We start from the raw sequence: 67,767 nt of genomic DNA, 5'->3' as shown, positions 1-67,767 counted from the left end.
ATTCATCTTTCCCTTGTCTGCAAATGCAATTTTGTTATGGGTGCAATAACATATTACAGCATTAGATCTCAATTAGGTATTCCTATAACAACTAACAAAATGAGATTTTATCTTTTGTTATAGTATGCTGCCCCATGTAAATTTTCACTACCACTGTCTGATATTACCTATGACAGATACCCATAATATAACAACATTTGAGACAACAACTATTCCTGATGAGATGGATAATAAACAATGTCAGACTTCCGGGTATTTGTAAAAATCAAGCTCTCATTGTGGGACTTACTCCAGGGTCTCTATTGTACAGTCGGGATTCTTTAGACCCTCACACTGGAATCTCCCAGAGATTGGTTTTCACATCAGTCTACAGACGAGAGAGTGAGTGAGTGAGAGAGAAAGCGAGCAGAAAGAAAGAGAGAAAGCGAGCAGAAAGAAAGCGAGCAGAAAGAAAGAAAGAAAGAAAGAAAGAAAGAAAGCGAGGAGAAAGAAAGAGAGAAAGCGAGGAGAAAGAAAACGAGGAGAAAGAAAGAAAGAAAGAGAAAGCGAGAAAGAGAGAAAGCGAGGAGAAAGAAAGCGAGAAGAAAGAAAGAAAGAAAGAAAGCGAGGAGAAAGAAAGAGAAAGAAGAGAAAGCGAGGAGAAAGAAAGAAAGAAGAGAAAGCGAGGAGAAAGAAAGAAGAAAGAGAAAGCGAGGAGAAAGAAAGAAAGCGAGAAGAAAGAAAGAAAGAAAGAAAGAGAAAGAGAGAAAGCGAGGAGAAAGAAAGAGAAAGAGAGAAAGCGAGGAGAAAGAAAGAGAAAGAGAGGAAAGAAAGAGAGAAAGAAAGAGAGAAAGAGAGAAAGAGAGAGAAAGAGAGAAAGAGAGAAAGAGAGAAAGAGAGAAAGAGAGAAAGAAGAGAAAGAGAGAAAGAGAGAAAGAGAGAAAGAGAGAAAGAGGAAAGAAGAGGAAGAGAGAGAAGAAAGAAGAGAAAGAGAGAAAGAGAGAAAGAGAGAAAGCGAGGAGAAAGAAAGAGAGAAAGTGAGGAGAAAGAAAGAAAGAAAGAAAGCGAGGAGAAAGAAAGAAAGAGAAAGCGAGGAGAAAGAAAGAAAGAGAAAGCGAGGAGAAAGAAAGAAAGAGAAAGCGAGGAGAAAGAAAGAGAAAGAGAGAAGCGAGGAGAAAGAAAGAGAGAAAGCGAGGAGAAAGAAAGAGAGAAAGCGAGGAGAAAAGAAAGAGAGGAGAAAGGAAAGAGAGAAAGCGAGGAGAAAGAAAGAGAGAGAGAAAGCGAGGAGAAAGAAAGAGAGAAAGCGAGGCGAAGAGAAAGAGAGAAAGCGAGGAGAAAGAAAGAAAGAAAGCGAGGAGAAAGAAAGAAAGAGAAAGCGAGGAGAAAGAAAGAAAGAGAAAGCGAGGAGAAAGAAAGAGAAAGCGAGGAGAAAGAAAGAGAGGAGAAAGAAAGAGAGAAAGCGAGGAGAAAGAAAGAGAGAGAGAAAGCGAGGAGAAAGAAAGAGGAGAAAGCGAGGAGAAAGAAAGAGAGAAAGCGAGGAGAAAGAAAGAAAGAAAGCGAGGAGAAAGAAAGAAAGAGAAAGCGAGGAGAAAGAAAGAAAGAGAAAGCGAGGAGAAAGAAAGAGAAAGCGAGGAGAAAGAAAGAGAGGAGAAAGAAAGAGAGAAAGCGAGGAGAAAGAAAGAGAGAAAGCGAGGAGAAAGAAAGAAAGAAAGCGAGGAGAAAGAAAGAAAGAAAGCGAGGAGAAAGAAAGAAAGAGAAAGCGAGGAGAAAGAAAGAAAGAGAAAGCGAGGAGAAAGAAAGAAAGAGAAAGCGAGGAGAAAGAAAGAGAAAGAGAGAAGCGAGGAGAAAGAAGAAAGAAAGAGAAAGCGAGGAGAAAGAAAGAAGAAAGAGAAAGCGAGGAGAAAGAAAGAAAGCGAGAAGAAAGAAAGAAGAAAGAAAGAGAAAGAGAGAAAGCGAGGAGAAAGAAGAGAAAGGAGAAAGCGAGGAGAAAGAAAGAGAAAGAGAGAAAGAAAGAGAGAAAGAAAGAGAGAAAGAGAGAAAGAGAGAAAGAGAGAAAGAGGAGAAAGAGAGAAAGAGAGAAAGAGAGAAAGAGAGAAAGAAAGAGAGAAAGAGAGAAAGAGAGAAAGAGAGAAAGAGAGAAAGAGAGAAAGAGAGAAAGCGAGGAGAAAGAAAGAGAGAAAGTGAGGAGAAAGAAAGAAAGAAAGAAGCGAGGAGAAAGAAAGAAAGAGAAAGCGAGGAGAAAGAAAGAAAGAGAAAGCGAGGAGAAAGAAAGAAAGAGAAAGCGAGGAGAAAGAAAGAGAAAGAGAGAAGCGAGGAGAAAGAAAGAGAGAAAGCGAGGAGAAAGAAAGAGAGAAAGCGAGGAGAAAGAAAGAGAGGAGAAAGAAAGAGAGAAAGCGAGGAGAAAGAAAGAGAGAGAGAAAGCGAGGAGAAAGAAAGAGAGAAAGCGAGGAGAAAGAAAGAGAGAAAGCGAGGAGAAAGAAAGAAAGAAAGCGAGGAGAAAGAAAGAAGAGAAAGCGAGGAGAAAGAAAGAAAGAGAAAGCGAGGAGAAAGAAAGAGAAAGCGAGGAGAAAGAAAGAGAGGAGAAAGAAAGAGAGAAAGCGAGGAGAAAGAAAGAGAGAGAGAAAGCGAGGAGAAAGAAAGAGAGAAAGCGAGAGAAAGAAAGAGAGAAAGCGAGGAGAAAGAAAGAAAGAGAAGCGAGGAGAAAGAAAGAAAGAGAAAGCGAGGAGAAAGAAAGAAAGAGAAAGCGAGGAGAAAGAAAGAAAGAGAAAGCGAGGAGAAAGAAAGAGAAAGCGAGGAGAAAGAGAGAGAGAGGAGAAAGCAAAGAGAGAAGCGAGGAGAAAGAAAGAAAGAAAGCGAGGAGAAAGAAAGAAAGAAAGCGAGGAGAAAGAAAGAAGAGAAAGCGAGGAGAAAGAAAGAAAGAGAAAGCGAGGAGAAAGAAAGAAAGAGAAAGCGAGGAGAAAGAAAGAAAGAGAAAGCGAGGAGAAAGAAAAGAGAGAAAGCGAGAGAGAAAGAGCGAGGAGAAAGAAAGAGAGAAAGCGAGGAGAAGAAAGAGACAGAGGAGAAAGAAAGAGAGAAAGCGAGGAGAAAGAGAGAAGAGAAGAGAAAGCGAGGAGAAAGAAAGAAGAGAAAGCGAGAGAAGAAAGAAAGAAAGCGAGGAGAAGAAAGAAAGAGAAAGCGAGGAGAAAGAAAGAAGAGAAAGCGAGAAGAAAGAAAGAGAGAAAGCGAGGAGAAAGAAGAGAGCAAGCGAGGAGAAAGAAAGAGAGAAGCGAGAGAGAGAGAAAGAAAGAGAGAAAGCGAGGAGAAAGAAAGAGAGAAAGCGAGGAGAAAAAGAAAAGAGAGAAGCGAGGAGAAAGAGAAAGAGAGAGAAGCGAGGAGAAAGAAGAGAGAAAGCGAGGAGAAAGAAAGAAAGAAAGCGAGGAGAAAGAAAGAAAGAGAAAGCGAGGAGAAAGAAAGAAAGAGAAAGCGAGGAGAAAGAAAGAGAAAGCGAGGAGAAGAGAGGAGAAAGAAAGAGAGAAAGCGAGGAGAAAGAAAGAGAGAGAGAAAGCGAGGAGAAAGAAAGAGAAAGCGAGGAAAAAGAAAGAGAAAGCGAGGAAAAAGAAAGCGAGAGAGAAAGCGAGGAGAAAGAAAGAGAGAAAGCGAGGAGAAAGAAAGAAAGAAAGAGAGAAAGCGAGGAGAAAGAAAGCGAGGAGAAAGAAAGAAAGAATGCGAGGAGAAAGAAAGCAAGAAAGCAAGAAAGAAAGAAAGAAAGAAAGCGAGAAGAAAGAAAGAGAGAAAGCGAGAAGAAAGAAAGAGAGAAAGTGAGGAGAACGAAAGAGAGAAAGCGAGGAGAAAGAAAGAGAGAAAGCGAGGAGAAAGAAAGAAAGAAAGAGAGAAAGCGAGGAGAAAGAAAGAAAGAAAGCGAGGAGAAAGAAAGAAAGAAAGAAAGCAAGCAAGCGAGGAGAAAGAAAGAAAGAAAGAAAGAGAGAAAGCGAGGAGAACGAAAGAGAGAAAGCGAGGAGAAAGAAAGAAAGAAAGAAAGAAAGAAAGAGAGGAGAAAGAAAGAAAGAAAGAAAGAAAGAAAGAGAGGAGAAAGAAAGAAAGAAAGAGAGAAAGCGAGGAGAAAGAAAGAAAGAAAGAAAGAAAGAAAGCGAGGAGAAAGAAAGAAAGAAAGAAAGAGAGAAAGCGAGGAGAACGAAAGAGAGAAAGCGAGGAGAAAGAAAGAGAGAAAGCGAGGAGAAAGAAAGAGAGGAGAAAGAAAGAGAGAAAGCGAGGAGAAAGAAAGAGAGAAAGCGAGGAGAAAGAAAGAAAGAAAGAAAGAGAGGAGAAAGAAAGAAAGAAAGAAAGAGAGGAGAAAGAAAGAAAGAAAGAAAGAAAGAAAGAAAGAAAGAAAGAAAGAAAGAAAGAAAGAGAGAAAGCGAGGAAAAAGAAAGAAAGAAAGAAAGAAAGAAAGCGAGGAGAAAGAAAGAAAGAAAGAAAGAGAGAAAGCGAGGAGAACGAAAGAGAGAAAGCGAGGAGAAAGAAAGAAAGAAAGAAAGAAAGAAAGAAAGAAAGAAAGAAAGAAAGAAAGAAAGAAAGAAAGAAAGGAGAAAGAAAGAAAGCGAGAAGAAAGAAAGAGAGAAAGCGAGAAGAAAGAAAGAGAGAAAGTGAGGAGAACGAAAGAGAGAAAGCGAGGAGAAAGAAAGAAAGAAAGAAAGAAAGAAAGAAAGAAAGAGAGAAAGCGAGGAGAAAGAAAGAAAGAAAGCGAGGAGAAAGAAAGAAAGAAAGAAAGCAAGCGAGGAGAAAGAAAGAAAGAAAGAAAGAAAGCGAGGAGAAAGAAAGAAAGAAAGAAAGAGAGAAAGCGAGGCGAACGAAAGAGAGAAAGCGAGGAGAAAGAAAGAAAGAAAGAAAGAGAGGAGAAAGAAAGAAGGAAAGAAAGAAAGAAAGAAAGAAAGAAAGAAAGAAAGAAAGAAAGCGAGGAGAAAGAAAGAAAGAAAGAAAGAGAGAAAGCGAGGAGAACGAAAGAGAGAAAGCGAGGAGAAAGAAAGAAAGAAAGAAAGAGAGGAGAAAGAAAGAAAGAAAGAAAGAAAGAAAGAAAGAAAGAAAGAGAGGAGAAAGAAAGAAGGAAAGAAAGAAAGAAAGAAAGAAAGAAAGCGAGGAGAAAGAAAGAAAGAAAGAAAGAGAGAAAGCGAGGAGAACGAAAGAGAGAAAGCGAGGAGAAAGAAAGAAAGAAAGAAAGAGAGGAGAAAGAAAGAAAGAAAGAAAGAGAGGAGAAAGAAAGAAGGAAAGAAAGAAAGAAAGAAAGAAAGAAAGAAAGAAAGAAAGAAAGAAAGAAAGCGAGGAGAAAGAAAGAAAGAAAGAAAGAAAGAGAGAAAGCGAGGAGAACGAAAGAGAGAAAGCGAGGAGAAAGAAAGAAAGAAAGAAAGAGAGGAGAAAGAAAGAAAGAAAGAAAGAGAGGAGAAAGAAAGAAGGAAAGAAAGAAAGAAAGAAAGAAAGAAAGAAAGAAAGAAAGAAAGAAAGAAAGCGAGGAGAAAGAAAGAAAGAAAGAAAGAGAGAAAGCGAGGAGAACGAAAGAGAGAAAGCGAGGAGAACGAAAGAGAGAAAGCGAGGAGAAAGAAAGAAAGAAAGAAAGAAAGAAAGAAAGAAAGAAAGAAAGAAAGAAAGAAAGAAAGAAAGAAAGAAAGAAAGAAAGAAAGAAAGAAAGAAAGAAAGAGAAAGCGAGGAGAAAGAAAGAAAGAGAGAAAGCGAGGAGAAAGAAAGAAAGAGAGAAAGCGAGGAGAAAGAAAGAAAGCAAGCGAGGAGAAAGCAAGGAGCGAGGAGCAAGAAAGCAAGGAGCGAGGAGCAAGAAAGCAAGGAGCGAGGAGCAAGAAAGAGAGGAGCAAGAAAGAGAGGAGCAAGAAAGAGAGGAGCAAGAAAGAGAGGAGCAAGAAAGAGAGGAGCAAGAAAGAGAGGAGCAAGAAAGAGGAGAAAGAAAGAACAACATCTTTCCGATAGGGAGGAGACCAGAATTGCACACAATATTCCAACAGTGGCCTAACCAATGTCCTGTACAGCCGTAACATGATCTCCCAACTCCTGTACTCAACACTCTGACCAATAAAGGAAAGCATACCAAATGCCTTCTTCACGATCCCATCTACCTGCAACTCCACTTTCAAAGGAGCTATGAAGCTGCACTCCAAGATCTATGTTCAGTAACAATCCCTAGGACCTTACCATTAAGTGTACAAGTCCCGCTAAGATCTGCTTTTCCAAAATGCAGGACCTCACATTTATCTAAATTAAACTCCATCTGCCACTTCTCAGCCCATTGGCCCATCTGGTCCAGATCCTGTTGTAATCTGAAGTAACCTTCTTCACTGTCCTCCTCTAATTTTGGTGTCATCTGCAAACTTACTGACTATATCTCTTATGCTCACATCCAAATCATTTATATAAATGACAAAAAGTAGTGGACCCAGCACCGATCCTTGTGGCACTCCACTGGTCAAAGGCCTCCAGTCTGAAAAACTCTCCACCACCACCCCCTGTCTTCTACTGTTAAGCCAGTTCTGTATCCAAATGGCTAGTTCTCCTTGTATTCCACTGAGATCTAACCTTGCTCACCAGTCTCCCATGGGGAACCTTGTCGAATGCCTTACTGAAGTCCATATAGATCACGCAGCATCCAGGGAACAGGAGATTCGACGTTTCGGGCACAGGCCCTTCTTCAGGGTCCTGAAGAAGGGCCTGTGCCCGAAACGTCGAATCTCCTGTTCCCTGGATGCTGCCTGACCTGCTGTGCTGTTCCAGCAATAAAGTTTCAACTTTGATCTCCAGCATCTGCAGACCTCACTTTCTCCTCCATATAGATCACATCTACTGCTCTGCCCTCCTCAATCATCTTTGCTACTTCTTCAAAACATTCAATCAAGTTTGTGAGACAATGTTTTCCTCGCATAAAGCCATGTTGACTATCCCTAATCAGTCCTTACCTTTCCAAATACATGCACATCCTGTCCCTCAGGATTCCCTCTAACAACTTGCCTACCACCGACGTCAGGCTCACTGGTCTATAGTTCCCTGGCTTGTCCTTACGACCCTTAAGAGTAGCACCACATTAGCCAAACTCCAGTCTTCCGGCACCTCACCTGTGACTACTGATGATACAAAGATCTCAGTAAAAGGCCCAACAATCACTTCTCTAGCTTCCCACAGTGTTTAGGGTATACCTGATCAAGTCCAGGGATTTATCCATTTTTTAATGCATTTCAAAACATCCAGCATTTCCTCCTATGTACTATGGGCATTTTTCAAGATGTCACCATCGATTTTCCTACATTCTATATCTTTCATGTCCTTTTCCACAGTAACACTAATGTAAACTACACATCTCCTGCGCCTCCACAGACAGGCTGCCTTGCTGATCGTTGAGGGACCCTATTCTCTCCCTAGTTACACTTTTGTCCTTAATGTATTTGTAAAAACCCTTTGAATTCTCCTTAACTCTATTTGCCAAAGTATCTCATGTCCCCTTTTTGCCCTCCTGATTTCTCTCAAGTATACTCCTACTGCCTTTATTCTTTTTTAGATTAGATTAGATTTTTTTTAGATTAGATTACTTACAGTGTGGAAACAGGCCCTTCGGCCCATCAAGTCCACACCGACCCACCGAAGCGCAACCCACCCTACATGTACCCCTTTTTACCTAACACTATGGGCAATTTAGCATAGCCAATTCACCTGACCTGCACATCTTTTGGACTGTGGGAGGAAACCAGAGCACCCGGAGGAAACCCACGCAGACACGGGGAGAACGTGCAAACGTTACACAGTCAGTCGCCTGAGTCGGGAATTGAACCCGGGCCTCTGGTGCTGTGAGGCAGCAGTGCTAACCACTGTGCCACCGCGCCGCCCGAAGGCCGCCCGAAGATCAAGAATTCACTCGATCTGTTCTGTCTATACCTGACATATGCTTTCTTCTTTTTCTTAACCAAACCCTCAATTTCTTTAGTCATCCAGCATTCCATATACCTACCAGCCTTTCCTTTCACCCTAACCAGAATATTTTCTCTGAACTCTCGTTATCTCATTTCTGAAGGATTCCCATTTTCCAGCCGTCCCTTTACCTGTGAACATCTGCCCCCGAATCAGCTTTCAAAAGTTCTTGCTAATACTGTCAAAATTGGCCTTCCTCCAATTTAGAACTTCAACTTTAGATCTGGTCTATCCTTTTCAATCATTATTTTAAAAATAAAATTATGGTCGCTGGCCCCAAAGTGCTCCCCCACCAGTCACTTGCCCTGCCTTATTTCCCAAGAGTAGGTCAAGTTTTGCACCTTTTCTCGTAGGCAAATCAGAAAATTTTCTTGTACACACTTAACATATTCCTCTCCATCTGAACCCTTAACTCTATGGCAGTCCCAGTCTACGTTTGGGGAGTTAAAATCCCCTCCATAACTACCCTATTTTTTCTTCTTACAGATAACTAAGATCTCCTTCCAAATTTGCTTCTCAATTTCCCCCTGACTTTTCAGGGGTCAATAATACAATCCCAACAAGGTGATCATCCCTTTCTTATTTCTTAGTTCCACCCAAATAATGTCCTTGGATGTATTTCCGGGAATATCCTCCCTCAGTACAGCTGTCATGCTATCCCTTATCAAATAAACGAGTCCCCCTCCTCTCTTGACTCCCTTCCTGTAGCTTTTGTATCCTGTAACATCAAGCTGCCAGTCCTGCCCATGCCTGAGCCATGCTTCTGTAACTGCTATGATATCCCAGTCCCATTTTCCCAACCATGCCCAGAGTTCATCTGCCTTCCCTTTTAGGCCTCTTGCATTGAAATAAATGCAGTTTAATTTATCCGTCCTATCTTGTTCTGCCTGCCCTGACTGTTTGGTTCGCTTCTTTTTTCAGTTGTACCAGTCTCAGATTAATCTCTTTCCTCACTATCTCCTGGGGCTCCCCCTCCCCTTTACTAGTTTGAATCCTCCTGATCAGCTGTAGCAAATCTCCCTGCCAGTATATTAGTCCCCTTCTAAGTTAGGTGCAATCCGTCCTTCTTTTATAGGTCACCTCTACCCCAAAAGAGATTCCAATGATCCAAAAATGTGAATGCTTCTCCCATACACCAGCTCGTCAGCCACGCATTAATCTGATCGATCCTCCTATTCCTACCCCAACTAGCTCGTAGTACCGGTAGTAATCCAGATATTATTATTCTTGAGGACCTCCTTTTTAAATTCTTGCCTAACTCTAATCTCCCTTCAGAATCTCAACCATTTATTTTCCCATGAAGTTGGTTCCCATGTGTGCGATGACCTCCTGCTGGGCCCTCTCCCCCTTGAAAACATTCTGCACTTGCTCGTAGACATCCTTGATCCTGGCACCCGGGAAGCAACACACCATTCTGATTTTTCACTGCTGGCCACAAAAACGCCTGGCTGTACCTCCGACAAGAGATTCCACTAACACAATCGATCTCTTGAAAACCGATGTACCCCCCCAAAGACATTCGAGCCAGTCTCAATCCCAGAAACTTGTCTGCTTGCGCTACATCCCCCTGAGAATCCATTACCCCTTCCATTTTCGAAAACAGCATACTTGTTTGAAATAGGGATAGCCACAGAAGTCTCCCTCACTACCTGCCTACCTCTCCTACCTTTCCTGGGGTTATCCCATCTATGTGACTGTATCTGAGACATTTCCCCCTTCCCAAAATTGCCATCTAAAACACCCCCTTCCTCTAGTAAATTCCTCATTGCCTCTAACTGCCTCTCCAATCAATCCATTCAATCTGCTAGGATTCACAACCAACAGCATTCATTGCAGATATAATTCTCAGTAACCCGTAAACTCTCCCTAAACTTCCACATCCAATAAGAAGAGCATATCGCTCTACTAAGGTCCATTTTTGCTTCTTCCAATCTAGAGACCGAGAAAATAGCAGTCTTATTTCTCTACAAAACACTGCTCCAGGTTAAATGAATACTTATGGCTTACATTTTAATCAAGAGACATAGCTCAATAAAACATTGAATCAAGAAAGAACTCACCCTACTCACGGCTGCAGACTTATTTTAAGGCCGCGCTTGCTGCTTTTGTGCTGTGACCGCTCCCAACAGATTCCTCCAAGATCAATTTTGAAGTTCATTTAATTTTCCGAGACACACTCGGATGTTCAGCAATACATGAATTCAACAGCAAAGGCAGTAACTGTCAGTTAGCAATGTGGGTTTCTTTTTCTCCCTCTTCCCTGGACTGATCTCATCATGTGCTACCTTTGTCTGTTCTTCTCCCTTTTTAAAGTGCTGTTGTTTTGACTTTTTTTTCTCCGAAGTTCCAAAACAATGCAACAGCATATAAGACAGTAATATAAAACTGCGAGAATTCAAGGAAATCAACTCCAACATCTAAAATTCCTGAAAAAAAAAAAGGAGCAGTTGTTACAGCCAGAAATTTTCGGCTTTGTAATTTGTGAGTTATGCAGTGCCTTCTGCAAGGAAGTGAACCTGGAGAAGAGCAATGGAAGAACAGCAAGTCCTGGTCAGTAAAAAAAAAACATTCTCAGAGGACTCAGTGGGGAGGGGCTAATGAACCATCATCCAGTTTTTTTCCCCATCCCTCCGTAACACCATAATTTTTAATTCTGCCTGTATGTTTGTGTATAGAAGATACTTTGTAACAGTGTTAGTAAAATTATACATTAACCATTTCTCAAACGTTTTAATTCTGCTGAGAATCATGTATATAACCTGCAAAGTAAATGCATACCCCACACTGAAAAATTTTAATGCTGCACCTTCAATTGTAATCCACCAGCAGAGCTGCTTCTAGCTAACTCCAAACATTCATTGGACATTAAATTACTGGACTCAAATTGAAATTCAAAAACAAGATGTCGGCATTGATTAAAAGCCATTCAAATTTTTGAAACTTACTTTTGTCTTCCTGCTTCCTTGTATCTGTATACGAGTGAATGTGTGCGCTTGCATATGCATTTAGTATGAATTATCCCCCAGTCATCTGTATAAACGAAGCGGTTTTAATCCTCGACAATTTTGAGTCGTTTAAAAATTGAACTTCACAAACTTTGTTTTTGGAGGAGATATCCAAAAGGAAATTCCCTTTAATGAAGGATTTCAAGACCAGGGGGCATATTTTGAAGGTGAGAGGAGAGAGAGATTTAAAAGACGAAATGTGAGGCAATTGTTTTTTTAAAAACACATAGGGTGGTTCACACATATAATGAACTTCAAGGAAGTGATAGATGTAGGTACATGCGTTTAAAAGATGTTTGGATAAGTACACAAATAGAAAAGATTTGGAGGGATATGGGCCAGGAGCAGGCAGGATGGGACCAGTTTAGTTTCTGTTCAGCATGGACTGGTTGGACCAAAGGGTCCGTTTCCGTGCTATATGACTATAAGAAAATAGACTAAAACACCTTTATTACATACAGAGGAGAAAGGTAAAAATAATTTAACACTGTTTACATTACTATAATTCCTCGAATAATCCCATTTAACTTCCAGAAGGTCAGCAACTGGCCCTGCTATGTTATGGAAAATTTCTTTAATCAGAGATGTTCCAAAATCTGGTAATTTAGGAGAAGGGCACAATTTTCTATAAATTCAATGATAAAGCGGCAATTCCTTGTACTTTGTAACCGCACATCATTTGAACTTTCATACTATTTCAGTGTGACTATTATCATGAAACCATATTAACTGTTGCTATAAAATCCATTCCACTCAATTTTATGCAAGGACAAAATTTTATTCCCTGTCATTACATTCTTGAAATATCATTGTTCTATTTGTAGGGGAGTTTCCACTTTATTCACCATTCAACAGACTACATATTTACTACAGGTGCAGCTATTGTTGTATTGCAAGGGAATTTCTGGGAGTCCCTAACTTCCAGCAGATGCTCACATATGGGAGTGGACAATTGGAAAATCCTGTTGTCTAACATTGAAAATTTTCAAAGAGAGACTGTCCACTACGTGCAAGGTCCTATCAATGTGCTGGATAATTAGTGATTTGGAGTATTTAGAGTATTTCAAACAGAAGATTGTTATTTTTACTGAACTGTGTAAATAATTAGATTTCAAAACATCATCGGATGTAGTTATCTTAATTTAAATACTTGCCACATCTAAGGAGCCAGTCTATTACTTCTGATGACACTTCAGTTGTCTTCACTGTGTAGCTTAAAATTGATGTTCTAAATTCTTAGCATTGTTTAAAATTTATTTTGCACAGCATTGTTGTTTAAAATTCTTAGAATATCAATATTCTAGTCATATAACTAAATACCTCATCTTTTCCTTTTCATCTCATCTCCACATCCAAGTTCAACAAGATACCCCTAAGTACAGCAACAATTGGTTTGCAAAACCATCGTTCTATTTTTCACCTCACATTTAACAGTTGTCTTATCTTCTAAAACTTTTCTGACTGTGCCTTCTTTGAAATGAAAAACATGTTTTGCTTATTTTGCTACACAATAAATGGTTTATCAATAATGAAGATTTGGAGGTGCTGCTGTTGGACTGGGATGGACAAAAGTTAAAAATCACACAACATCAAGTTATAGTCTAGCAAGTTTATTTTCGAAGCTAGTGCTTCCAAATAAACCTGTTGAACTATAAGCTGGCATTGTGAGACTTTTAACTTTAATCAATAATGAAGGTACTGAACAAGCAGTTACCGCAAGTTGTGGCATTTGTGCAGAACAGATACCAGCCGCTGGAGTCCTTCACACTGTATATAGCATTTCTGTAGTGTGAGCTGTTTTATTGAGTCGCAGAGCTCAAAAACATGAGAGAGGACCGCACAGTCAATACGGTTCAGTCGCAATCCATCAAAATTAAGTATTTCCACAGATCCAACTGTGGCCTGAGCCAATGCTTTATTCTGAGACTCAAATAGATAGTGCACCATCATCAAGAGGTTTCTTTTTCCAGTGTGATCCATCATACGTCCAGCCACTGTGACAAGGGTTTTCTTCACCCACTCAATCACTCCACAGGTTGTGTGATGCTGAAATGGACCCAGAACCTTCCGCAAGGGGCATGCTGCCTGTGGGGAAGACAGACCAGCAATGAAAAGAAGAAATATTTCAAATCTCCCATCATCCTTGCTGCGAGCTTCAGGAGGAGGTTTTGAATGTTTTTAGGATGTGCAATTAATATTGTGTGAGTGCAGCTACAAATTCTTGAATGGTGAGATGTGGGAATGTGTAAACAACACAACAGACAGAATCATCTCTCGCCAAAAGTTCCATCAGGAATCCGGACAGGAACTGGGAGGGTTGCAGATTGTGCTGGATCAAATCTCCTTCCCCAAACACAATCTTCTTCTCAGAGACTCCTGCGAAGGCCATCTCACCAAGCTTAAGTAACACATCACGGGGATCTCCAGTCTCCCGGCCATGGTTTTTCAGAATGTTATAAATATAACAGGAATATAGTTGAGTGATGGTCTTTGGAACTTGCTGCTTTTTCTTGTCTTCTTCTGTGAAAAAGGGACCCAGTGAGAGACAGAAGATCCAGCAGTACGAAGGGTTGTAGCACATGGTGTACAGGATCTCGTTCTCCTCCACGTGTTTGAAAACTGCAGCTGCCACATTCTGATCCTCAAAAAACTTGTTGAAATATTCCTTCCACTGATCACCAACAAATGCCAGGATTTCAGCCCAACCCCGATCTCAGCCTTTTCCAATAAATGGAATGCAGTGGGCTGGCTGGTTACGAGCACTGAACATTCTGGGAGCAACTTGTGCTGGATTAAACCATACACAATGTCAGATACTTCACAACAGCATTCAGGATCAGTGCATATCAACGGAGGCTCTGTATTTTTCTGATTGTCAGAAAAATCAATACAACCTTTGAATTCATCCAAACCATCAAATATAAACAGCAAACCCTCTGGGTTGTTCCAGAGCTCTCCCAGAACATTCCCAAAGTAAGGATACTGATCCAGTATCAAATTCTTCAGGCTTGTTCTGAAGTTAACAGCGTTCAAATCCCGAAATTTAAAACTGAATATAAATTGAAATTGTGGGAATTTTTTCCCAGTGGCACAATCATAAACAATCTTCTGTACCATTGTTGTTTTTCCAATGCCTGGGACTCCGTTCACTGCTGCTGAACTCCCAGAATTCAATTTTCTCTGGGAAAAACTATTCTGGAATAATTGATCAACTCTGATTTTTTCCAGTTCTCTCCTGAGATGTTTTTCTCTCTCCACTTTTCAAGACCTGTGCCTCTTGACAGCAGTCCATGTTCTACAAGTTTCTGATCTCGAACAGTAGAAATAACCTTTAGCTCAGGTGTATCGATCAACAAGCTGGAAAGTTTTCACCTTTTCCTTTATTAGGATAGTGTTCACTCGCAGTGTTTCAATTTGGACACAAAGCATTTCCTTGTGTTAAAATTAGAACAGACAAATTGGTTCTTGACGTTAGTTGTTTTGACATAACTTCTCAATATCATTTCATTAAATTTGTAAAGTATTACAAGAATTAAATCATTGTTTCAATGGAGGTTTGTATCAAAACTATCAGTTAATGAAAATCATTTTTGAAAACTAGCAAAAAACACATTTGAAATCTTCAGTTCATTCCAAAAAATGTGTTAAACATGGAGATTTCACTTAGGATTTTATTTCTCTATGATGGCTAATATCACTTCATCTGCTCTATGCTCAAATCATCTCAATATAAACATATTAAAATCATTTGTATGTCAACAAGTGCTCTAATGAACCCACAGCAACACGGTCGACTCAACTGCCCTCTGAAATGACCTAGCAAGCCAACTGTATCAATTGTGATTAAATCAGATGGCCCACCTGCTTCAGCCGAATATTGGAAATGACATGACGAACTGGGGGCCAGTACCAAAACTAGGATAGTACTCTCAGTTTTGGCAAGCAACAGCCTGACATTAGGGTATGATTCCATAATAGGACTATGGCCCAGACACCACCATCACCGAATACGCCCTGCCCCAAAGACAGGACAGGCCCAGTGAAAGGGGCAGCAAAGTGGTATACACAGTCAGGAGGCAGTCACCCTGAGAGTCCTCAGCATGGACTCTGGCCCCATGAAGTTTCATGATATCAGGTCAAACATGGGCAAAGAAATTGCCTGCTGATTTCAATATATTTTCCCTCAGCTAATGAAACAATACTCCAGGGTGCAGAATGTACTCTGGATAGGAGATTTCAAAATCCTCCATCAACAGTGGCTCAATAGCAGTACTACTGACTGAACTGGTCAAGTCCTAAAGGACGAAGTTACTGAACTGTATCCACAACAAGTGAGAGAAATAAGAATGAATAAACATACTCTACCTCATCCTCACCAATGTGCTGGCTGCAGATGCATCGGTCCAATATTTAATCAGCAAGAGGAACGACCACACAGTCCTTATAGAGTCGAAATCCCACATACAAACATAATGTATGGCATGACTTTGAACAGATATAGCAACACAAGACTGGGCATCCATGAGGCACTGAGCTAACAGCATTACCATTAGACTCCTACACAGTTTGCAACCTCACGGTCCAGCATACCCACAGTCTACCATTACCATCAAGCCATGGCAAGGGAGTAGTCTGAACTCTGGATGGGTGATTTCACCATCCACCAATAACAGCAGTAGCATTAGTGATTGAGCTGGTTGAGTCCTAAAAAGGACATAGCTGCTAGACTGGATCTGCAGTCGATGGTGAGGGAACAGACAAGAGGGAAAACATACTTGACCTCATCCTTACTAATGTGTTGGCTGCAGATGTATCTCTCCTGTCTTCATATTAGGATAACCTCCATGCTGTGTGGCACTGTCACCACGCTGAATGGGATAGACTTCGAACAGCTATAGCATCTCAGGACTGGGCATCCACAAGGCATTGTGGGTCATCAACAGCAGCAGAATTGTAATCCAACACAGTATGCAACTCATGGCCTGGCATATTCTCCTCTCAATAATTACCATCAAGGCAGGGGATCAACCCTAGTTCAATGGAGACTGCAGGAGGGTATGCTAGGAGCAGAACAGGCATACCTAAAAATGAGGTGTCAATCTGGAAAACCTACCAAACAAGACTACTTGCGTGCCAAACAGCATATGCTAAGCGATTTCACAAGTAACAGATCAGATCTAAGCTCTGATGGATATTTGCAATTAAACAACTCTCAAAATATCCCCATCTTCAGTGATGAAAGAGCTCAGCATATCAGTGCAAAAGATAAGGCTAAAACATTCACAGCAATCTTCAGCCAGAAGTGCCAAATGGATGACCCCTTGTGGCCTCCTCCAGTGGTCCCCAATATTACAGATACCAACCATCAACCAATTCACTCCACAGGAGAACAAGAAACGGTTGGAGGCCCTGGGTTCTGCAAAGGCTATGCACTCTGACAATATTCCAACAATTGCACAGAAAACATGTGCTCCAGAAATCGCCACCCCGCTAGTCAAGCTATTCCAGTACAGTTACAACACTGGCATCTACCCAACAACTGGAAAACTGCCCAAGTATATCCTGTGCATAAAAAGTAGGACACATTTTACCCAGCCAATTACCACTCCATCAGTCTCTGCTCAAATTGGTAAAGTGGTGGAAAATGTGTTCAACAGGGCTGTCAAGCAGCACTTGTTCTGTGGCACCCAGTATGGGTTCTGCTGGGGCCAACCAGTTCCTGACCTCATTGCGGCCTTGGTTCAAACATGGACAAAAAAGAGCTGAATTCCAGATTATGAGGCGAGAGTGACAGCCCTTGATATCCAGGCTGATTTTGATCAAGTGTGGCATCAAGGAACCCTATCAAATCTGGAATAAATGGGTATCGCAGGACAAACTCTCCACTGGTTGGAGTCATATCTGGCCCATAGGAAGATGGTTGTGATTGCTGGATGTCAGTCATCTCAGCTGCAAGACATCTCTGCGGGAGGTCCCGAAGGCAGCATCCTAGGCCCAACCACCTTCAGCTGCTTCAATGACCTTCCCAACATCATAAAATGTCAGAAGTTATTCGCTGAGGTTTGCACAATGTTCAGCGTTATTCCTCAGATACTGAAGTTGTCCATGTTCAAATGCCCAAGATCTTGACAATATGCAGACTTGGACCGACAAGCAACATTCTCTCCACACAAATGCCAGGCAATAACCATCTCCAATAACAGACAGATAGACAGACAGACAGACAGACAGACAATCTAACCACCGTCCTTTGACATTCAATGTTGTTACGCTCAATGAATTCCCCACCATCAACATCTTTGCAGTTACTATTGAAGTGAAATTTGACCAAGCCAGTCACAGAGTAGCTACATGAGCAGGTAGAGGCTTGAATACTGCAGTGAGTAACTCACCTTCTCACTCCCCAAAGCCTGTCCATCATCTACCAGACAAGTTAGGAATGCATTGCAATATTCTCGACTTGCTTGTACGGGTGCAGCTTCAACAACACTCAAGAAGCTCGACATCACCCAGAACAAAGCAGCCCACTTGATTGCAACCACATCCACAAACATCTACTTCTTCCCCAACTGGCATGTAGTAGCAGCCATGTGCACTATCTACTCGATGCATTGCAGAAATTAATCAATGCTCCTTAGAGAGCACCATCCAAACCTACGACCACTTGCATCTACAAGGATAACCGATAAAATGGGAACACCTTTGCATGCAATGACTCACCAATCTGACATATATAGTCATTCTTTCACTGTTGCTGGGTGAAAATCCTGGAATTCCCTCCTAAACAGCATTGTGGGTCAACCCTCAGCAAGTGGACTGCAACATTTCAAGGCAACAGCTCACTGCCACCTTCTCAAGGGCAACTAGGGACAGGCAACAGATGCTGGCCAGCCAGCAACACCCACATCCCATGAATAAATAACAAAAATGTAATAATGCAACATCCACATATTTACAGGAAAAACAACAGAAATATCATCTTGTATGACTTTTAACTTAAACCAAATCAGTTGGAGATTGATGACAAATCCAAACAATGTTCAACCAGTACTCGTGACTTTGCTTTCTGACTGACTTGAGTCATGTGCTGTCAAAAGATAGTCAATCGTGAAGATTCTCAAATCAAATGAACAGTGTGATATATGCCTTATTCCTTGCCTTTCAATTGACTGGGTACTTCAGATGAACCTTGTGCATTGGTAACATAATTAAATCGATCCAGATCTGTTTAAATCAATTGACTTTTATGAGAAAAGATCTTCATAATATCACAGGAAAATTTGAAGTACTTGAATCTGAAATAAAATTCTGTCATTTTACTATACCAAAATACTGTGCTTCGTTCAGTATTTTATTCAACTTTGGAACCCTGTTTCGCATTGTCACAAACGATTCCCACATCACTCTTCGGGCCCGAGCACTTTCCGCCATCACCAGGTTCAGGAGAAGTTTGGAACTGTCTGCTCGGTTTCCCTTCTCCACAAACTCAGTGACTTTCTGTAAAGAATGAAAATGAATATGTTGATGTGCAGAGCAAAAGATAACCACTGTGAATAGAAATGATAGGATGCGTTGAGTAATGAGATTTTCCACTTAAGTATATAAAGCTAGGTACTAATCCATTGTTATTAATGGATCAAATAAATAATGGATCAAATAAATAATGAATAAACTAAATACAAAACAAGAAACCAACCATACTATGCAGATATGGAAGTAGATCATTTTGGTTCCTCAAGCCTGCTCTGCCATTCAATAAGATTATGTCTGATTAATTGTGTTTTGACTTCATTATTCACATCTACCCCTGACAACCTTTGTTCTTGTTGGACAAGGAAATCAAAATGAACTATGAGGATAAGGAGATGCTTCAAAGTGATTTGGGTAAATCTCGTGATTTCGCCAAATGCACGTCAGATGAACTGTAACGTGGAGAAAAAAAGAAGAGGCTATTCGTTTTGGTAGCAAAAACAGGAAGGCAGATTATCTGAATGGCAACATGTTGGGAAAAGGGAAGGAGTAATGAGATTTAGGTGTCATTGTACACCAGTCACAAAGTAGAGATGCAGAAGCAGCAGGCAGTGGACAAGGCAAATGGTTCATTAGCCTTCATAGTGAAAGGATTCTAATTCAAGAGCAGGGATATCTTGCTGCAATTTTACAGGACCTTGGTAAGGACCACATGTTGACCAAACATGAATTATTGTATGCAGATTCATGTCCAAATACAACAAGACTTGGACAGAAAATAGCAAATAATATTCGCACCACACAAATACCAGGCATCATCAGTAAGTGAAAATCTAACACATTGCCTCTTGACATTCAATGGCATTACCATCACTAAATATCCCAATATCAAAATCCTGAGTGTTATCATTAACCAGAAACGGAGCTGGATTCACTATATAAATACAGTATAATATAAAATCATGGAGTCATAGAGATGTACAGCACGGAAACGGACCCTTTGGTCCAACTCGTCCATGTCGACCAGATATCCCAACCCAATCTAGTCCCACCTGCCAGCACCCAGCCCATATCCCTCCAATCCCCTCCTATTCATATACCTATCCAGTTGCCTTTTAAATGTTGCAATTGTACCAGCCTCCACCACTTCCTTCGGGAGCTCATTCCATACACGTACCCTCTGCCTGAAAAAGTTGCCCCTTTGGTCTCTTTTATAATCTTTCCCCTCTCACCCTAAACCTATGCCTTCTAGTTCTGGACTGCCCCCACCCCAGGGAAAAGACTTTGTCTATTTATCCTGCGAACAGGTTACTGCTGAGCAGGTGCTGCTCGATAGCTCTGTTGGTGACACCTTCCCTCACTTTACTAATGATCAAGAATAGACTGATGGGGCAGTATTTGGTGGACTCTCCAGCATCCTCACTTTCTCTCTGACAACTAGCAAGTCACATTCCCATGACACAAATGCCAGGCAATGACTATCTAGTAAATACCCCCTGACATTGGATAGTGTTACCATAACTGACCCCCCCACTAACATCATTCTGGGGGTTACCAATGAAAAGAACTCAACTAGATTCACAGCACAAACACAGTGGCTACAAGAAAGGGGCCAGATGCTAGGAATACTGTGGTGAGAAACTCAACTCCTGACTCTCCAAAGCTTGTCAACCATTTACAAGGCACAAGTAAGGAGTGTGATAGAATACTCGGCACCAGTCTGGATTGGTGTAACTCCAGCAATACTCAAGAAGCTTGACACCATCTAGAACAAAGCAGCTTGCTTGATTGGCACCATATCCATTCTTTTCCCCATTGATGCTCAATAGCAGCAGTGTGTATATCCAAAAGACGGACTGCATAAATTCACTAAAGCTCCCTATACAGCATGTTCCAAACCTACAACCATTTCCATCCAGAAGGACAAGGGCAGCAGATCCATGGGAACACTTGTACACCACCCAGAAGTTCTCTTCCAAGCCACTCACCATTCTGACTCAAAAATATATCACCGTTCCTTCACTGTCTTTGGATCAAGATCCTAGTATTCCTTTTCTGATGATATTGTGGGTCAACCTACAGCACGTGGACTGTAGTTTAAGAAGACAGTTCACATCACATTGTAAAGGGCAACTGGGGACAGGCAATAAAAGTTCAGCGATGACCATGTCCCATGAGTGAAAAAAAAAATCAAGTCATCCAGACTGTTTTATTCAGGATTTTGCTCACCTCCTGTGTTTAAAGGGATTGTTTTTCTGGTGCCCAGTACTTGGTATCTCATTAAAGTGGCCGTCATTCATGGGCACATCTCGACTGTGAGTATCAGTATTCTTTTTTAACTGAGAAGCTTCAGGCAGGGATTATTGGCTGGGCTGAGGGAACCCTTACTGGTTTTCTATAATGAAAGACGTTGAGATGAGAGCCAGTTCTTGGGGGGGGGTCAAAGGAGGATCAGAGTACCATGGGTGATACATCAAATTTGCACTTACCCAGCATTTTAGCGTTATGCAACATCCTGATAGGCTTCACAGAAATGTTAGCTGACAAAATGTGACACTCCAGCCACGGACAAACGATACTAGAGCAGATGACCAAAGTCATCAAAAGAGGGAAGAGATTAAGGAGGTGAGGGTGGTCATGAAAGAAATTCCAGCACTTGGTATGAGGCAACTGTAGCATCAGCCACCACTGGTGAAGCAATTAAAACAAAAAATATTTTTAAAAAAAGGTTAGAGGCTAGGAATGCTGCAGCGATTCACTCACTTTGCGAGTTTTGATAAGATTTGTAGCTCAGGTGGAGGTTCTAGATGTAGGTTTGCTTGCTGAGCTGGAAGGTTCATTTCCAAACATTTCGTCAACCAATGGGGCAACATCTTCAGTGGGCCTCCAGGCAAAGCACTGCTGATAATTCCTGTTTTCTATTTATGTTGGAGTTTCTTTGGGTTGGTGATGTCATTTCCTGTGGTGATGACAACTCTGGGGATGGCAGAACTGATACATGGAGAGACTTGCATCAGTTAGGACTTTACTCATGGAGTTTAGAAGAATGAGGGGTACCTCAGAAAACCATAAAATTTTAAACAGAACTAAATAAAGACAGGAAAGATGTTCCTGATGAATGGGGAGTGCAGAACCTGGGATCACAGTCTAAGGGTAGGCCATTTAGGACTCAGACAAGAAGTGACTTCACCGAGAGAATGGGTGCGCCTGTGGAATTCTCTGCCACAGAAAGCAGTTGAGGCCAAAACATTGGAAGTTTAAGGAGTTAGGGTTTAAGAATCAAATGACAGAGAGAAAGCAAGAACAGGGTACGGAGTTGGATGGTTAGCCATGATCACACTGAGTGGCAGAGCAGGCTCAAAAAGGGCCAAATGGCCTACTCCTATACCTATGCTCTATATTTATACTTTTCAACAAGGTCTGGTGCAGGTGCAGTAAGACTTTCTTATCTTAGTACTTACCTTTTGCAAAGAAGGCCCACCAAGGAACGCCTGTATGTCTATTTGGGGGCGGTATGGTGGCTCAGTGGTTAGCACTGCTGCCTCACAGTGAAAGGGATCCGGGTTCAATTGTTACCTTGGCAACTGTATGTGTGGAGTTTGCACATTTTCCCCGTGTCTGCATGGGTTTCCTCCAGGTGCTCAGGTTTCCTCTCACAGTCCAAAGATGTGCAGATGAGATGAATTAGTCATACTAAATTGCCTATAGAGTAAGGTGCATTAATTAGGGGGAATGGGTTTGGGTGGGTCACACTTCGGAGGGTCAGTGTGGACTTGTTAGGCCAAAGGTCCTGTTTCCCAACTATAGGTAACCTGATCTAAATCATCATATTATTTACCTTCCAAACTGCTTGCTGCACCAGCAGGTTTGCTTTCAAAGATCAGTGTACTAACATTCTCATGTACCCTTTGTACATTAACTTTTCCCACTATATCAATTAATATATTGCCATTCTGATTTTCCTGCCAAAGTGGATGGCACCGAATTTATTTTATTCTGCATCTGCCTATTCATTCAGTTTGCTTAAGTCGTCCTTAAGCCTCTTTTCATTCTTCTTAATGCTTAAGAAACAGAAAACATTGATTCAGATGAGGGAAACAAATGTGTCCCTTAATATCGTAAACAGCTCGGCTCAAAGCACTGAACCTTGCAGTAAGTCCCATTTCATCACCTTCTATCCAGAAGACGACCCATCTATTCCTACAACCAAAATAAATTGATAAAGAAACTCAACAGGTTTGGAAGAATCGGTTGAGAGAAAGCAGAGTGAACATTAGATTCTAGCAACCCTCCTTCAGAACTATACTACATTCTTATGTATTGAATATTCCTACTGTTTCCTGTCTGGTAGCCATTTCTCAAACTATTACCACTCATCCCAGGTGTGCTGATTTTGGGTACCAAAATATGTAGGCCTTTATCAAAAGCTTATTGAAAACCCAAATAAACACCAACCACTTTTTCTTTTTACCAAGGAAGATCATCTGGTTCATTAATGCTCTTAAAGAAATCTGCTATTCTCATCTGGTCTGGCCTACAAGTGACTCCAGACTTACAGCAATGTAGTTGATTCTTACATGCCCTCTGAAATGGGCTAGCAAGCCACTGGGTTGTTACAATTGTTATGAAGTCTCAACAAAAAAAAAACAATGGACCACGTGGTATCTACCTGGTCACCGCAGTGCAAAAATACTTGTCAACCCTGCAAAGTCCTCTTTAGTACCATCTGAGGGTTTGTGCCAACATTGGGACAGCTGTTTCACAATAGTCAAGCAACTGCCTGACTACCCACAGAATCATACTGTACAATGTCCCAGATACCACTATCTTGCGGCACAGTGGCTCAGTGGTTAACACTGCTGCCTCACAGCACCAGGTTCGATTCCAGCCTCGGGCGACTATGTGTGGAGTTTGCACATTCGCCCAGTGTCTGCATGGGTTTCCTCCAGGTCCTCCCACAGTCCAAAGATGTGCAGGTTAGATGAATTGGCCATGCTAAATTGCCCATAGTGTTAGGTGCATTAGTCAGAGGGAAATGGATCTGGGTAGGTTACCCTTCGGAGGGTCGGTGAGGACTGGTTGGGCCGAAGAGCCTGTTTCAACACTGTAGGGAATCTAATCTAATCCTGCAGAAGTGGTGACACAGTTGGACACAGTCAGCAGGGAGATGTCCTGGAGTTCTCAACACTGGGTCTAGAGTCATTGACGTTCATAGCATCAGGTCGAACACAGACAAAGAGCCTTTCTATTGATTATCATGTATCACCTGTTACCTTGCAAATCAGGACTCTTCCATGAAGAACACTAGAAGGAATCACAGAGTGCAGATTATTCAGATCACTGGAAGAGGGTTTTCATTATCCACCACCCAGAGTAACTTGGCAGCAGTGCTATTGACGGAGTTGGTTGGGTCCTACAGGACAATGCTGCTAGAAGAGAGGTCTGCAGCAGGTGGCGAGGGAACCAAGAATAGAAAAAAACAGCCTCATTTCCACTAATCTGCCTCCAGCACATGCATCCCTTCATGACAGTATCAGTAAGAGTGACCATTGCACACAGTTTTGTGAAGACAAAGTGCCACCTTCACATTGAGGATACCCTCCTTCATGCTGTGTGTACTCTGTACTAAACAGGACCTACTTTGAACAGATCTGGCAAATCTATTTAGTCTTTATCATAACTAGCCATATCAGGGATCATCCTAGTGAACTTTCTCTAATGGAATGATGTCTTTCCTTAAATAAAAGGGGAACAAAACTGTTCACAGTACTCCAAACATGGCCTCACCAGCACCTGTACAGTTACAGTAAGACTTCCTGACTTTTTTACTCCAACCTCCTTGAACTAAGGGCCAAAGTTCCAGGAGCCTTCCTGATTTCTCACTGCACCCAGTGTGCCAGTTTTATGTGCTCCAAGCACAAATCTCCCCATCAAGTCACTTTGCATTGCAGCTCATCTCCATTAAAAAGAATAGTATCATTTAGTCTCCCTTCCACAGTGAACATGAGCTTGCCTTCAGCCAATTTGACTCATTTCATTGGATAGGGTGAAATGTTTGGAGGAACTAAATACTGCAAATACTATGCCCTGATAATTCCATCAATAATACAGAGGACTTCAGCTCCAGAATTTGCAGCACCCAAGCAAAGCTGTTTCAGTATAGTTACAGCAATAGCATCTCCTGACAATATGGAAAATTGACAAGCTATGTCCTATGCACAAAATGCAAAACAAACCCAACTCAGACAATTTCTGAAATGATGGAACATGACATCAACAGTTATATCAAGCACCACCTGCTTCGCAATAACCTGCTCACTAACACCCAGTTTGGGTTCTGAGAGGGCCATTCGGCTCCTGACCTTGTTACATCAAGCCTCCATGTGACTTACTGTAGCATCAAAGAGCCAGAGGAAAACTCAGTCAATGGGAATCGGGGGCACTCTCCACTGGTTGGAGTCATAACCTGGCACATAGTAAAATGACTGCTGCTTCTGAAGATCAATCATCTCAGTTCCAGGGCAACTTTGCAAGGACTCCAGATAGTGTCTTACGGCCAACCATCTTCAGGTGCTTCAATGACCTTCCTTCTATCTAACTACTTGTGTTATATTCACTAAATCCCCTCCTTTTATCAACTCTAGGGGTTACTATTGACCAGAAACTCAAGTTGACTCACCATATAAATATGGCAGCTATGAAGAATTCCTGAGGCTGGAAATGTTTCAGCAAGTAATTCACCTCTTGACTTCTAAAAGCCTGTACACCCTATCTGCAAGGCACAAGTCAGGACAGCGATGGGATCGTCCCCTGCAATGCCTGCATGAGTGTAGCTCCAATAACAGGCAAGATTCTTGACATCATTCCCAACAAGTAGCCTGCTTGACTGGCACCAATGGTAACCCTATAGTTGTTGCAAGTGGAGAATTCAATGAATGTAACACCATTCAATGTCAGAAAGTAATGGTTAAATAGCCTCTTATTGGACATGGTAATGATGGAGGGAAGGTCATTGGATTAGCTGAAAATGGTTGGGCATCAGCCTGAGGAGCTCCTGCATAAATATCCTGGAGCCGAGATGATTGATCTCCAAAAAAAAAAACATCCATACTCTCTACATACTCCTGCTGCTATCATCAGAAAGATGCACTGCAGAAATTCACCAATGCTCCTTTCGCAACACCTTCCAAACCCATATCAGTTCCATATGGAAGGATAAATGCATTAGAAATACAGGAAAACAGCCACCTACAAGTTTCCCTCCCAACTCACTCAACATCCTGACTTGGGAATATATCCCCATTCTGCACCCGATGTGGCCTCCTCTATATTGGGGAGACAGGCCACCTACTTGCAAAATGTTTCAGAGAACACCTCTGGGACACCCGGACCAACCAACCCAACCACCCCGTGGCTCAACACTTCAACTCCCCCTCCCACTCCACCAAGGACATGCAGGTCCTTGGACTCCTCCATCGCCAGACCATAGCAACACGACGGTTGGAGGACGAGCGCCTCATCTTCCGCCTAGGAACCCTCCAACCACAAGGGATGAACTCAGATTTCTCTAGTTTCCTTATTTCCCCTCCCCCCACCTTGTCTCAGTCAAATCCCTCGAACTCAGCACCGCTTTCCTAACCTGCAATCTTCTTCCTGACCTCTCTGCCCCCACCCCCACTCCAGCCTATCACCCTCACCTTGACTTCCTTCCACCTATCACATTTCCAACGCCCCTCCCCCAAGTCCCTCCTCCCTACTTTTTATCTTAGCCTGCTGGACACACTTTCCTCATTCCTGAAGAAGGGCTCATGCCCGAAACGTCGATTCTCCTGCTCCTTGGATGCTGCCTGACCTGCTGCGCTTTTCCAGCAACACATTTTCAGTTGGGAATATATCCCCCTTCTTTCACTGCTGCTGGGTAAAACATTCTAGAATTCTAATGGCCTTGTGGGTCTACCTTCAGCTCATGGATTGTAGCAGTTCATGAAGATAGCTCACCAACACCCCCACCACCTTCTCAAGGGCAACTAGGGATAGGCAATAAATGCTAGCCAGCCAGTGATGCCCACATCTCACGAGTGAATAAAAAGAAATCCCAGTATTTTCTCCACTGTTGATGCTAGGCTAACCTGTCTATGATTCACAGTTTTCTCCCTTGCCTATTTAGTGAGCTACACAACTGAGTCGGGGTGGATCACTTGAGAGAAACCCAAGGTTACTTTGAAGACCAATAATAAAAAAAAGGCGGTGGCTCGTAGGCAGACTAGAAAGATCGTAGCAGTGGGTGATTCATTAGCTGGGGGGATACACAGTCTATTTTGCAGCCAAGATGGTGAGTCATATATGGTCTGTTGCTTCCCAGATAGAAGGCTTCAGGTCATTAACAGAACAACTGGATAAATGCCTGGAAAGGGAGAATGAAAACCAGGGGTTGTGTTTCCATGTGAGAACAAACAACATAGGGAGGAACAGCTTGGAGATCTTAGGGGACCGATTTCAGCAGCTGAGGAATTTGAAACACAAGACATCCAGCATAGTATTCACAGAAGTACCATGGGTGCTTACAGCTTCTCAGTTTAGGCAAAGGCAGATGAGGGAGGTAAATTCGTGACTTGAAGGATGGTGTAGAAGGTAGCAGTCTAGATTTTTGGGACATTGTGATCAGTTTTGGGAAAAGAAGAAAGCTGTTCAGAAGAGGGGAGTTTCACAGAAATGGAACTAATCTCCTGCTGAGCGAATAACTAGCGTAGTGGATTAAAACTTGAAAGACAGGTTGAATAATGGGCCTTGCCTTAGTACCAATGATGGTAAAAGAGAGAAGATGGGGCATGGGGAAAAGCAAGTGAAGGAAGGCTCAAAAGATGCAGTGAACAAACAATTAATTATTTGGGCAAAAATGTTTCCTGATCCTCGGATGCTGCCTGACCTGCTGTGCTTTTCCAGCACCACTAATCAACAAAGAGATCAGGGCTGGATTCAATTTTATGAATGTAAATATGTGGATGATAGTGAGTAAAACTGGGGAACTGAGTCTTGGAAACAGACCCTTTGGTCCAACTAGCCCACACTGACCATGTTTCCAAACCAAACTAGCCCCACCTACTTGCAGTTGACCCATATCCCTTCAAACCTTTCCTACTCATCTCCTTATCTAAATGTTCTGCATCCGCTACCTCCTCTCGCAATTCATTCCACAAGTTTGCCCAATGTTGATTATTGAGCCAACTAAGCCTGTACTTACTGGAGTTCAGAAATATGGATTCCAGAACTGCACATAATACTCTAGCTGTTGCGCAGACGGCATTTCATGTTGGTCCCAAGGTCCTGTACTTCTCCCGGGAACCTGTGCCTCACAACCTGAGGTGCCTCCAGAATTTTAGTTTTGTATCCTTTTTAAGGAAGTATCACGGCGGGCCCTGTATCGACTGGGAGGTTATTGAAACATAAAAGTTTGACAGGCTTGGACAGAATTAATGCAGAGATAATACTTTCTTAGCTATGGTATAACACAAGGGGTCATGGTCTCTTGTGTTATGAACGGTCATTTTGAACAGAGATGATAAATTTGCTCAGCGAGGTAGTGAACTTTTAGAAATCCTGAAGGCCAAGGTCACTGAATACACAGCTCAGCAAACAGAGACAAAAGGCATCAAATAATATAGGGAGAAAGCAGGACAGCAGGGAGATGATGCTGGAACTGTACAAAACATTGGCAGGGCCACAGCTAGAGTATTTTTTTTAAAACTCAAGGTGCACAAATCTTTATTCAGTTTCCAACACCCAAGTGGCCAGTGACAAGCAGTGCCCTTGACATCAAAGGGCAATGTTGCATAAGCAAACAGTGAAGGGGAGGGGCAGGGATTGAATCAAAATAGAATTGAACAGGGAAATAATACACTCCACTCCCTACGGTGCCCAACTCTCCCTGAACAGCCCGAGGGTGTTGGTGGACACCGCGTGCTCCTTCTCCAGAGACACCCAGTCTCTAACATAACCGCAGAAGTGGGGCAGGCAGTCGAACCTAACAACCCCCTCCACGGCCCGCTGCCTGGACCTGTTTATGGCCAGTTTGGCCAGGCCCACGAACAGACCCACAAGGAGGTCCTCAGATCTGCCCTCCTCCTTTCGTACTGGGTGCCTGAAGATCAGGAGCGTGGGACTGAAGTGCAACCAGAAACAGAGAAGGAGGTTTTTAAGAAAATCAAAAAGGGAATGCAAACGCCCACACCCCATATATACACATGATCCATGGATTCCACAGCACCACAGAACAAACAGTTGGGCTGGGAGTCCATGAAACATCGCAATTTGCGATCACAGGGTGCTGCACGCGGAGGTCCCCTTCACCCCAGATCCCGAGAGAAAGGGGGAGGACTCCCGCATAGAGAGTCCTCCACTGGCAGATGGGCATGCTAAGGCGTGTCCGGGTGGTGGATGAGGGAGAAGAGGTGGACGGCGTGATACATGGTCCAATCAAGGACTTTAGTGGGAGACTGTGTATTGAGTCGGAAGAGATAGGAGAGGTCTTGAATGAGTACTTTTCTTCAGTATTTACGATTGAGAGGAACCGTATTGTTGAAGAGGAGAGTGTGAAACGGACTGGTAAGCTAGAGGAGATACATGTTAGGAAGGAAGAGGTGTTGGATATTTTGAACAACTTGAGGATGGACAAGTCCCCCGGGCCTGATGGGATCTATCCTGGATTATGTGGGAAGCAAGAGAGGAAATTGCAGTACCGTTGGCAATGATCTTTTCATCTGGAGAGTGGCGAATGTTGTGCCCCTGTTCAAAAAAGGGAATAGGGATAACCCCGGGAATTACAGGCCAGTTAGTCTTACTTCGGTGGTAGGTAAAGTAATGGAAAGGGTACTGAGGGATAGGATTTATGAGTATCTGGAAAGGCACTGCTTGATTAGGGACAGCCAGCACGGATTTGTGAAGGGTAGGTCTTGCCTTACAAGTCTGATTGAATTCTTTGAGGAGGTGACCAAGCATGTGGATGAGGGTAGAGCAGTGGATGTAGTGTACATGGATTTTAATAAGGCATTTGATAAGGTTCCCCATGGTAGGCTTATGCGGAAAGTCAGGAGGCATGGGATAGAGGGAAATTTGGCCAATTGGATAGAAAACTGGCTAACCGGTCGAAGTCAGAGAGTGGTGGTAGATGGTATATATTCAGCTTGGAGCCCAGTTACAAGTGGAGTTCCGCAGGGATCAGTTCTGGGTCCTCTGCTGTTCGTAATTTTTATTAATGACTTGGATGAGGGAGTCGAAGGGTGGGTCAGTAAATTTGCAGATGATACGAAGATTGGTGGAGTTGTGGATAGTGAGGAGGGCTCTTGTCGGCTGCAAAGAGACTTGGATATGATGCAGAGCTGGGCTGAGGAGTGGCAGTTCCGCAGTTCAACCCTGCCAAGTGTGAGGTTATCCATTTTGGAAAGACAAATAAGAATGTGGAATACAGGGTTAACAGTAGGGTTCTTAGTGAGGTGCAGGAGCAGAGGGATCTTGGGGTCTATGTTGATAGGTCTTTGAAAGTTGCCACTCAGGTGGATAGAGATTGTAAGAAGGCCTATGGTGTATTAGCGTTCATTAGCAGAGGGATTGAATTCAAGAGTCGTGAAGTGATGTTGCAACTGTACAGGACTTTGGTTAGGCCACATTTGGAGTACTGTGTGCAGTTCTGGTCGCCTCACTTTAGGAAAGATGTGGAAGCTTTGGAGAGGGTGCAGAGAAGATTTACCAGGATGTTGCCTGGAATGGAGAATAGGTCGTACGAGGATAGGTTGAGAGTGCTAGGCCTTTTCTCATTGGAACGGCGAAGGATGAGGGGTGACTTGATAGAGGTTTATAAGATGATCAGAGGAATAGATAGAGTAGACAGTCAGAAACTTTTTCCTCGGGTACAACAGAGTGTTACAAGGGGACATAAATTTAAGGTGAAGGGTTGAAGGTATAGGGGAGATGTCAGGGGTGGGTTCTTTACCCAGAGAGTGGTGGGGGCATGGAATGCGCTGCCTGTGGGAGTGGTAGAGTCAGAATCTTTGGTGACCTTTAAGCGGCAATTGGATAGGTACATGGATGGGTGCTTAAGCTAGGACAAATGTTCGGCACAACATCGTGGGCCGAAGGGCCTGTTCTGTGCTGTATTGTTCTATGTTCTATCTATGTTCTACATGCTTAAAAATTAAAATTCCGGAGGCGGCTCAGGTTGTGGGGCACAGGTTCCCGGGGGAAGTACAGGACCTTGGGACCAACACGAAATTCCGTCTGCGCAACAGCTCGAGTATTATGTGCAGTTCTGGAATCCATATTATAGAAAGGATGCAATTGGAATAGATTGGGTGCAGAGGAGATTTTACAGGAATTTGCACAGGCTGGAGAGTTTCCATCAAATACAAAACAGAGATTTAACAGCCTGGGCTCATGGTGGTGGTGGGCCTCATGAAATTATGAGGGGCATAGATAGTTAGAAACTGTTCCCATTGGTGGAGGATTCAAATGACCGTGGGCATTGATTTAAGATAAGGGGAAGGAGGTTTAGAGAGGATGTGAGGAAAAATGTTTTCACCCAGAAGGTGATGGAAATCTAGAACTCACTGCCTGCAAGAGTGGTAGAGGCAGAAACCCTCATAATATTTTCGCAGTATTTAGATGTGCACTTGCGACATCAAGGCATACAAGGCTATGGGAAAACGGGATTAGAATAGTTAGGTAGTTGTTTCAGACTGTAGGGTTTTTCCTTCAAATGTAGATCTGATTGAGTGTGAGATATTTAAATAAAGGATCAACTATGATCATACTGAATGGCAGAGTAGGCTCGATTGACCATTAGCCAATCCGATCTAACTGCCAGGACTTGATGTATCACTAATATGCCTATCAGCAGCGAACAGAGAAAACCAGCCTGTGGTTGAAGGAGCTTCCTCGGAATGTTTTGTTCCATTCCATTTACAAGGACAACTTTTACGTGGTCACCCAGTTGGTAAAGTATTGGGGAATCAACAGTTAAATGCCTCCATTTGTAAGTCTCCATTTTGCAATAATAATTTGCCTTACAAGTTTAAAATGGCAGTCATAGTGACCATGAGAATGAATTAAAGACCATAGAATCTCAGACCATGGAATTGTTACCCCTCAGATAAAGCTGCCATCATATTCAATGAATAGAATACTGACAGTTGTTTGGCTTTATCTGCTTTGACGTTTGAGAATGGCACCAGATGTAAAAATATTTGAATCAATAGCTTTGTATTGATATATTGATTTAACAACTTTTGAATTATGAGAACTTAGAAACATTACGCTGTGGGGACTTAAACATGCAAAATAGTTACACACATTAGGGCTATGAAATATACTGTCTTTTTGCTAGATATTGGAAATCTATTATTAGTCCAGAGATATCTTGATAGATACTCTGGACCATAGACTATTGGTCTTTTGCCGGCTTAATTGAAATACAGCGTTTGTTGAAATTGAAACTTGCGTGTGGCCAGAGACTTATTTGAGTCAATACTGTGATCAAATTTTCCGAGGCAATTTATGGGGTGGATTTGCCCAAATTATGTGAGCACTATATTCCCACTCACATGATATTCCTGTCCAATGAATTGGTCGGCATCCATTAACATGAGCCAGAGGCCTTCTGCCCGCTCTTCAATTGCTTGTTCAAGTCTGTCTTGGTAGAATTTTGTTAGTTGGAACAGTTGGGAATCATCACATTTTGTCAGGAATTCATCGATTGTAGGGATCGGATCTGAGAACAGAAATCAACAAAACAAAACATAGTATCAAGTTTCTACCTAGGCTGTTACAATTCTCCTTTTAACAAATTTCTGAATCTTCCTGTGAACTACATTATCAAACATCTCCTTAAGACACAGCAGAAATTAGTGGAATCACAACTGTTCTGTGACTCAATTGCATTTATCCAGTTTTGCCTCATATCTCTCAATATCCTGGAATACAAGAAACTACGGAAATGTAATCATTTTAAAGGGATAGCAAGAACATAAAGGATTAAATCAGAAAAACCAAAATTACAAAAGGGCAGAATCTGAGAGCAGGAAATGGAAGACACAAAGAATCACCTTTCCCCCCCCCCTTGATAAATAGACTAATATGAAAGAAAAACAAACCAAAAGAGCAGATAGTGGTATTTCAATTCAGAAAAAAAAATCAAGACCTTGAAGAGACTGTCAAGAACACCTGCTGATTCACAAATGTGTTTTAGGGAAGAAATTGACTCCAGACCCACAGCAATATGGTTGACTTGTAATTGAATTAGGAACGGACCATAAATGTTGGCTTAGCTAGTGATGTTGTCATCCAGTGAATGTTTGTTTTTAAAACTGAGGCTGTCCATGTGGGAATGTAAGAAACAAGCTTGGACTGGTTAATTCAAATATTAATTGACATTTAAGAATTAACTTCTAACCAGCTTCCCAGGGTAGGCAATCTCTGAATAACATCCTGGTTGCTCCTATTAAATCAAAACCCAACTTGCTCAGTGTGAATAACAAGAGCAAGGAAATGGGAACTCTCCACACGGTTGAGTTTTCTTCTATTCTCACTTGCTGAGTTGCAAAGCCTGCACAGACAGGAGGCAGTGAAAGGAGAGTGATCAAATATGACTGGCTGGCTACAATGAGTTTGGCTTCAACAACAGTCAAGTTAACGCCGTCTGAAACAAAGCAGCATGCTTGAACAGTACTCCATTCATTCACATGTTCATTCATTTTCTCCAAAACCCATGCACAGTGGCAGGAGCATGTACAATCTGCAAGGTGCACGAGAAGATAGCACCTTCTAAACATCATGCTCTCTACTATGTTGAGCAACAAAGACAGCAGATGGCTGGAGCCACACAGGGAACAGACGACTTTGGATCTGTGATGTAGAGGTGCTGGTGTTGGACTGGGATAGACAAAGTTAAAAAATCACAGAACACCAGGGTACAGTCCAGCATGTTTATTTAGAAGTACAAGCTTTCAGAGGGCTGCTTCTTCATCAGGTAGCTAGTGGGGCAAGATCATAGGACACCGAATTTAGAGTAAAAAATCAAGGTGTCATACAATTGATGTGATCTATTGAATAAATCTACACTGATGTCAAATCTTTAAATCACTGAGAATGGGTTGCAGGTTTCGATTCATTAATATGTAAATCCCAGACTAAGGGTGTGAGGTTAGAGTCTGCCTATACTCCAACCATGAGTCAGACTGGTTCTATATTCACAGTAGGATTTTATAAAATGTCACATGGACTGACTGCCTGCCTATAGACTTTATTTGAGGAGGTGATGAAGAGATTGATGAGGGAAAAAACAGTTGATGTTGTCTAAATGGACTTCAGTGAAGCTGTTGACAAGGTCCCTCATGATAGACTGGTACAAAAGGTGAAGTCACATGATATCGGGGTGAGCTGGCAAGATGGATACAGAACTGGCTTACTCATAGGAAACAGAGGTTTGTAGTAGAAAGATGCTTTTCGGAATGGAGGGTTGTTACTAGTGGTGTTCAACAGGAAATCAGTGCTGGGACTGCTGCTGTTCGTGGTCTACATAAATGTTTTAGAGGTCTGATTAGTAACTTTGTGAATGATACAAAGATTGGTGGAGTTACAGATAGTGAGGAGGATTATCAGAGGACACAGTAGGATATAGATCAGTTGGAGGCTTGAGCAGAAAAATAGCAGATGGAACTTAAATCAGGACAAATGAGAGGTGATGCATTTTGGTAAGTCAAGTACAGGTGGAAATTATACAGTGAACGGCAGAACCTTTAGAAGTCTTGATATGCAGAGGGATCTGCGCGTGCAGGTCCACATATCACTGAAGGTGACAGGTAGAGAAGATAGTAAAAACAAAGACCCATGACATGCTGGCCTTCATTGTGTGACGATGCTGCTGCTTTGACAAGGTTATTCTGTCCTTGTTTCCCTCCCCCCACCGAGAGGTTGTAAACACAAGTTCTGATGTGCCTGGTTTAGAAGGGTTTTTGGGCTAATTTGATTATAGCTAGCAGATACCATCTCAGACAAAAGGCTGTCAAGTTTTAAAAAAAAACACTTGTACAATAAAAAGGGAGTGTCCAATTTTCCCAGCTCAAACTTTCTCTGGATTTGGTTTGATTTGGTTTTAGCAAGCAGTTAGGTTTCCTATGAGGCTGTTGGTCCAAGGGACAGTTCCATGCTGATTCTCTCTCTCTCTCTCTCTTGGAGACATTACTCCTATAAGAACAAGTGTTTGATTTTTACTGCTTTTTTTGCCATGGGGGCATTAACGGGGACGTTGCAAATATTTGGAACAGCATCACTAAGTTGCGATAGAGTTGATTAGGTTTTTTTTAATAGTTAAGTTATTCTATATTCTGATCTCTTTTGTTTGTGTTTCATTCGGCAATCTTGCGAATAAATTCTGTTTTGTTTAAAACTAAGTGGTTGGGCCAGCTGCATCACTCTTGGAATATCTACTTAAAACAACTAGAAAAGTTAGGTTATGGGCTACTTTCTTGAAGTATTTTGAGGGAGTGTGGACTGCTCCATAACAATTGGAAGGGGCATGGAGTATAAGGATAGGCAAGTTATATTGTAGCTTTATAGAACTTCACTTAGGCCATATTTTGAATATTGCATATAGTTTTCGTCACCACTTATTAATAGAAGTATGTGGATGCTTTGGGGAAGAGTACAGAAAAGTTTAACCAGGATGTTGCCCCTTATGGGGGATATTAGCTATGAAGAAAGGTTTGATAGACTGGGTTTGTTTTCACTGGAATGCAGGAGGTTGAGGGACGACTAGTCAGTTTGTGCGATTTATACGATTGTGAATGGCATAGATAGAGTGGAAAGAATGAGGCTTTTTCCCTGGGTGGAGGGGGTCAATTACTAGAGGACAGAGGTTCAAGGTGGGAGTTGGGCATGTGGGGGCAGTTTAAAAGAGAGGTGCAAAGCAAGTTTTTCTAACGAGGGTTGGTGGGTGCCTGGAACACACTGCCACAGGTGATGGTGGAAGCAGACACAATAGCAGCATTCAAGCAGCACCAGGACAAATATGAACAAGAAGGGAATAGAGGGATATGGATCCTGTAAGTGAAGACAGTTTTAGTATGGAAAAGCAAAAATGTTTCAGCGCATGCTTGGAGGGCCGAAAGGCCTGTTCCTATCCTCTATTGTGACTCCACTGCCAAAGAACAGTATACCTGCAGTCCTAGGTCTCTCCGTTCAGCAACACTGCCCAAGCCCCTGTTAACTGTACAAGTCCTGCCCTGGTCTGCCTTACCAAAATGCAACACCTCACATTTACTTAAAATAAACGTAATTTGTTATCTTGATCAGATTGCTGACAGGTAATGTCATATAAAAAGATCATATCGGGTTCATTTATTAGAGTTTTGAAGAAGTCTCAATCGGTGTGTATAAAAAGGAAACTAGTACATCATAGAGTCATAGATATGTACAGCATGGAAACACACCTTCAGTCCAACCTGTCCATGCTGATTAGCTATCCTAACCTAATGTGTTGTGTTTGGACTTCCAGAAGGCATGAGGCAAGTTGTCTCACCAAAGATTAAGTCCAAGCTAAAAACTCATGGAGCGTGAAAACAAGGAGTGAAAAGATAAAGAGAAAAAATAAAACACAAGGGCAAACTAGTGAGGAATATAAAATTTGGCAATAAGAGCTTCTTTAAATATATAAAAAAAGTGGAAGAGACAGATCAAAGTGAATATTGGCTCCTTAGAAATTGAATCTGGGTGATAATTATGGGGGTCAAGATTGTGTTGCTGGAAAAGTACAGCAGGTCAGGCAGCATCAGAGGAACAGAAGAATCGATGTTTCGGGCATAAGCCCTTCGTCAGGAATACTTATGGGGAACAAGGTATTGGAGATAGCACATTGGCACAGATAGAGAATTGACTAATGGAAAGGAAATAGAGACTGGGGTAGGGAGTTCTTTTTCAGATTGCCAATCTTTTAACCGGTGGGGTTCCATATAGATCAGTACTGGGATTGCAACTGTTTACAATATGTATCAATGACTTGGAGAAAGGAAGCCAATATATTGTAGCCAATTGGCGGGCAACACAAAAATAGGTGAAAGGTAACTTTTGAGAGGAATACAAATAGTTCAGAGTGAAATTGATAGGTTACACAAGTGGGCAAAAAGTTGGCAAATGAAGCACAATGTTGGAAATGAGAAGTTGTTCTTTTGGAAGGTAGAACAGGAGAACAAAGTACTATTTAAATGGAGAAAAATGACAGAAAGCTGCAATACAGACTTGGGAATGAAATACAAAGCTAGCACACAGGGGCAGCAGGTAATCAGGAAGGCTAATGGAATGCTGACCCTTATTTCAAAAGGGTTTGAAGTTGTAGCGGCAGGTTCTGGTGATGCCACATCTGGAGCACAATGAGCAGTTTTAGTCCCCATATCCCTGGTATGGAGGAATTTTCTTATGGAGTAAAGGTTAGGCAGATTGGAACTGTACTCACTGAAGTTTAGAAGAATGAGGGTTGATGTCATTGAAATTTATAACATTGTTAAGGGAGTTGACAGGCTTAATACTAAGTGGATGTTTACTCTCATGAGACAGTCAAGGACCAGACAGCATAGAATCAGTTTAAAGGAGGGCCAATTTAAGACTGAGATGAGTATGAATTTATTCTCAGTGTTGAATGTCTTCGGATCTCCTTCCCACAGAGCGGGCAGACTCCTGTGTACATTGAACACAGAGATAGATGGATTCTTGATCACTAATGACAATCAAGGGTTATCAAGAAAAGGCAGTAATATAGTGGATGTGAGGAATGTCAGATCATCCACAATCCTATTGAATGGCAGAGGGTCAAGGGGCCAAATAGTCTAGGCCTGTCCATTTCATATTGTCTTACACATTTGCAATCTCCTTGATAACAATCACAACATCCTGACTTGGAACATGCAGACTGTCCTGTCACCATTAGTGGGCCCAAAAACAATTTGGGCACCTATATCACAAGGACTTCAGCAGTTCAAGAAAGCAGCTCATCACGTTCTCAAGAGCAAATGAGGGTGCACAATAACATTGGCAGTGGTGCTCACATCCTTAAGTCAAATACAAGAAATCTCAACTACTTCCTTCAAACCCTGAACTAAAAACATCCTGTCCTGGGGACCCATCATTCAGTACCATCATTTCCTTGATTAATTTTATTTTGCTTACATTAGTTTGGTAGTCTCTACTCCTAAAATCAATATAGTTTTCATGGAAATGTGTACTATGACCATTGGACTGAACTTAGCACAAATTCTAATTTGCACTACTAGTTCATCTGCTTTGTTTCAAATGCTACATGCATGCCTTAAGTTCTGTATTTTTTTTTAAATTTTTGTAACCTCCTGTTATCTGTTGATTTGCTGTTAGATCTGCATTCTCTGTCAGAATCATGCAGCATGGAATGAGACCCTTCAGTTCAACTAGTCCATGCCGACCTCTTATTTTCTATTTATCATTTCCCATGTTATTTTCTTCTTTTGTATTTTTCTCTAGTCAATAACTTCCCAAATTTGGACGTATGCTCCCAGCACCTTTTCAAAACTACCCATGTTTAATCCCAAACTGCTAATGATTTCCCAGAGAACTTTAGACATGGATTTTGAGCCTTGATCAGACTGTACCTCTCCAACTGTACTCAACTGGTAGTCCATAATGGAGTACAAAAAAGTTAACATAGGTAGAGAATTAAGTTATTCAGCCTCTTGAGCCTGTCCCACCATTCAGTGAGATCATGGCTGATTTGATACCTAATGCCATATACCTGGCGTTGGCCCATATCCCTTAATACTTCTGGTTAACAAAATTCTCTCCCCCAAGTTCAAAATTAACAACTGACCCAGCATATATCGCCTCTGCTCGGGAATGAGAGTTCTAAACATTTACCACCTTGTGTGGAAGTGAACAGTCTGGACATAAACTCTTAGACTACACTAACTCGTTCTAGGATTCCCCAGCCAGTGAAAATAATTTATCTTTAAATCAACCCTGTCTTTTACTATTACTTTCGTGAAGGCTTTAAACAGATCATCCTTGACTTTCTAAATTCTAAAGAGAGTTAAGAGTCAATCACATTGCTGTGGGTGTGAACTCACATGTGGCCAGACCAGGTAATCAGAGCAGTTTTCTTTCCGAAAGGACATGAGTGAACTAGGTGATTTTTCTGATGATCAACAATGGTTTTAGGATCATCATTAGACTCCAAATTTCAGATTTCTTTGTTTAAATTGGATTCAAATCTCACCACCTTGCATGGCAGGATTCAAACCCAGGTCCCCAAAAAAACTACCTGAGTTGCTTGATGAATAATCTAGTGAGGAGAAAGTGAGGTCTGCAGATGCTGGAGATCAGAGCTGGAAAAGCGCAGCAGGTCAGGCAGCATCCAGGGAACAGGCTTCCTGAAGAAGGGCTCATGCCCGAAACGTCGATTCTCCTGTTCCCTGGATGCTGCCTGACCTGCTGCGCTTTTCCAGCAACACATTTTCAGCTCAGAATAATCTAGTGATACCTCCTTAAGTCAGAACATGGTAAAAGAAAGTTCTTTTTGCAGTGGGTATGTCAAAGGAATGGTACAATAGTGGATGAAATGTTCAAAAACCATCCATTGTGGTGTGTGGTGTGTGCTAAATCTATCATTTAGATTTTAGTAAGAATCCTAAAAGATCCATTAGTAATAATCAGCTCCCAGCCTGGGAAGACTACAAGCACTTTTACTTTTTAAACAGAATTTGAACACACTAAGGCTACCATTAGAGACAAGCCCAAGAAAGAATTCAGCAAGTTTTGTGGTGCTTCGGTGGTATCCCTGTGACTGACCAAAAGGACTCAGGTTCCGGTCCCATCTATTCCAGAGATGTGTCATAACATGTCTGAATAAATTGATTAGAAACATCTAAGGCAAGGCCAGGAGAAACTAGTTTCAATCTGGGAGATATGGTTTATTTTAAAGAGAATGATTTTTTTTTTAAATGGAAAAGACTGAGCAAGGCTTTGGCAAGGATCAAAAATAATAAACTTTAAGTATGGAAAAACATTGGATTGGAAATCAGGCAGAATAGATCAAGTGTCATTTTGCACCAGCAATATTAATTGGTAAGTGTTTGCTCCATTCCTATTAGTCAAAGTCAGACTTCAAAAAAGATGTAGCAGCTATCAAGAGACTGAAATGGAGGAATTGTGAAATTTAATTGGACAGCTGAATCGTCTGGGTACTCAAACCAGACCGATGCCAGTTTTGAAGTCCCAGAGTTGAGTACACCTATGAAATATTCCAAGGTGAAAGATATCATTTGGACAAGTAATTGAAAAAAATTAGAGTACAATGCCTTTTAAAAATAAATTTCTACCTGATTGATAGCAGATGCACGAAACTTTGCTTTGAAAAGCAATGTTTCTGATGCAAATTACTGCAAGAAGGCTTAGTGTTTTTCCTGTGGTAAAGGGAAGCAAGGAAGCTAAAACGTTCTTTGCAGCATAGACTCTTACTCTCAGTGAGGAGGTAGATATGGCAAGTTTCCGAGCAAAAAATATTGGAAGAAATTCCAAAAAGGGATTTAGCACCAATACCACTGAGTACTACATCGATAATAAATCATGATAGAATAATGAACATTTAACAGAATATGTGAAACAAAAAGAAACTGAGGATCGACATTGCAGATCTAACAGATCCTGGAGAATGGAAAGATCTCCAAATTTTAATTGGTAAAAAAAAGAACATAATCAGGCATCACTTTACATGTTTTGTTCTATTATACGATGTGGAGGTGTCAGTGTTGGACTGGGGTGGACAAGGTCAGGAGTCAGACAGCGGCAGGTTGTAGTCCAACAGGTTTATTTTAAATCACAAACTTTCAAAGTATTGCCCCTTCGTCAGGTGTAGCAGCAAGTGATAAAGGGGCAACGCTCCAAAAGATTGTGATTTCAAATAAACCTGTTGGACTATAAGGTAGTGTCATCTGACTTCTGACTCTGTTTTATTATAGATCGACTTTTCATTTTTTGAATAAGGGGAACCTGTATTCATCTGATACGGAGAAATATCCGAGACCTAATGAAATAACGAACAAGTGATGAATATACTATTGAAAAGTTAATTAGGTGTAAATTGGAAATATAAACATGGGGAGGGTGAGTTTTATGGAGTGTAATGAACTAACACTAAAGGACGCAATAAGTTGTATTTGAAAACAATTATTTTTTGGAGTATAATACCTGGGAGACAGCCTCGCAAACCTCACTTTCTGTCCCACCAACTTTCCCTGACTAGACTTCCTTTGGCAGCTTTGCTCCCTGCCAGCATTCTCCATCTCACTGCTTCACTCCCACATCGGCTGCGGATATACTCACATCGAATCGGTCCAGAGATTTGGAAGAGATGCAATCTGCAAATGGATGAGCTGCGCATCACAGATTATATCCATTGCATTTATGGGAATAACTTTTCTCTCATTATTTGCCCCAGTGATTGAAATTTCCCAGGTGTTTTGTAAATTTTCACAGCAATGTGCTCGCTCCCCGACATTTTCTGAGTATTTCCCCAAACACCAATATCTTCTGCTCTCGCTTTCTTCCCAAAAGTGGGTTCACTTTTTCCTGGAAATTCATCTAACAAACATCAGGCAGATCATATATCATACAGGAACTACTCAAGTCTGTATGAAGGTCTCTGAATTCTGCTAACTAAACAATCTTCCATATGTAGTACTGCTCTTCTTGTGTGCCAAGACCTCTAAGCCCCAGCTACCATTCCACTTGAGTTGGTCTCCTGATCTCTGTACCTATACTCCAGACCCTGCTAAAAGTCCCCTTCTTTATATACCTCAATATCAAATATATACTGGACAGTTCCAGTATTCCAAGAGCTTCCTCTACTTATTATTTTACTGTCACTCGAGATGGTCACTCCTTTTCGTATTTCTGTTCAGCCTGACTTGTTGCTTCTTCCTGAGAGCGTTACAGGTCCTTCCACAAGATCAGGATGTTTATCAAAAAAGAATTAAAAAAAAAATGTTGTGAACCTACACGCATCCATTTTCATTTTTCTTGAAGCAACTGGAACTTCTTCTCCACTTGAACTTTCAGCCATGATGGTCACACAGTTATTCCAGATTCTGATATTCTAAAAAAGAAGATGATTACACAAATATTAAAAATGGAAAGTTGAATGTTGCCTTGTTAAATATCAGCCCATTTGTGCTTCTCATTTATTAATTAGTTCTCTAGTCATATTAGCCCCACCTTGAGTTTTTAATCTTATGTTTTCACTGTTCGTGTGGCTCCTTATAGAATTCCTTTTGAAAGTCCAAGTGTATAACAAACAAGTTCTTTTATCTCCCCGATTAGTCACACAATGCACAAAAAGAAAACAGTTTATCAAATACATTTTCCCTTTTGTTAAATCATGGGAACGTTTTCTAATCAGACTATACTTTTCCCAAGTCTGCTGACACTGATCTGGACTCAAGAAAATTTCAGAAACTCACAGTCTCCATTTCTGCATTGGTATCATTTAGAATCCTACAATATAGGCCATCAGGTCTCAAGAACATTTCAGACTGTATGAATATTCTAGGATACCCAGCTAACATTCTAGGGACATGGGCTCAAATCCCACCATCGTGAAATTTGATTTTAATGTCATTAAAATCTATCTGGTTCACTAATGCTCTTTAGGGAAGGAAATCTACCATCTACCAGCTTATATGCAAATCCAAACACTCTGTAATGTGGTTGACTCTTAACCACCCTCTGGAATGGCCAAGCAAAACATTTAGTTCAAGGGTAACAAATGCTGACTGAACAACCACATCCCAGGAAAGAACAAAGAAAGTTACTTAAATTTTCTCTACAACTCACTTCCTGCTAATTTTAGTGAATTCAGTGTCACCATTCTTATTAGTCCATTGACCTTTTCCTGGTAGGCATCTTGTATCTTCTTCTATAAAGACAGAACATTAGTTGTTCAATGTCACTATCATTTCCCTATGCTCATAATTTGTCACTGCCTGAAAAAGATTGACATTTCCTGAGTGAGCTGAAAATGTGTTGCTGGAAAAGCGCAGCAGGTCAGGCAGCATCCAAGGAGCAGGAGAATCGACGTTTCGGGCATAAGCCCTTCTTCAGGAATGAGCTATAGACAGATCTGTGCACTCAGTTTTTGATATAAACAGAATGTATTTTTCAACTGCATGATCTTTTAAAATGCACCAGCTGGTTATTTATCATAGCCTTAGTCTAGTTACAATATCAGTTTTAGTCAGTTTTTCCTTCATATCAACACCATTGTGATCACATTTAGGAATGGGGTATGTCACCTTGCATTGTGGTATTGGTTACAGTGCCAACAATACAGAAGTAGAACAATGAAATGTCTCATTGACCTCAGCACTACGAACTGCAACTGTTGAATAATCATGAAGCGGTGTTCAGCATTCACTACCTTACAGGACTCCATAGCTTCTGGTCAGACGCTGTGCAAATCTTAGAATCGCAGAGATATACAGCACGAAAACATACCAAACACTTCTCACTTCAGTCAGAACCCTTGGATGAATCTCATCCTGCCCTGGTGTCCTGTCAACTCTGAAGTGCCACCGTCTTTTGGACAGGCATATGAACATTGAGGGTTCAGAGGGGGATGTGGGCCCAACGGGACTAGTTCAGTTGAGGAAACCTGGTTAGCATAGACGAGATCGGCCGAAGGGCCTGTTTCCGATCGCTGCCCGGGAGACGCACAATCTGATGAGATCCTCCTCGGTATAGCTGCACATTAACAGTTTGCCGATTAACGTCGAAGGTGCTTTCTCAGCCTCACTGGAAGGAAAAAGGATGAAGAAGGAACTATCACTCGGCGAGAGACGATGAACCACCATCCCCCGGGTTTCCGCGGTTGCGAGTTTAAATGTCCCGCATGCGCAGTGCCAAGCTCCGCGCCACCTCGCCAAGCTCGCGCGATGTCCGTTAAACGGCCGCGCCTCGGGCATCCGCGAGAGCCATCAAGGCGGGCCTGTGCTCTCCACCCAGCTCCGATTGGTCAACGTTCCCGTCAATCTGGTGATTCTGGCAATTAGGATGCGAGGTTCCGCCTGGAGATGGTCGCTGGGGAGATGAATGTGGACGGAAGCGGGAACCGCTGGAGAAACCTCGGTAGGTTTGGAAGTAACGTTTCGGATTCGGTCATCCTTTATCAGAACTGTTAGTTGCTCGGAAAAAGATGGTGTATAAGAGGCAGGTAGTGGGTGAGGACTGTCTCCTGCAGCGTGTAGCCCAACATGTTCATTTGGAAGGACAGTTCAAGCTTGCAGAGCAGCACTTGTGTTTCCGAATTAAACCTGTTGGACGATAACCTGGTTTTGGTGTGATTTTTAACTTTGTCCGACTCCACGCCATCACTCATGCTGCAGTCGATGGTGATGGAGCCCCAGAAAGTGGGAGGAGAGCAGTCAGGCAGCCTAAAGGGATTGGCAATGGTGAGGCAGCGAGAAAACAAAAAAGCTGAACATGGTGAGAAAGTCTATAGCCTTATAACCTGTCCTTAAACATTTTAGACTAAAATGTAATGTTGAATTAAAGAACACATTTGCTTCACACCGGAAAATAGACAGGCAGGGAGGGTAAGGTAGTTAAGAACATTTGCCAAAGGACACCGGGTGATCACATTCACGGCTGTTCCTTTGTGAAATTTATAAGTGTTTGATTCTGACCTTGAAACGAAACTCGGTATCAATTAACTTTTCTCCTGAATTATTGCCCTTCACTGTCAGCTGTCTAGTTCAGAACATGCAGAGCGTTTTGTAAACTTCTGGATAAAGAAAGCCTGTTTCTGACAGTACAGCTTCTGTGAAACATTTTGTATAAAAGAAGCCTGTTTGTGATAGTTCAGCAGAGTAGCTTGCACAGGCTCTTGAAGGAAGAGCAATATCCTACTCTCCTGGGTTATTAGAATCCAGTTAGCTTGGCTTTTAGGTATCAGCATTGTGTTGTAACAGTGATGCTGTTAGTAAATAAAGGGAATGAATGAGAAACGTAGCTCACTGATGAAATAATTTTTTTGTCCGAGTCAAATTCTGAAGCAGTCTTTATTCCTCCGTTCTTGCAAGAGTGGGTGTCCAATACGTAGGCACACCTGCTGAACATTCTTGTTTTTTTTAATATACTGTTTGTTTAGTCTCTCAGCACTCTCCCTTCTCGCTATTGGTAATCTACCTGATTCCCATAGTTTATCACAAGCACCAGCTTCACTCTGCCTTGCATCAACTCAGCTCCACCTCTGTTTACTTCTCCCATTACTCTAATCTTATCACCCCCCCCCCATGTTTGTATCATGCCTTATTTGATTATCTTTATCTTAAGCTCACCGTGCATGACAATTGCAGCTTCTTATAGCCATTTGTGCAACCGAAGCTCATCTAGTCTAATCTGTTCACCACATCTGTTTGTGACCAATTGCGTAGCCTGCACACCCTGATAGCTGAGTCTCATGACTTCTGCAGACGCAACATTCCCACACACTTTCCACAAAAATGACTAAAATTAAACTAAACTGTCTGTAAGAGTTTTTTTTTATTCTAGACTACCAAAGTACGATCTCTGGAATGAATCAAGAGAGCCTTACAGGTTGAGTTCACAAGGGATTCCCTGGGCAGTCTCAAATCTGTATTTTATCAATGGGGCTACAGGTGAAAATAGAGTTGGCTGTGCCTCAAACAGACTGTGTCATGACAAGCGCCTGGGCTGTGGGCTTGGTTGGGCTGGGATTGGCTGGGGAGTTCAGAACTAGAGGGGTATAGTTGCAGGGTGAGAGGAGAAAGATTTAAAAGGGACCTAAGGTGCAACTTTTTCACGCAGAGGGTGTTGCGTATATGGAAATGAGTTGCCAGAGGAAGCGATGGAGCCTGATACAATTATAGTATATAAAAGGCATCTGGATGAGTATATGAATAGAAAGGGTTTAGAGGGTTATGGGCCAGGTGCTGCCAAATGGGACTAGATTAGGTTAGGATATCTGGTTAGCATGGATGAATTGGACCGAAGAGCATGGAAACAGACCCTATCACCAAACTCTAAGGCACCTATTACCATGACACTGACCACCTATACATTCTTGACAGATTCCTCTCCCCATCTGACCTACTGCCACTGACAGAAATACCTTTACGCGTTTCCTGTGTTCAGTCACTATTGTAATTAACAAGACAAGCTAGAAAGATGAAGAAAATCCAAAAATACTATACACTCCCAATCCTCCTTCTGTTACTAATGGTTTCTTTATTCAAGCTAAACCCCTGATCCACGTGTTGTTGGCTCAGTGTTCCACCATTCTGATGGGCAGTGTATAAATAGGACTCACCCACTTATACAATCCCTTATTTGTATGAAAAACCCATTTAATAGAAGAAGCATGTCACTGTGAAGTGCACGAACAAACCTGAAGGAGTCAACGTTAACGTTCTTCCGCTGTTAGAATGGTGCATTGAAAGACCTTCTGGTACCCACGACATAGGGCAAGTAAAGCAAAAACTGTGCAAAAATATTATCAAAGACACTGGTCGTACTCCTACTCCCCATCCATCAATACACTTGGACAACCGAATGTTTGCTAGCACCCACTGTTTAAATGTTCAGCTCTCGCTTTGAGTGGACTCGTCATTCACTCACGGAAGTGCACCCTTGAAACTCCTTTTAGCCTTCATTGGCGATGCAAAAACAAAGCCTACCCATATTTACCCAATGACTGGTATGGATGTTGCGCCCTGGTATACACCTTATCACTTTTTACCCTCCACCATGAAGTAACTGAAGTAGATGATGAATGGAACGCCCACCAACATGTGAATTGGTATGGAACAAAAATTATTGGAGAAACAACAGGACTTAAACAACTTCTACCATCAACAAACCTAATGGTCCAGGTTGTTGGGAGATCTTACTTCTGGCTGGGGTGTTGAGGTGGCCCTAGATCAGATAAGTGACCTTGCGTATATATCGAAAAACTTGCCAACTCAACTGACCACTGAACAAAGAGTTACAGGAGAGCCAGATGATGATGCTTCAGATTTGGCCAGTGCTAGATTTTCTCCTTGCTAAAGAAGGAGGCGTTTCTTCAGTCATTAGCCTGCAATGTTGCACCTACATCGATGATTTCTCAAAGGACGTTCGGACGACACAGACTTTATAAACAAAATGGGTCAAGATGCAGAGAAGATACCTGCCCCACTATCATCCAATTCATGTGGATGGAGTGTTACTTGCTGGCTATAGTTGCTGTGCAATGGATCATGTGGTACGTACTGTTAGTCCTTGGTCTCATCCTAGGAATATACGTTGTCATCTGCGTATGCATGAAATGGACCGTACATTGCTTTTCACCTAAGCCAAAGAGGAATCTGGTTAGCTGACCCTTGTCTACACTTGTACCTCCGTGTCTGAACTTTCATGCTGAAATCCAATATCTTTCAGACTCTGCTCCTCTGGATGATGACTTGCCAGAGAAGGTGCTTGACTTATTGAGAATACAACTTGACTAAATGGTCTAATTATACTTGTATAAGCTATGTAGTTGTCGGGAAATGACAATAGGAGGGAATGAGAAAGTCTTTTGCCTTAAAACTTGTCCTTAAACATTTAGAGTAAAATGTCATGTTGAATGATAAAACACACTTACTGTACACTGGAAAATAGATAGGCAGGGAGGGTAAGGCAATTAAGAACACTTGACTTAATATCAGTGGATCTGTATACAGATGAACCTCGATTATCTGAATATTGAATTATCCGAAGAAGAGCTCGAGGTCCCGATTAAAAACATTACATCAAAGACGTGTTTCCAAAACTACTCGTGTCTTTTGTTTACAATAACTAAAAATGAACCCAGCTTACTGAAATGCTGCCAAGAACAATCCTGGACATCGATGGGAGCCCAGGCACCGTCTCCAAATGACTGACCGCCTGCCCTCTCTCCCCACACTTTCCCTGGAGTTCTATACAGGGGTGTACCCTAAAACCCCTTCCCCCCCCCAAATAATCTCTCCAACATTGTCCTGTCTAGGGCAGAGGTGGAACCTTACAGAAATGTGTGTGTGTGTCATCCCAAAAGGTGGTGTTGGACGCAGTTTGGGGGAACAGACGAGTGGGGCAATGTTGGACAGGGGTTGAGGGCCGGATGGGGGTGATATTGGACGGGGTTGGGGGTGGACAGGGGGCGATGTTGGGCGGGGACAGACAGGATTGGGGGCGGAAGGGGTCAGTGTTGGATTGAGTTGGGGAGGGCGGATAAAGGGCGGTGGTGGATGGGATTGGTGGTGGACGGAGAGCCGGAGGCAGATGTGTTTGGGGCGTAGACAGCGGGCAGTATTGGGTGGAGTTGGTACGCAGGGGCGGACAGGGTTGGGGGTGGATGGGGGGATGGTGTTGGACAGGGTTTGCGATGGCGGACGGAGGACGGTGTTGGACAAGGTTGGGGGTCGGCTGGTGGGTCAGTGGACAGGTTTAGGGGGCAGATGGGGGTGGAGGTGGATGTGGTTGGGGGGGCAGACAGGGGTGCAGTATTGGAGGAGCTTGAGGGGGGGTTGGAGCTGTCAGGGTTGGGGACAGACTGGGAGGGGTGGGGGGCAGTGGCTCGTATGAGGTGTGCTGCTGCCTACTCTCCTGAACGGGGAGTAGACTGAACAGAAAACTCCAAGCTCCAGAGGAAAGGCATTGAACCAATGAACCGAATAATCAACTATGCGAACGAAATCATGCCTGCCCATCTCGTTAAGATAATCGAGGTTCCTCTGTAAACAGGACACTGAGTAATGACATTCACGGCTGTTCCCTCGTGAAATTTATAACAGTATTTGATTCTGACCTTGAAACGAAACTCGATATCAATTAACTTCTCTGAATTATTGTCCTTCGTTGTTATCTGTGTAGTTCAGAACATAGAACATAGAAGAATACAGCGCAGTACAGGCCCTTCGGCCCTCGATGTTGCGCCGATCCAAGCCCATCTAACCTACACTAGCCCACTATCCTCCATATGCCTATCCAATGCCCGCTTAAATGCCCATAATGAGGGAGAGTCCACCACTGCTACTGGCAGGGCATTCCATGAACTCACGACTCGCTGAGTAAAGAACCTACCCCTAACATCTGTCCTATACCTACCCCCCCTTAATTTAAAGCTATGCCCCCTTGTAATAGCTGACTCCATACGTGGAAAAAGATTCTCACTGTCGACCCTATCTAAACCCCTAATCATCTTATACACCTCTATCAAGTCACCCCTAAACCTTCTTTTCTCCAATGAAAAGAACCCCAAGTGCCTCAGCCTTTCCTCATACGATCTTTCTGCCATACCAGGCAACATCCTGGTAAACCTCCTGTGCACCCGTTCCAGTGCCTCCACATCTTTCCTATAGTATGGCGACCAAAACTGCACACAATACTCCAGAGCATTTGTAAACTTTTTATATAAAGATAGCCTGTTTGTGATAGTTCAGCAGAGTAAATACTAGGGCTGTTGAAGAGCTGATGTCCTATTCTACTGGGTTATTAGAACCTAGTTAGTTTAGCCTAGAGGTATCAGTGCTATGTTGTAACAGTGATTCTATTGGTAAATAAAGGGGATGACTAAAATTAAACTAAACTGTCTGGAAGAGGTTTTTTATTCCAGGCTACCAAAAGTACGATCTCCGGCACGAACCAAGAGAGGCTTATAGATTGAGTACACTAGGGATTCCCTGGGCTGTCTCAAATCTGTACTTTAACAAGGGGTGAGGCTAGGTACTAGATAATGAACCCTGCCAGGTGTTAGATTTGGAGGTAGGTGAGCACTTTGGTGATAGTAATCACAATTCGGTTATGTTTACTTTAGGGATGGAAAGGGATAGGCATATACCGCAGGGGCAAAGGTGGCCACGATGCAAGTTAGGTTTGTTGCTCTTTACAAAGTGCCTTTTGGAAGTCTAGGTATATCACAATAACAACTTTACCCTTTCTGTTATCACATCAAACAAAAGCTCATGCAAGTCAGTTAAACGTGAGATATTGGAATAGTGATAAAATTGAAGAATGCTTCAGGGACCTTCCTCTCCCAATTAGAAAGTCAAAATTATAAAAAGGTGTGATCTCTTAGCAGCAAATGAAAAATAGTTGAAGGTATCAAAGCTGGATGCCCTGGAATTTACGATTCCAGGGCATCACATGAAGAACAGGAACAAAAAGTGTTGGGACCAGAACTATTCATGTTATACTTCAATGATCTGGGTGAAGGAACTGAGGGCATTGTTGTTAAATTTGCAGATGACAGAAAGGTAGGTAAAGGAGCAAGTATTGTTGAGGACTCAGGAAGGCTGCAGAAGGGCTTGGAGAGTGGGCAAAGAAATATCAGAATACAATGTGTGGGAACGTGTGAGGTTATGTACTTTGATAAGAATAAAGGCGCAGACTATTTTGTAAATGGTAAAAGGCTGCAGAAATCTGAAGCACAAAGGAACTTGAGAGGTCTATTTCAGGGTTCTGTTAAACATGCAGTTTCAGTTTGTAGTTGCAAATGCAATGTTACCATTCATTTCAAGAGGGCTAGCATATAAGAGCAGGGATGTGCTGCTGAGGCTTTGGTCAGATGTGGAATACCATAAGTAGTTTTGGGCCCTGTATCTAAGCAGGAATGTGCTCGCATTGGAAAGGTCCAGAGGAGGTTTACAAGATCCTGGTACTAAAAGTTTTTTATCACATGAGCAGTTGAGGACTCTGGGGCTGTACTCACTGGAATTTGGAAGATGTGGAATCTGATTGAAACTTACAGAATACTGAGAGGTCTGAATAGAGTGAACTTGGAGAAGATGTTTCCAATAGTTGGACAGACGAGGGTCCCAGGGCACAGTCTGGGTGAAGGGATGACCCTTAGAACTGAGATGAGGAGGAATTTCTTCAGCCAGAGGTCAGTTAATCTGCGGAACACATTGCTAAAGAAGGCTGTGGAGAGCAAGTCATTGAGTGTATTTAAGACCGAGATAGGTTCTTGTTTGGGAAGGAGATTAAGGGTTACAAGGAGAAGGCAGGAGAATGGCGTTGAGAAACATATAAGCCATGATCAAATGATGGAGCTGACTCAATGGGCTGAATGGTCTAATTCTATGCCTACTTCTTATGGTCTTAAGATCTTATTACCATCAATGTGGAAGAACATCCTTAGAGATCCGTCACCAAAACAAGAAAAAAAACATGAAATATTGAGACAAATGAGGAAAACCTAGTTCAGAATAATAAGTTTTACACAGAGTCTGATGGATGAGAGAGAAAGATTAGAAAGTAAAGATTTTTCCAATGAACAATACCAACGCAGCTTCTGCATTTACACAGGTCAGCAATTGGAAGGGAAAAGGCACATTCTTTGATGTATTTTACAGGCCACGGTAAATGATGATATCACAGTGCTATAGTTCAAGGTCACTTCAGAGAAGAATTTGAATCTGGACCAATCATTACACCTCAAAATAACATCTATCATGTTGTTACAATAAGTCAGAGATGTGGTAAGGTCTCTGATTACAATTTTTAATCCTTATTTAAAACAATGAGTCATAGCTAAACTGAAGAAGCCTAAATAATGCTGCTGAAAGTATAAGGGTCCTTGAGACATAGTGATAATGTCCCTACCTCTGAGCCAGGAAGCCTGGGTTCAAATCTAACCTCTTCCAAATGTGTGTCATAACAGGGTGGCTCAGTGGTTAGCACTGCTGCCTCATAGCACCAGGCAACTGTCTGTGTGGAGTTTGCACATTCTCCCCATGTCTGTGTGGGTTTCCTCCAGGTGCTCCAGTTTCCTCCCACAGTCTAAAGATGTGCAGGTCAGGTGAATTGCCCATGCTAAATTGCCCATAAGTGTTAGGTGCATTAGTCAGAGGGAAATGGATCTGGGTGGGTTACTCTTCGGAGGGTCGGTGTGGACTGGTTGGGCCAAAGGGCCTGTTTCCACACTGTAGGTAATCTAATCTCATCTCTGAACAGGTTGATGAGAAGAATATCTTCGACAGAACGGAGAGAGGATCAACTAAGTAAATAACAATTATTTTAGTCTCTATAAGACCATAAGACGTAGGAGTAGAAGTAAGGCCATTCGGCCCATTGAGTCCACTCCGCCATTTAATCATGGCTGATGGTATTTCAATTCCACTTACCCGCATTCTCCCTGTAGCCCTTAATTCCTCGTGATGTCAAGAATTTATCAATCTCTGCCTTGAAGAGATTTAGCGTCCCGGCCACCATTGCACTCCGCGGCAATGAACTCCACAGGCCCAAACTCTCTGGCTGAAGAAATGTCTCCGCATTTCTGTTCTGAATTGACCCCCTCTAATTAAGGCTGTGCCCACGGGTCCTAGTCTCCTCGTCTAACGGAAACAACTCCCTAGCATCCACCCTTTCCAAGCCATGTATTATCTTGTAAATTTCTATTAGATCTCCCCTTAACCTTCTAAACTCCAAAGAATACAATCCAAGGATCCTTAGCTGTTCCTCTTATGTTCGAGCTGCCATTCCAGGGATCGTCTGTGTGAATCTCCGCTGGACACGCTCCAGTGCCAGTATGTCCTTCTGAGGTGTGGGGCCCAAAACTGGACACTACTCCAAATGGGGCCGAACCAGAGCTTTATGAAGTCTCAGTAGCACATCGCTGCTTTTATATTCCAACCCTCTTGAGATAAATGACAACATTGCATTCGCTTTCTTAATCACGGACTCAACCTGCACGTTTACCTTTAGAGAATCCTCAACTAGCACTCCCAGATCCCTTTGTACTTTGGCTTTATGAATTTTCTCACCGTTTAGAAAGTAGTCCATGCTTGTATTCTTTTTTTCCAAAGTGCAAGACCTCGCATTTGCTCACATTGAATTTCATCAGCCATTTCCTGGACCACTCCCAAACTGCCTAGATCCTTCTGCAGCCTCCCCACTTCCTCAGTACTACCTGTCTGTCCACCTAACTTCCCATCATTGGCAAACTTCGCTAGAATGCTCCCAGACCCTTTATCCAGATCACTAATATGGAATGTGAACAGCTGCGGCCCCAACACTGAACCCTGCGGGACACCGCTTGTCACCGGCTGCCATTCTGAAAAAGAACCTTTTATCCCAACTCTCTGCCTTCTGTCAGACAGCCAATCCTCAATCCATGCCAGTAGCTCACCTTGAACACCATGGGCCCTCACCTTCCTCAGCAGCCTCCCGTGTGGCCTTTTAGAAGCCTAGATAGACCACATCCACTGGGTTTCCCTGGTCTAACCTACTTGTCACCTCTTCAAAGAATTCTAACAGGTTTGTCAGGCACGACCTCCCCTTACTAAATCCATGTTGACTTGTTCTAATCCGACCCTGCTCTTCCAAGAATTTAGAAACCTCATCCTTAACGATGGATTCTAGAATTTTACCAACAACTGAGGTGAGGTTAATTGGCCTATAATTTTCCTTTTTGTTTTGTCTTGATCCTTTCTTGAACAAGGGGGTTACAACAGCGATCTTCCAATCATCCGGGATTTTCTCCTGACTCCAGTGACTTTTGAAAGATCTCAACCAATGCCTCCGCTATTTCCTCAGACACCTCCCTCAGAACTCTAGGATGTAGCCCATCGGGGCCAGGAGATTTATCAATTTTAAGACCTTTTTAGCTTTTCTAGCACTTTCTCTTTTGTAATGGCAACCATTCTCAACTCAACCCCTAACTCCCTTTAATTGTTGGGATATTACTCATGTCTTTCACTGTGAAGACTGACGCAAAGTACTTATTAAGTTCTCCAGCTATTTCCTTATCTCCCATCACTAGCCTTCCAGCATCAGTTAGAAGTGGCCCAATGTCTACTTTTGCCTGTCATTTGTTTCTTATGTATTGAAAGAAACTTTTACTATCATTTCTAATATTATTGGCTAGCCTACCTTCATATTTGATCCCCTCCTTCCTTATTTCTCTCTTTGTTATCCTCTGTTTGTTTGTTTGTTTGTTTTTGTAGCCTTCCCAGTCTTCTGATTTCCCAGTGCTCTTGGCTACTTTATAGGATCTCTCTTTTTCTTTGATACATTTCCTGACTTCCTTTGTCAGCCATGGCTGTCTAAGCCCTCCCCGGATAATCTATCTTTTCTTGGGGATGAACCTCTGTATTGTGTCCTCAATTATATTCACAAACTCCTGCCATTTTTGCTCTACTGTCTTCCCCGCTAGGCTCTGTTTCCAGTCGATTTTAGTCAGTTCCTCTCTCATGCCCTCATAATTACCTTTATTTAACTGTAACACCATTACATCCGATTTTGCCTTCTCTCTTTCAAACTGCAGACTGAACTCTACCATATTATGATGGCTGCTTCCTAAGTGTTCCCTTACTTTAAGATCTTTTATAAAGTCTGGTTCATTACATAGCACTAAGTCCAGAATAGCCTGCTCCCTTGTGGGCTCCATGACAAGCTGTTCCAATAAGGCATCCTGTAAGCATTCCATGAATTCCCTTTCTTTGGATCCACTGGCAACATTATTTACCTAGTCCACCTGCATATTGAAGTCCCCCATGATCACTGTGACCTTGCGTTTCTGACATGCCTTCTCAATTTCCCGGTACATGTTGCACTCCTGGTCCTGACCACTGTTAGGAAGTCTGTGCATAACTTCCGTTACGGTTTTTTTGCCTTTGTGGTTCCTCAATTCCACCCACACAGACTCCACATCATCCGCCCCTATGTCATTCAGTGCCATAGATTTTAATTTTGTTCTTAACTAACAAGGCAACCCCGCCCCCTCTGCCCACCTCCCTGTCTTTTCGATAAGTTGTAAATCCTTGGATGTTTAACTGCAAGTCCTGAACCCCCTGCAACCACGTCTCTGTGATGCCTACCACATCATAATCATTCACGATGATCTGTGCCGTTAGTTCATCTACTTTGTTAGGAATGCTACGAGCATTCAGGTAAGTGCCTTAATGCTAACTTTCTTATCATTAGAGATATTGGAAGTCATAAGATGTCCTAAGTCTTCCTTGCTTTTTGCTGAATTCCTAGTCAGCCGCAAGCTTAAATCCACCTGCACACATGCTATCCTGCTATTTATCTTTCCATTTAACTCCATACTTCCTGTCGCTTTCACTTTCTCTTCCACACCCACCCCCCTTCCCCCCACCCCCCCCGCCCCCCTCAAGTTTAAGGTAGTTTAACATAGTTGGTGAATCTCATTTGGCGATGAAACAGACTACGGACGGGAGGTGGAACAACCAATGCCGGCAAAACCAATGAACTCTTTATTGATTTTGAGCAGGATGTTACTCATGCCCCCGTACGCATTAACAGCACAGAGGTGGAACGAGTGGACAGTGTCCAGTTCTTGGGAGTAGTCATCCACAAGCTTTCTTGGACTGTACATGTAGACGCATTGGTTACAAAGGCCCAACAATGTCTCCTCTTCCTCAGGCAGATGAGAAAATTTGGCATGATGGCAAATACCCTTGCCAACTTTTATAGGTGAGCCATTGAGAATATTCTGCCTGGTATGGCAACTGTACCATCTAAGATCGGAGACAGTTAGAGAGTGGTGAACTCAGCCCGGACAATCACAAAGGCCAACCTCCCATCTATAGAATCCATCTACCAGGCCCGCTGTCAAGGAAAGGCCGCCAGCATTCTCAAAGATCCATCCCACCCTGGCAATGTTTTTCTACAACCTCTACCATCAGGTAGGAGGTACAGAAGCCTGAACACATGCACCAGCTGGTTTTGTAACTGTTTTGTAACAGTTTCTCCTCAACTGTTGTTAGAATACTGAATGGACTGTCAAACTCTTAACATTTGCCTTTACCTGTCTTTTTGCTGCTATTTACCTATTGTTTACTTATCTATGCTACTTAATTATATGATCTGCCTGTATTGCCTGCAAGACAAAGTTTTTCACTGTGCTTTGATACATGTGACAAGAAATTAAATTCAATTAAATTCAGAAACGTGACCATCGTGCCAGTCAAATATCCGTCTACTCTTAATCCCTTTTTCAGCATTTGACCTGTAGTTTTCTACGCTATGATGCTGTGTGATCGTCTAAACATCTTTCAACTGGCTTTGAAGGTTCAAGCCTCTACCACCCTTTCAGGTAGTGAATTCCAGATGCCCACCACTCTCTGGTGAAAGACTTTGCCTTTAAATTTCCTATCCCTTACTTTAAATTGCTTCTCAGTACCAATTCCTGCACCCTCAGGAGAAAAGTTTATTTTTCCTATCAACCAATGTATACACCTCATGATTTTGTAGACCACAATCTGGTTCTCTCTCTGCCTTCTCTGATCTAAGGAAAACGACCCCAGCCTATCTCATCTCTCTTCAAAGCTGAAACACTCCAGCCTAGGCAACATCTTGGTGAATCTGGATGTAGGTCTGCTCGTTGAGCTGGAAGGTTTGTATTCAGATGTTTCGTAACCATACATCATCCGTGAGCCTCTGGTTGAAGCACTGGTGGTATGGCCCAGTTTCTATTTGTGTTTAGGTTTCCTTGGATTGGTGATGTCATTTCCTGTGGTGATGTAATTTCCTATTCTTTTTCTCAGGGTATGGTAAATGTGATCCAAGTCTACGTGGTTGTTGAAAGAGTTCCGGTTGGAATGCCATTTTTCTAGGAATTCCTGTGCGTGTCTCTGTTTGGCTTGTCCTAGGTGTATGTGTTGTCCCAGTCGAAGTGGTGACCTTCCTCATCTGTATGTAAGGATGCTAGTGAAACATCAACTCGACATGACCCACTCTCCCACTTCATGCACACCAATGTTCCTCTGCTCCTCTGTATTCCCCGAAATTTTACCATTCGTTGTGCATTCACTTGTTAATCTTCACAAAACGCAGCCCCTTACATGGGTCATTTAGGATGAAATTGCATTTGCCACTGCAATGTAGTCAAAAGCTTTTGTTCCCATTGTTTACTACACTAATTTTAATATGACCTGCAAAGTTATTCTTCAAACCTACATTTGTGTTGAAATCATTCATGTACACCCAAAGCAGCAAGGGACTGGATAAGTGCAAGCAATCAGAATTAGAGGAACGCATATGTTGGAACATGGAACAACAGAAATTGCTGCAGAAATTCAACACGTCTGGAAACATTTGTGGAGAGATAAGAGTTAACATTTCTAGTCCAGTATCTCTGGACTTTGACAAGAAGGTTGCTTTCATCACAACAAATCAGTCTCGTGATTCTTTTCTAAATAGTTTTCAATGCAAGTCTTAGGCAAACTTAAGGGTTGGAGCCCAGAGTGAATTTTATTCAAGTCTGGTTCTGCAATGACTGATCTAGCCTGCTGGTATCAAACTTCATTAGGATTGGGTGACCATTCAACCAGATGTTTATTTTGATTGGTTCTGATTTGGATGTTGCTCAGCAATTTAACTGATCCAACCCACTGAAGATGGATTTTCCAGGGTGTGCACTCTCCTGGAAACCAGCCTACGGGTTCTCTGACTCAGTTTAGGCCTACTGGGACACTTTTGCTGTCTTGAGTCAGCATACTGCAGCAACTGCAGTGGCCCACTGGCCTGAAATCTCAAAGATTTTAACCGTTTGGCCAAGGCTTAACTTTGTTTTGGGGTTTTGTTGAGGGGTGACCTATCGTCCCTCTGTTCAGGATGGGTCCTGAGTGAGGCTATACAATTGCCTTCACTCCAGTGGTATGTTCTAGTGACAAAGCCAATTGTAGTGCCTATTCAAAGTCCAGCTGGGCTTCAGCTTGTCAGCGTTTTTGCATGTTCACATCACTAATCCCTCATGACTAACGGTCTCTCAGCATCTCAATTAGGATTAAACTAAAATTGCATGCCTCTGTCTCTGTCTTAACCTCATCAAAAATCCTGATATGAATTCCCTTGGTTTTGAACTGCTGAGTAAAACTGTTAGCATCACAGAATTGGAGGAGGCTTGAGGTCAAAATATTCCTTAGCTAAGTCCATCAATCCTTGAAAGGTTTTAGTATCTGGTTCCTCAGGGAAAGTTAGGCTTCTAATAAGTGTAAAAGCTGTGGGTGCACAAGCTGTCAGGAGAATTGTTTTTCGTCTGCTCCAAAGTTATTCTCCCGGGGAAAAAAAAGCATTCTTTCCACATCCTGGGTCCAGTCTTCGGCAGCAGGATTGAACGAATCAAGCTTTCCAAACAGTGGCATGATGGCAGAAATCTTACTCCAACTCAACTGTGGTGAGAGAATCTCTTCAGCAACATGTTTTGCTCTTATCGCCAATGAAATAACTCCACAGAGGCTGGTATCCCACCACCAAATCATCCTTTATTTACATGTGCATAGTACTTGACACTGATCCAGCTTCCTCAGAGCTGACTCTGAGTGAGCAGAATCTCTGACACTCCTGTTTAGTGTTGTGTCTCTTTATCTGATTCTCCCAGGCTACCACTGCCCCGAGAGGGGGTCCAGCTGTAGTGCTTCTACTTTCCCCAAATTACCCATAGCTCTGTCTCTGTGTGTGTGTGTGTGTGTGTGTGTGTGTGTGTGTGTGTGTGTGTGTGTGTGTGTGTGTGTGTGTGTGTGTGTGAGAGAGACATAGTGACCCAGTAAAAAGACATCATTTTGCAAAGATTCTATTCTATATTTTCCACCACCAGGAAAATCACCCATGTGGTGAGTGAAATAGTAATAAGCATAACCCAAAAGGGACAATGCTTACATTAGTAAGTGAAGAGGGAGAGAAGGAGAAAATTAATTCAAAATAGAGTTGAGGGGGAAATACAGCACTCCATTCCTAAAGGCGTCAAGAGCATTGGTGGACATTCAAAGTCCAGCTGGGCTTCAGCTTGTCCTTCTCCAAGGAATCCTGGGCTTAAACGTAACCACAGAAGAGGAGCAGGCAGTCAGCAGAGATGGCCCCCTGCCCCACCGCAACCCCACCACAGGTGGACCTGTTTATAGGCAGACCCATGAGGAACTCCTCCAATCTGCATGCACTTGTCTGCACCGGGTGCCCAAACGTCAGGAACGTGCAGCTGAAGTTCAACTAAAACTAAAACACAAGGTTTTTCAAGCAACTAAAACTGGACTGCAAATGCCACGACTGATATTTTCATGGTCCTTGGACTCCACAATGTCTCAGAATAAACAGTTGGTCTGGTCTGTGAACTTCTACAATCTGCAGTCGTAAGGGACGGCCGTGTCCAACGCAATGCACTGCACCCCAGGTCCCAAAGGGAAAGAGGGAGAACCCAGTGCGAGTTGACCATGTTCCAGACATTGATCAGGTCCTGGTGAATGATAAGCAGCATCCTAGGGTGGGGCTAAAACCTTCGCGACCAATAAACAGGAGCTGCGTGTTGTAAAGTCACAGAGTCGTAGAAACATACAGCATTGAAACAGACCCTTCGGTCCATCTCGTCCATGCTGACCAGATATCCAAAATAAAACTAGTCCCATTAACCACCATTTGGCCCATTTCCCTATAAACCCTTTCTATTCAAATATCCATCCAGATGCCTTTTACATGTTGTAATTTTAACAGACAGACAACACCCCCGCAGGAAAAGTTTCCCCTGAGGTCCCTTTTAAATCTTTTCCCCTTTCACTTTAAACTTTTACACTCTAGTTTTGGACTCCCCCACCCAAGGGAAAAGACCTTGTCTGTTTACCCTATCCATGCTCTTCATGATTTTATAAACCTCTATAAGGTCACCCCTCAGCCTCTAACCCTCCAGTAAAAGTAGCCCCAAACTAGTCAGCCTTTCCCGATAGCTCAAACCCTCAGACACACACCCACTAACCCTGGCAACATCCGTGAAAATCTCTTCTGAAGCCTTTCAAGTTTCACAACATCCTTCTTGTAGCAGGGAGACAAGAATTGCACACAATATTCCAATAGTGTCCTAGCCAATGTTGTGCAGCCACAACATGACCTCCCAACTCTGAGACTTGATGCACTGACCAGTAAAGACAAGCGTGCTGAGGATGTTGTTCAATAAACCATGTTGAACTGAACTACTGGCCTGATTAAATTCCGGAAGAAAAAATGGAAGCCATTGTCATCATTTCTGTCCACAAACTCCATTCCTTATCAAATAATTTTAACACAAATATCAGGTCAAAGCCTCTTTGGTCGTCCCCACAGCTTTCTCTCCCATCCAACGTGGGTCTGGTCAGTGACCCTGGAGACATCACATACAAACATAGAAAATAGGAGCAGGAGTAGGCCATTCAACCCCTCGAGCATGCTCTGTCATTCAATATGATCAATGCTGATCATCCAGCTCAATACCTTAATCCCATCCTCCCCTTCAGATCACCGTGGTTCATTTAGACACAAGAACCAAACCAAGATTGTCTATGTGGAGGGGTGGGGGTGGGGGAAGAACAATACTGAGATGGCGTATGGGAGAGGGAGAGAGGGAGGTGTATGAGAGTCATTAATGTAAACTGTGCAGAGAGAGCTTTACTCTGTATCTCCCTCCATTAAACATGACATATCATCGGAATGTGCAGATGATGCACAAATTGCCAATGGAGTAAACAGGGAAGAGCAGTAGACTTGAGAATACAAGCAGATAATGTTTACTGTCATGGTCTACAGGATTGCTGATGTCATCTCAGTAAAACACTCAGAGAAACTTCCTTATTGTTGTTGGCCAATTTCACAGAATTCCTGTGGGATTTCTGTTTGTCATAAAGAGCAAAACGGTCACCCAGCGGTCACTTGGGGGGAAGAGGCCTGGCCTGGATTTAACCCAAATCATGGCCTAACACTGCAAACCCAAAATGTAATTGAGGGATGGACATTTATAAAACACATCCATGTCTTCAGTGTAATCTGAAACAGGGTAACAGGGAATGGAGCAGTTTTTTTTAATGTACTCAGTGTGGTTGAGGGAATGGGGAAGCTAGATTCAGAGACAGAGCGAGAGAGTTACAGAGCCAGAGACACACAGAGACAGGATCAGAAGGTCTTGGAGATGTTTCAGAGCTGACTCTAAGACAGACACGAGCTGTACAGCAGCAGATGGAAGTGAATCATTCTCTGTTATCTATGGTACACTGGACACAGTGTCTATGAATGACTGAGATGATGGGATCCTGTGTTCCATTTGCTGGTAACACAAACTGATGTGGGACAGTAAAATGCCGTGTGGGTGGCACGGTGGCACAGTGGTTAGCACTGCTGCCTCACAGCGCCAGAGACCCGGGTTCAATTCCCGCCTCAGGCGACTGACTGTGTGGAGTTTGCACGTTCTCCCCGTGTCTGCGTGGGTTTCCTCCGGGTGCTCCGGTTTCCTCCCATAGTCCAAAGATGCGCAGGTTAGGTGAATTGGCCATGCTAAATTGCCTGTAGTGTAATATAGGGGTATGGGTGGGTTGCGCTTTGGCGGGTCAGTGTGGACTTGTTGGGCCGAAGGGCCTGTTTCCACACTGTAATGTAATCTAATCTTAAAAAAAAGATACAGAAAGGCTGGGAAGGGGGTTGGACAGGTTCAGTGAGCGGGTAAGTAAGACATAGTCTGTGCAATATCACACAGAGAAATGGGAGGCTTCATAACTTTATTTTAATCTTGAAACAGTTTCAGAGTATTGTTAAAGTTTTAGACGTTGATTCTCATCCAAGACTTAGAAGAATCACGAAGCCTTTCTCTCTATACATCCAAGCGGTTTCCATTATTGTCTCAAAAACTTTCATTCCCTCCGATCCTTCTAAATCCCAGGGACACAACACTGCGTTTGGATCATTTCCCTCCCGCCCCAGTGACTCCTTGCTGTCCAGCTATCATTCTGGTGAATCTATACTGCACTCAGATACACACACACTCCCCAAGTCCCCACTCTTCCTTGCTTCTCCCTATATGTAAAGCCAATGTCAGCCCTGGCTAACATGAAATGGCTGCCGTCAACATACCTAAGATGGCTGATACCTTCGGAATCTTTTGTCCTGATTTTGCAGATTAAAACAGCCCCTCACAGTTTGTACAAGATCATCTCTTAGCCTCCGTAGATGGAATACAGTGAGATGGGAAGCGATGGTGTTTGGATGTTAAACTGAGGAGGAACAATACAGACTAAAATGGTAAAATGTTAACCTGCATGGCAGGAACAGAGAAGGATTTAATTATGGATCAGGAATTCTGTCAGCACAGGAGAGGGGAATATGTCTCAAAAGTACTTCTGAAATTGGGTGACACCATCACATTGGCTTTCTGTGATTTGTATACTAGGATCTGGACAAGATTATTGAATATTTAATAGGTCCTGGAGTAAAGTCATATTAAACCTAATAATGCAATGCCCTGGTCGCACATGCACGCACACTCTCACTCACGCAAATAAAACTCCATTAAAGAATGCCTGGGTGTCAGATGAACACAGGGCATTCACACACCTGGGTCAGGCTCAAGACTTACCTCCCTCCAACACTAAGAGGCTCCTGTATCACTCTCCAGATTGGAGTCAGACGCTGTATTTGGGAGCAGGACACAGCACATGGGATTAGGACGATGGTCCATGTGGATGTTTAAAGCCAGCAATCTAATGGGCAATCAGAACAGAACAGAGAGAATCAAACAAAGAATTTGGTTTTGAATTTGTGGAGTTCTTCCATTTTTGTTGTCTGTCTGTGTGTCTCTGCGTGTGTGTACATAAGAATGGGGAGAGTCACGAGTGAATTTAAATCAGCATCTCTCATCAGATTATATCTGCCATTAAATTTTTTGATTGTGATATCATTGAGGGAGCCTTACAATGTATCAAACGCAATGCTTTATCTAACCAGGGAGGGAATGATTGAGACAGGGTAGAGGCATCTTTATTCTGTGAGAAACAAAGCTGACTCACTTCAATAATTTCAGTCCGAGACAAGATCTGAAGCAATCAGTATGTTTATTATACGCTTGCAAGCATGGTGCCTGAAGTAAGGCACACAGAGTTTAGCAAGTACATATCTTATATAGGATTCACTACTCCCAACCCGGTGCCCATTACTATTGTTTATCTCTTGCCTTATCCGGCCTTGTGCAAAACAAAGTACAAGTTTTACTCGGCTATTTCACCACATCCTGCTGTGGCCATTGTTAGGTATATCCTTCTTCACTATTATCTACTTCCCCCACCTGTGACATTTCCTCCCTTTCCCCAACCATATTGATCCTTATGACCTTTTAATTGGGATTTGTTTTTGTGTTTTTACAAAAGTGGGAAACAGATGCTTATAACTACTACTTGTACAAGCATATCCGGCTTAACCTACATCCTCACAGCACCTTATCTATTTGTCTGTAGCATCTACCATTGTTTGCAGGCATGTTTCATTCTTGTATGCACATTTTAGCTAATACAACAACAATTATATATTTCCTCCACAAAGTTTTCATTCTTGTTGACTCAGCTCTTGGTTGAAACAATTATACACTGGTGTGAATGCATTTACCTTGCACAAGTAATTATGATTGCAGAAGTAACACTACTTTACCTATACCCCACAATTCTGTATGTAATTCTGTGCTGTCCCTTCCCTGGAAGTGTTTATTGGGTTTAGTGTAGACAATAGACAATAGGTGCAGGAGTAGGCCATTCTGCCCTTCGAGCCTGCACCACCATTCAATATGATCATGGCTGATCATCCTTAATCAGTATCCTGTTCCTGCCTTATCTCCATAACCTTTAATTCCACAATCCTTGAGAGCTCTATCCAACTCTTTCTTAAATGATCCAGAGACTGGTGCCTCCACTGCCCTCTGGGGCAGAGCATTCCACACAGCCACCACTCTCTGGGTGAAGAAGTTTCTCCTCATCTCTGTCCTAAATGGTCTACCCCGTATTTTTAAGCTGTGACCTCTGGTTCGGCACTCACCCATCAGCGGAAACATGTTTCCTGCCTCCAGAGTGTCCAATCCTTTAATAATCTTATATGTCTCAATCAGATCCCCTCTCAGTCTTCTAAACTCAAGGGTATACAAGCCTAGACGCTCCAGTCTTTCAGTGTAAGGTAATCCCACCATTCCAGGAATTGACCATGTGAACCTACGCTGCACTCCCTCAATAGCCAGAATGTCTTTCCTCAAATTTGGAGACCAGAACTGCACACAATACTCCAGGTGTGGTCTCACCAGGGCCTGTACAGCTGCAGAAGAACCTCTTTGCTTCTATGCTCAATCCTTCTTGTTATGAAGGCCAGCATGCTATTAGCCTTCTTCACTACCTGCTGTACCTGCATGCTTACCTTCATTGACTGGTGTACAAGAACACCCAGATCTCTCTGTACTGTCCCTTTACCTAAATTGATTCCATTTAGGTAGTAATCTGCCTTCCTCTTCCTGCCACCAAAGTGGATAACCATACATTTATCCACATTAAACTGTATCTGCCATGCATCTGACCAGTCACCTAACTTGTCCAGGTCACCCTGTAATCTCCTAACATCCTCATCACATTTCACCCTGCCACCCAGCTTAGTATCATCAGCAAATTTGCTAATGTTATTGCTAATACCATCTTCTATATCATTAACATATATTGTAAAAAGCTGCGGTCCCAGCACTGATCCCTACGGTACCCCATTGGTCACTGCCTGCCATTCCAAAATGGAGCCATTTATCACTACTCTTTGTTTCCTATCAGCCAACCAACTTTCAATCCAAGTTAGTACTTTGCCCCCAATACCATGCGCCCTAATTTTGCTCACTAACCTCCTATGTGGGACTTTATCAAAAGCTTTCTGAAAGTCCAGGTACACTACATGTACTGGATCTCCCTCGTCCATCTTCAGAGTTACATCCACAAAAAATTCCAGAGGCATCTTTACTCTGTATCTAACCCATGCTATCCCTGTCCTGGTGGAGTTTGATGGGGCAGTGTAGAGGGATATTTATTCTGTATCTAACTCCATTCTCCCCAGACTTTGAGAGATTCAGATGGAGAAATTGGACAGGGACATTCATGGAGCTGTCCTGAGTGTGTTTGATGAGGACAGGATGGGGGAGGTGGGTGATTTAATCAATACCTCATCCCACACAGTTTTGCCCATTCACCCAGTCTATCATTCTCCCTTTGTAATTGTTGGTAGGGTCAGAGAATTTTGGTTGTTTTTAGGGAACAAATGTTCAATATTTTCAAACTGCATAGATGTTGCCAGTCTCTCTTGCATTTCCCTATTTATAAAGTCAATGTCAGTGCGATGCTAATATAAAATGGTGGCTGTGGACAAACTTAAGAATATCTGCCTGACTCATTTCAGCAAATGTGTCAAAATACATTTCCATTCATAGATCCTAGCAGAGGTAGGAAATGGAGAAGCTCTTTGAAGGTGATTAAAATGCAAATTCCAGAACCTATTTACAATGAATGCAGAGAGACAATGTCACATTCCAGCAACGTCTGCCTTACATTCCAAGCTCCAAATATCTGAGAGACTCAAATATTCAAAAACTGAAACACCTCAGCGACTGAACTGTAGATTTGCAGTATTGGATCAGAATCCTATGTGGCTAGGCCCGTCACAAAATCAAGGGTTTCTCAAATCCCACACTGAACTGCTGTGTGTTCAAGTTGTATGTTGTCTCCAAATAAATGAAAATAATGTACCTGCAATTAAACAAAGCTCTTCATAGAACTTTGTGTGTCTATTGGTTTCAGTGTCATTAAACAGGGCTGAAGATAACTGAGTGTGAGATAGGCAGCATTGTAACCAGTATGGCAGTGCATTATAAAAGGGGAAATCTCTTCAGTGAAAGGGGAAAACAGAGGAGGATAGTCGTCAACGTAGGACAGTGGGGAGTCAGTAAAATAGTGTATTTTCTGACTTCAACACATAAAAGGGTGAGTCAAGATTTGGAACTCTTTCAGCAAAAGGAATTGATCGCCGGTCAATTTTAATTGTTCAGTGCAGACTTACAATAATCTGAGAATTACCTTTTCCTCACGATACTTCTTCAATCCCTGGTAAAATCTGGGAACACATTGAGTCCTCCTAAATGTTGAGTAATGGTTAACTTCCAGTATCTGCCTGTTTCTCTTGCATCTTTCAGGACACATGGAAACCTCCACAAACAGCAGTTGAGTCGTGTGTTGCTCAGCTCATTTTTGAGTTGGTGAAAGTGAGGACTGCAGATGCTGGAGATTAGAGTCAAGATTAGAGCGGTGCTGGAAAAGCACAGCAGGTCAGGCAGCATTCGAAGAGCAGGTATATCATTCCTGATGAAAGGCTCCTGCCGAAACATTGATTTTCCTGCTCCTCGGATGCTGCCTGACCTGTTCTCATTTTTGAGTTGGTCCATGATGGGTACTTCATCCTCTGGTTTCTCCCCTCTCGTATCCCAGGGTTGCTCTGTATATAATTTGCCTACTCCTCTCAATTCGTTTCCAGTCAATAACTTAATCCTGAGCATCTCAATCTACTCATTTTGAATCCAGTCTGTAACTCAGTCCCAGGTATTTGCTATTCATTATTTAAACCATACCAAACCCCTCGATTAGATTCCAGTCTGTAACTCACTCCCGGGTATCTGTTATTCCATATATAAACCACCCTGAACCCCTCAATTAGATTCCAGACTGTAAATCATTCCTGGGCGCCTGTTATTCTGTCTAAAAACACGCTGAACCCCTCGATTGGATTTCTGACTCAGACAATGTTTTCCCACTCACTTACATCTCCACATCCAAAGATCCTCTCAAATCCTGTCTCTGAGTCAGTGTGTGTGTATCTATGTGTTTCTCTCGCCACTCCTGAAATATCTTCCAATTGTCACATCTTTCCGTTAGCTTTTTTGAGTTGGTTCATGATGTCCATGTCCCCTGGACAATCTCAGAAAGGCTTTTACACTTCCCGTGGCCCATCCCCTGGGAACAACTAGAAAATCATCAATGCAAGAAGGATACAGAAAGGGGGTTAGACATATTCAGTGAGTGAGTGAGTAAGACATAGTGTGCAATATCACACAGAGAAATGGGAGGCTTTTTAACTTCATTTTCATCTTGAAACTGTTTAAGAGTATTGTTCGAGTTTTAGATGTTGATTCTCATCCTAGACCCAGAAGCAGCAGAAGCCTTTCTCTCTGTCTATCCCAGCCATTTCTGTTATTGTCTCAAAAACTTTCATTCCCTCCGATCCTTCTAAATCCAAGAGACACAACCCTGGGTAGGGGTCATTTCCCTCCCGCCCCAGAGATCCCTTGCTGTCCAGCTATCATTCTGGTGAATCAAAACTGCACTCAGATACACACGCACTCCCCAAGTCCCCACTCTTTCTTGCCTCTCCCTATATGTAAAGTCAATGTCAGCCCTGGCTAACATGAAATGGCTGCCGTCAACATAACTAAGATGGCTGACACCTTCAGAATCCTTCGTCCTGGTTTTGAAGATTAAAACAGCCCCTCACAGTTTGTACAGGATCATCTCAGCCTCCTGCAGATGGAATACAGTGAGATGGGAAGTGATGGCGTTTGGATGTTAGACTGAGGAAGGACAATACAGACTAAATGGTACAATGTTAACATGGTGGGGGGACAGGAACAGAGAAGGATTCAGTTATGGATCAGGAATTCTGTCAGCACAGGAGAGGGGAACATGTTCTTAAAAGCACATTTCAAATTTGGTGAAACCATCACATTGGCTTTCTGTGATTTGTGAACAAGGATCTGGAATACATTTTTGAATATGGTATAACTGCTGGAGTGAAGACATATTTGACCCAATAATGCAGGGCTCTGGTGGTATATATACACACACACACTTGCTCACACAGTTACACAGGGACACGGAATGACCAAATGTATTGGGATTTCCAAATATTCAAGCTCCATTAAATAGTGTGTGCATGCTAGAGCCAGGGAGGTGTGCGTATGTGAGAGAGAGATTGTGTGTCCGCGCAAGAGAGGGAGTGTGTGCATGCTAGAGCCAGGGAGGTGTGCGTATGTGAGAGAGAGATTGTGTGTCCGCGCAAGAGAGGGAGTGTGTGCATGCACGAGAGAAGGAATACTCGTGCTTGCCAGAGAGAGAATGTGCGTGCGAGAGAGTTGGAGAGTGCATGCTTGTGAATGTGTGTATGCACGAGAGAGGATGTGTGTGTGTGTACGCGAGAGCGGGAGTATGCATTTGAGAGAGAGAGGGAGTGTGCGCATGTTCAAGAAAGAAAGAGTACGTGCATTTGTGCGAGTGTGTGTGTGTGCATGCATGAGAGCAGGAGTATGTGTGTGTGCATACAAGAGAGAGAGTATGTGCCTGCGTAAGAGAGGGAGTCTGTGTGCGTGTGCGAGAGATGTAGTCATAGAGATGTACAGCATGGAAACAGACCCTTCAGTCCAACCCGTCCATGCCGACCAGATATCCCAACCCAATCTAGTCCCACCTGCCAGCATCCGGCCCAGATCTCTCCAAACCCTTCC

General features: G+C 42.6%; 1 pseudogene across 1 annotated transcript; it reads right to left on the bottom strand.

Annotated features, from left to right (window-relative positions):
- Positions 1-11,374: 11,374 nt before the first annotated feature.
- Positions 11,375-43,510, bottom strand: LOC122544110 (NACHT, LRR and PYD domains-containing protein 3-like; annotated as a pseudogene). The gene is made up of 7 exons (XR_015753998.1): positions 42,956-43,510; positions 41,448-41,544; positions 31,979-32,145; positions 18,242-18,413; positions 18,087-18,140; positions 16,841-16,865; positions 11,375-14,355 (listed from the first exon to the last, which is right to left on the bottom strand). The product of XR_015753998.1 is annotated as an NACHT, LRR and PYD domains-containing protein 3-like (transcript).
- Between the last annotated feature and the right edge of the window lie 24,257 nt (positions 43,511-67,767).

The sequence above is a fragment of the Chiloscyllium plagiosum genome, unplaced genomic scaffold (assembly GCF_037043375.1).
Source record: "Chiloscyllium plagiosum isolate Xiang-an unplaced genomic scaffold, Cpla_swu_hap1 HiC_scaffold_40, whole genome shotgun sequence".
Classification (NCBI taxonomy): Eukaryota; Metazoa; Chordata; class Chondrichthyes; order Orectolobiformes; family Hemiscylliidae; genus Chiloscyllium; species Chiloscyllium plagiosum.
The sequence above is the reverse complement of the archived record's forward strand: the minus strand, read 5'-3'. Positions and strand labels throughout refer to the sequence as shown.